Raw genomic sequence first — 72089 nt, forward strand, 5'->3', positions numbered from 1 at the left:
AGCCTAATCTTGACAAACTATAAACTTGTCCCTCAAATCTGATTGGTTGATTGGAATATTGTTCCAGGATCAACAAAGATGTTGATCCAGGAACATGTTGTACTTGGTGAAATCTCATTCACCCTAGCCAAATGGTGGCGATTTTGTAGAAATCTTTGTAAAATTTTATTCATATAAATTAGATAAACAATTAGAAAAAAGTGGACAAACTATAAATTAGCTATATATGGACATGAGGCTGTGTTGATTGCAAAAGAATATATAGTAACACTTTAGAGCAACTAAATTGGTTAGTATTAGGTAACTACATAATTTCATTTACTAATTTATTATTAAAATTAAAAGTTGTATCTGTTAATATTAGTTGATTGACCTAACATGAACTGACAATGAACAACTAACCAAACAAATTCTGTAACAAATGTATTGCTAATTGTTTATTTATTTTATTTGAAATATCTTTTACATTCCTTTTTTTTTTTTAAAACTATTTCATTTCAATCCCTTTAAAGTTTTCATTTTGACATTTCAGTATCTGCATTGAATTTCTTGGACCCGAACAGATTTCAATCACTCGCCGTGCACACATGGACGCACATGCTTGTAACAAAACGGGGCGCTTTGCCCCAAATCTCCATTTGCTTCTGAAGATTAAAAAATGATTCCATGCTAGCATGTAGAAAATGTGCATCTGTGGTCACATAACAACCCCTTATGGCTAACTAATGGGCCTGAAATAACGGCTTCCACTCAACAAGTACAAAGTAATGAGTTCTAGCTAGCTACTGTAGCCAACAAGAGAGGAAGGGAGGGAGAGAGATCGAGAGAGGCCAAATCTCATCATGCATAATAGATTGTGCCAACAGCCTGCGTGGAGCTCTTGAGGCCCAGTGCTTCATCATTCCTGGAACGGCGCAACACGAGGGGACACCTGGGTTACTGAGGACGAATCTGAATGAGCTCGCGAGAGCAGGAGCGGAGAGGAACATACTCATCTGATGTCCTCTGCTCTTTTATCTTCAAGTCCATCCAAGCTGACCTTTTTCTTTGCTCTGGTATAATGGCACATCTGATCTGTGTTAAAAATAGTGTTCTTAAAGGGATAGTTCACTGCAAAATAAGGATTTTGTAGGAGTTTACTCACCCTCATATTGTTTTAAACCAGTGTGATCTTCTTTCCTAATAGAAGATAGTCAGCAGAATGTCATTAGCCGCGTTTCCATTACAGATTTGCGCAAAACTTTCGGGATATTTTCTAAATGTCGATTAAAAACTATTACACAATGATGGCGTTTCCATTAACTGATGTTATGCGACTTAGGGTACATTTACACGACAACGATATGCTTAAAACTGAGAGGTTTTTCCTTTGAGATGGCTGACACCATCAGCGTTTCTCACAGGTTCGCATTTAAAGTCTATGTAGAGAGAATGGTGTCGTCTTCGCGGCCCCTAATTTAATAACAAATGATCGTTGCGACGGAAGCAAATCAATCAAAACTAACTTTAGCTGGAAAATAACTTTATTAGAGAACCGCTATAAAGCCAAAACAATCTCTGTTACCCTAAATTATACGTTTGTCTCTGTAAAGCTGCTTTGAAACAATCTACGTTGTTAAAAGCGCTATATAAATGAGGATGACTTGACTTGACCATTGTCAAAACGATCCCCATTCACACAGATCCGCGAAAATGACTAAAAACGCTGTATTCTGCTCCAGGCCATTAGATGGCGATGAAACACTATAGACTGAACATGTAATATGCATGTACATGACAACAGCGTCTTCAGAGATTCGCGTTTTTGTTGTTTATACATAGGCGGTTTTCAAAAACATACACTTTGTAACCCGTTTTAAAAAGTTTGCGTTTTCGCCACCAAAAACGCCATTGTTGCGTAAACGAACGGCCAAGACGCATAAAAAGTTGTACTTTTTAGTTGAAAACGGTGTCGTGTAAACAGCCCCTAAGATGTAATTTTTCCCTCTTGCGATGTCATTCCAAAAATCATGGCAACGGATGTTAGTAGGTTCTCAGCCACCGCACTAGACATTATTTTTAATCACGTAGGCGTGTTATCCAAGCATTAATGGCAAGGAAAGTACCTTATACTTGGGATTGGCACATATGAGGTGTTTCTCCCTCCTATCTGCTTCAAGGTCTTGATAAATTGTGGCATTTCTTTGTTGTTTAGATCCAGTATTCCCGTGATGCTTTTGTTTTTTATGGGTTTAATAAAGAACTCTGTCTCGTCTTCTGTCCAAACATACCTCGTCATCTTTAAAGAATGGAAGGTGACAAACGCCAGGTGACCTGTAAATGCGCAAAAACTGTTTCCATTGCAGTTTTGCGAAATATTACTTTTTTGAATTGCCTGAAAAACCTCCTCATGCGAGCGTAAAAACTTTTGTGCGATACATGGGAGTTTTTGTGAAATTGACGTTTCCATTGGGCATATTTTCCGTTTCTATTTTTGAGTTTACAGTTTATGTCAAGTTTAGGCTTCTACAGCAGTGTTATTATTTATACATATCATTTCACTTTGATTTTAGGGATAACTTATAGGTAGGGATATGATGTTTTGGACAGGAATGTTGTTCCAGGTTCAATAAAATGTGTTTGTTGACCCAGGAACGCGTTTAACTTGGAAAAGTCAGGACGTGCAAAACACTTTCTGCTTACCATAGTGACGCTTTCACAGTGTTTGCGTACTTTATCACAGACAAATTAGACACAATATTTGTCAAATACACAGAACGTTTTCATGTAGCAACAGTGACACTTTTCATTCAAACCTTTATGTACAAGAATAAAGTTCAACATAAGCCTATATTACTTAAATACCAATAACGCAAGAGCCATTTTTTGTATTTGAACACAAACAATTTGGGATGGTATTCAGAGAATACTGATAAAAATGTTATTCTCCTTACACAAAGCTACTTTATGGCTTCAGAAGACCTGGAATATAATGCTCAAATGATACAAGCTACTTTTATGAAGCTTGGTAGCATTTTCCTTGTAAGAAAACAGAATTCCGGACATCCCGGAGCAAGCCTATTCCTTTCTTGAGTCCCTCCAGGTGTCATCAGGCCCTGAAGTGGTTTTAGCGTTTGCTGAGAGATGACATGGTAAATGGAGGATTTTCCTCAGATGCTGAGAAACTGCTTGACATTGTTTATGTTCTCTGGAAAAAAAACCTTAAGTAACAGTGGGAAAGGAAAGTTTAAAGCAGTTCCTACTGACTAAAGAAGGCAGTGGTCTTTCAGAATACACATTTCAAAGGGATAAATGGGAGAGAATATTAATCTGGACCCGTTACCACTGGCGTTTCCCGCTCATATGGTGAGGTCCTGAACACAGACCGTGTTCGGCAAGCAAACAGCCTGGATTTAAAGCGGCGCATGTGGGTTTGATTCACACGTCTGCTCTAAATTGACAACAGACTTGGGTAATTTCTGTCTACGTGGTCCTTGAGATAAGCTCTCCCATCACAGTGCATGTCTGATTAGAATTTGCATAGATTTACTTCATGAATATTTCCGACTCATAATGATTTGTCCCTTTAGGTATAACAATCCAGTATCTCGTTTATATTCTTTTTACCAGTGAATCTATAAAATGCATCAAAAAAAAAAAAAAAAAAAAAAAAAGTTTAGGCTACTGTATATTTGAGCTCTGCCATATGTTGAAATATCTGCCATATGTTGACTTTATGAAATGTTTTAACTTTTTATGTGTTAAATTAAATGACTATAAAAAGTTATAATAATGGTAATACCATATTTTCATATTCAGCATATTATTTTAACCATGGCATTAACACAGAACAAAGAATACCATGGTACTTGTACTAAAAACATAGTGATACTACATTTAGTTTAAAATCATTATGCCATCACAGCAGTTTGATATACTTATCATGGTACTGCATGATTACCATATTCAAATACAATGGTTTTTAAATGGTATGTCACAACGATAAATTATGGTACTGTATGTCTAAAAAAACATAATACCCCACTTATATACTATGGTACATGATACATCAACAGATACCATGGTATTACTATGGAACATGGTAAAACTACAGTTTGTTAAAAAACATGATGATACCATAAGAGTTTGATATTTATATCATGGTATTGAATGATTATGATATTCATATATGATGGTTTTTGAACAGTATGTCACAAAAACATTATACAATATGTCCAAGAGGGGGAAAAAAAAACACGATGATAAAGATATTCAATGGTTTTTACAAGATACCTCTAAGAATACCAATTGGAAACAAAAAAATACCATGATTATCATGTGGTACATCTACAAAATGTTGATAGGTGTGTCAGAATACCATGGTATTATCATAGTGCTTTAAGAGCAAAAGAGAAAAGGTGGCAAACTTATACAAGCATTATATCTCACAGTAATGTATTAAAATCTTGCACATCCAACATTTTGACAATCAAACCCATTGGAATACATTTTATTGAGCTGTACCCAACTCTTCCTCTTCTCCTACATTATACACACAGTATAATGTATAATACACTCAGATGTCATACTAAGACCCAACGGAACTCCAGTCCAGATTTTGCGAGCAGATCTTGGGAATAAATCCTGGCTGCGTCGCCACGTGGAGTCCTAGATGCTCCGCTTGATGTTCCCAACCACATGCATTTCAATGCTGCATCAAACACATGTGAGATGATGAATTGCCACTGTCTACTGCGTGGCGCCTGGATATTCTCAAATGAAAAAGAGAGAACACAAACATCGTTTCTGCATTTGTTACTAAGTTCTACATTTACGTTCTGGGTTTAAAATGGGAACAGTCTCACTTCAGAAAACAATTTCTTGAGTTGAAGACAAACTTTTCCTTAGTGTACATCAGATATCACTCATGACCAATTCAACGGCACAACATTAATATCTATGAGCACTCTTGTACTCATCATTGATATCATGCTACAAAAACAAAAAACATTGATTATTATGGTCATTTTGGTTATGTTTTTCCATAGTGGTAAATGGGTGAATCTAACAAAAATGCTGGTAACACTTTATTTTTAAGGTGACGTAGTTACACGTTACTAATAACAGTAGATTATGCATTATTAAGTTAACTAACCCTAAACCCTAACCGTAACTCTATAGTAAGTACGTGCTTTATTAATATTATTACTTAATTGAGTAAATGTAACTAGGTCACCTTAAAATGAATTGTCACCAAAATGCCACCCTAAAATAAATAAATCAGTTATATTCTTCATAAAAAGAAAGCCTATTTTAGGAACATTATTTTGCATTATTTTCATGGCAATTAAGCACATTTCCCCCCAAAATTATCATTACCGTAATGAGTTCAAACATTTTCCCCGCAATTATTTTCTTTACTGTGATACAATCATGTTTGTACCAACTTTTTATTTGAACATTAATCTGCATAAAGCAGCACAACAACTATTGCCATGATGTTGAATTAATTATGTTTATGTTTTTGCATTATGCTAATGAGAAGTGGGGGCAAAAGTGCGTAATTGTCTTGCAAATGTTCTCATTTCTTCAGATTTTTGGGGGTGAAATACGACCGATCCGTATTCTTGAGTTTTGAGGAGGAGCGACTAAACCGCAGCAACAAAATACATCATTTTGAATCGTAAGTGCAAATAAGCCCAGTAATGGTGTAAAGCTCCCTGGATGTAGCAAGTCTGACTTATGTTCATTTTAAAATTCAATAGTGCAAAGCCACAAACACACCGAGAACGCCCGGCCATCTCTAGTTTTAGTTTTTGTAGGAAATCATTGCAGTATCTGGAGAGAGTAAAAGGCTCATCCATCCTAATGCCCATGGCTAAGTAAACACAAGCGTTTGGAGACAGAACCATCTGTACGTTTTAACAAGAGGCGTCCTTAGAGGCGAAACGCCTTTAATCTTCATATGTACTCGGCACTAAAACTACAATCTGTAAACTGCATCCTATTAGAAACTTCAAGGACTTAACGTCACATTCCATGTGGAGGCGAGAAAACATTGTTCTTAATGTGATCTGAACAGTTCAGAGAATTGGGAGAACATTATTAAAATAGTTGAATGCCCATAATGATTGAACATGCAGCATCTGGATGTTTTTTCAGCTCTGAACCATTGAGGAAAACACAATGCGACTATGTGAACTGTTTTTTTTTTTAAAGCCGTCAATGCAATGGAAATAATCCTGTTAATCTTGAAATCTCCTGAAAAAAAAAAAAAGTGTAAGTAATTGACAAAGTTTCTTCTACAAGGATGCAAGGGAAGAACAATGATTGAAACTCGCGTTGGAAACACATCTTTCATCTTTGCCTTCTCAATTTGTCTGACAAGAGAGACACCTTGTCTACTTGTGTTTCTTATTCTAAATGAAGACAAAGGGAATGTAAGGGGTATGGCGTGTATAATTTATCTTGTGGAACAGATGAATCTTGTTTGTGATAGATGAGCAGTGAATGAAAAGAAAAAAGGTGGGATCTCAGGCTGTCAGGGGGGTTTAAAGGCCGTGATGCCATCGAGGGCGCTTCAGATCCTCAAAAACGAAAGGGTTTTATCAAGGGCGCTCTACCCAAAAGGTCACTTGCTGGAGGGTTCACAGACTTTGATGGTAATGAGGGGTCTTACTGAGGAGGATCCTTTGAAAAAAAATGCTGTCGATATACAAAAAAAAAAAAAAAAAAATGTTATGAGATTGTGGGGAATTGCACAAATGATGTGAAATGGAAACCGGAAATGCTAATCCACAGTTAATTAAAGAAATGTTTCTGGTGCTCAATTTTTTTCGCAATTAAATTAATGTACTATATTTTAGTTCGATAATGTTTTTTATTTAATATTTTGTATTTTTAGGGGGTTTTATGGTACTAAATTATATTTACGCTGTATTTATAATACATTTATTCACTTTTTGAGCAATCTCTTTTCAAAGACGACACTTGGCATATTATTGCTGAAGTGAAAAAAGTTACTGAATTTTACGTTTATTGTTATGAAAAATGCACAAAAATACTATTTTCAATTTTTACATGAAATATATATTTTCAAAAACACGCTTTACTCTAAAACTGCAAGACTTTCAGTACGATTTTGTTTTGATTTTGTTGAAATTCGTCTCCCATTCATTTCCAATGCGCTCATTTATGACCGTGAGGAGTACAAGTGTGACTATTTTTTTTTCAGGACCATTTAACCTTTTCAAATCAGGTCCATGATTTTTTTTTTTTTTTTTTTTTTTTATGCTCACACAGCAAGTGCCAAAGCCTTTACCAAGTTTCTTCCCATTCCAATGAAGTAAAAAAAACAAAAAAAAAAATGTGAAATTTTTCGTCAAAAATGACCAAAAAGAACCAGAGGGTTAACACAACTTGAGTTGTGAAATGTCGCTACAGAATATATATTATATATATTTGAAGAGTTCAGATGCAAAAGCCTGTAAGTGCCATCTGAAATTTTCTTCTAGAATGATAATTTTTATCAAGCTCATATATTTAATTTCAGTAATTTCACTTAAATGGCAATGAAAATTACCTATTAAGTGTCATTTAAGTGAAATTATTGAGCTTGATAAAAATGATCATTCTAGAAGAAAATTTCAGATGGCACTTACAGGCTTTTGCATCTGAACTCTTCATATATTCCATTTCTTTTTTAGTAAACTTGGTAATTTTGTCTACAAAAGTATGACTTAACTATCCTTAAAAATAGGTCACATTCACTAATAGTGCATTATCACCTGCCCACTTTTTCAGTGGCACTGGTTCCGGAAGATTTTTCATTCATTTCTCCCGTAGGGATTTCAAAAAGGTCTTCAGAGTTAAAAGCCATGAACCAAACCAAGTTATGATTCACGAGGTGAATCATAACTCTACAAACTTTGAGTTGAAGCACAAAAGTATTTGAAAACCAGACAAAAATACAAGTCTGTGTATTTAACAGCTGTAGTGAGGGAAAGAACTACAATCCCATTAAGCATTGCGAACAGCATATCAAATTAAAATGGAGAATTTTTACGTTAGATTACGTTATTCGCAGTGCTCATTGGGAGAGGGTGGAGCTAACGAGATCTTTTGACAGGTTTTGCTTTCTGATTGGTGGAATTTTCTGTACAGCATCATGGGTAATGTAGTTTCTCCATTAATTTTCCAAAGTTAAACAATTATTTTAAGACTAAGTTGAAATAATGCGTGCTGACGGCTTCAACAGAAGCAAAAACTGTCGATTAATAACATCGTTGCTCACTGTCTTTAAAGGTTCCTACACTGTAAAAAGTGAACAGTTGGATCAACTTAAAAAAATTACTTCAATTGGTAACACCTAAAGAAATTAAGTTCTCAACATAAATCAGCACGTTTTTCACGATAAAACGTGATAATTTAAGTTGAGAAAACTTAATTTCTTTAGGTGTTAGCAATTGAAGTAATTTTTTTTAAGTTGATCCAACTGTTCACTTTTTACAGTGTAAGTTAGCGTTAAAAATCAATTTCCCAATAAAAAAAAAAAAAAAAAACTTCCAGAACCCGACCGTTTCATTTTCAATGCAAGTACTGTGCATTACCGTAACCACAATTTATGTTTGTTTCAACAAATTAATCCACAAGTCAAATTATATTCAGCATTAATAATCAAAGAACCTGTCAGTGTATCTTAGTTGTTTGAACCCAGAACATTTCTTTAATCCCAAATTCTGAATGAAATGGCCTATATGCATATATGATATCCATGAATTATGAAATCTCTCTATAATGAATTATCAAAGAACCCACACACATTCCCGGTGAGAACACTTTTTAATACAAGATTCAAACATACAGTGTTTGGTGGTATAAATGAACCAACGCGGTTTAACATGAAAGAGAATGAATAAAGTGGTTTTCGTCATTGCGTTGGTGTTGAATTCTTTACTAGGTTGCACTTCATCGCAGCATCTGCGTATTGTCAGACCTCAAAGGCGTCTCATTTAACACATCACTGTCATTTGTTACACCTGGCCCCCCAAGGTCAACCCCAGCACCTTTAGAAATGCATTGCTTAAATGTTCGACGTCAATCTCACGTCAACTCGGCTTGTCTTTGCAATACAGCTTGCACACTTTGAAACATCGATTAAAAAACAAAAAGAAACAGAACTCATATACACAAAACATACTGACCATTTCCCCCTATCAAACGTAAAAGCATGATATTCCAGTTTAAGTATTAAAATTATATTTATAATAATCAAACAAACTGCATGTGATTTTATTTTCTTCTGCAGGCTGAAATACTGTAAAAAAATATGTAAGGCTGACTTATTTCACATTAAAAATGTATAGACATCATGACTGTGCCAAAGAACGGAAAGAATATTGTGATACAGAGTAAATTCATCCTTACCTCAGGGTTTGTGAAAATAACCATATAGATTGAATGCGTGTAATAATATTCTCCATTGACCGACAACACTGAGCTTGTATTTTATAGGAAAAACGAGCAAACATTCTTAAAAGGGGAAACCGTTGTATTTTTACTTATTCATCAATCCGTTTAACAACATGAACGAAAGCAGCAGACTTAACATTAGCAAACGACAGCTATTTTGTAATCTGCATCTTTGGTTTTTCCAACTAAAATATTTATTCAGAGTTGTGCTAATGAGAAAGCAGTAGCTTTACCGCAACAGACTCATTGCTACATAGATGATGTATAAATAATGTATTGAAACAAAAGAATCTGGTTTTGTATTCCTGTAAATCATAAAAAGTGAATGATTTCTTACTTTACTGGAGCAAATTGCTCAAATTTATAACTCTGCTTCTTTTAAAAAATACTGATTAGGAAAATTACTTTTGCAGTTTGTCAATGTCGTACCAAGATGAAGTGCATGTTGCAATGTACTTCAATCCTACTTGCATCTATTGCAAGACCAACATTTCCATCTTCTAACTGCTGGTACGTACTAAAGAAACATGGATTTTGGTTTACTGATAAATGGAAGCATTAAAAACCGAGTTATTACACCCCAAAAGTAGGCTACATCCATACATAACCCCCCTGCATGGCGAAACAATTCAGTCATTTAGGGTTGTCAGACTTAAGGACGTATCACACATATCTTGCACACTACTCATACTGACCAGCCGTGACAACGTCACACCTTTATTATTGCAAATGTCACTTTTGAAATCAAACCTCAAAACAAATGAGCGTAAAACACGAATCAGAAAAAAAACTATTACAAAAGGGCAACATTTTTCCTGACAACACAGTCCGCCTTTTCTATTTTGTTAAATAAATTTAAAGTAAACAAAGAAATCCACCTTAAAAAAAAAAAAAAAAGACTGATGAGGAAAAGCTATATAATGAGTCAATTACCAAGACTAAAGATTTACAAATTGCAGTACACTATATATTTATTGTTCTTAATAAACAATTTGAGGCTGTATCAAAAACTTTATAAAAAATTAGACCGTGATTTTATCAACCTTTTTTTTTTTGTGATGATTTTGTAAATGAAACCCGCTCTTTTCACTCCTATTCCAGGTCTTGCGCAATTTTTTTTTTTTTAATAGCCATCACTATATATGTATAAAAAAATAATCACCCCTCATCTAAAACAAACGGTAATATTTTTTCTCTATTTCTTTTTTACCATATCTGATGTACACACGTTTGGACTATAAATACAGTTATATCCACAGGCAGAATATTATGTACAGAAGACACTTGCTGCGATACCACCAAGGCAAAATATGGCATTCAACTGCAAATATATAATAATGACATGACATATAATAAACAATGCCGTTGTGTAGAGGATGGGTCACTATTATCAAAATCTTCAGTCTTTATTTAGAATTAGTTTGAGTGGATCCAAGGCATATACTCCATAATCATCACTGAAATATATATATATATTTTTTTTTTAAAATAACAACATAAAAATAAAAGAAAAAGAAACTACAAATCATTTGAAACCAGAGTTTTTTCTGATTAAATCAAGTCTTTGAAATTGAGCAATCTGTCTCAATGACTGTCAGTAGCTTGAGTTTAACTGGTGAAACAGTATATTGGTGGTTTTGACTTGAGGGTGCTGAACATTGTTCCTGCAGTTTTATGAGAAAATTAAGGATACGGAGACACCGTCAACCTGTACATCCAATTACATCACAAGATTTCTTCACGGCCTATGGGAAATATGATTAAGTGAGATCAATACTGGGCTTCAGCCTGGCAGGTCAAAGGCAGAATCTGCATAGACGACTCACTCATGAGATTACCTCCTCCAAAAGTTTCACATGGCTGGCAAGAAACTATAAAGCACATTTCTCAAGTCAGAACACACTTTGCGATGTTCACTCTGTGATTAAAATTTTTTTGTTGTTGCTTTTTTTCAGAATTGAGGGGTGGAAAATAGTGTTTTCAGTGTGATACTTAAAAAAAGTAATAAAAATATATATAATAAAAATTAAAGATGTTCTAGCATAACTTTCAAATATACAGTGGATTAAACAAATCTTTCGTTTTGGCTACCTCTTCTTGTAGTGATTTAACTAGACATGTGAATAACAATAAAAACAGTTTAATTTTTGTGTTAAAAGGCAAAACCATAATGAATCGACATCCCACAAAACTGTCTGCATGCCTGTCCAAGTCTCTCAAGGCCATTCTTTTATTCCCCTTCTGTTATTGAATTTCTCTAAGAAACCGTTTGCACCTGCAGTCAGCTTTATTGTCCGCTTATATTATTCAAGATTAACGAATTCAGAAGATAGAAAGAGTGCTGTTAGGCAAGGAGTTTGTCAAAAATAGGAAAAACAAAAAACAAAAGAAAAGAAATAAACAAAACAAAACCAATAATTAGTCAAAAAAAAGCCCATCTAGACACAAAAGCGCCAGGACTGGAGGGTACATCCCCAACAGTTTAGCAATAACCAGAGTAGTCAGAGGCTGAGGTTGTTCTTGCTGTCCTTCGCAGACTATCCACTCACCCCACCCTCCCACATTCTCCTTAAGAGTCCTGTTTAACAAAAACCATCCCATCACATTCAAACCCAAAACCCAGATTTGCAGCGCCCCCCTTCTAAAAATCCCATAATGCAAAGAGACAACACTGGTGTGGAACTACAAAAGTTCCCCATCCTCCTGCTCCGGAGGTTTCAGCAAACATTAGGGTGGCACATAAGGGGGTGGAGATCTGTATGGGGTCATGTTCTTAGGACGGGATCCTTTCCCCTCCATTGGGACAGTGAAGGGTGGTGGTGGCTGGTAGGGAGGGGCATTAGGATCCTCATCGTGTAGAGGTGTGTACTCTCCCAAAAGGTCCTGGTTCAGAGGTGTTGTCTCTGGACTAGCCATGTTGGGATACTCTGGTGGAGGAAGCGGAGGCTTTTCCTCTTGAAGGATAAGGGGCATGCTGGAAGAGGGGGGTGGTTTAGAGTCATCGAGCTCATCCGCAAAAATAATGGGCACTCCTTTCTTGATGAAAGTCGCTTGGTCTTCTATAGTCAGCTTGCCCTTGCGCTTCTTGCGATAGCAAATCATGGCAATGATTCCGGCAATCAGCAAAATGGCTGCAACCACCACTGCCGGTATGACGGTGTGAAGATAAACATCATCAGTGCTCTGTCTTCCCGCGCCCACAGCAGGAGTAACAGGTGATGGGGTCGGATCGGGGATCTCACCTAACGGTACAAACATGTAGTTACGGCAGCTTCCCGTGCCCCTGACAGTGATATTTAATGCCTTGAAGTCTGGTTCCATGAGTTTAGTGAATTGTATAGAGGGTTTACCCTCATTATCAGAGATCTTTCTGCTCAAATGCTGTATTTGCTCTTTTGGGCAGGGGTTTTGCTGAAGGCTGTTGTTGGTCCATTCCACTATGATAGAGCCCTTGATGATGTTCTTCAGCGTAACAGTGCTGCTGTTACGATCACCGAAAGTCTGGGCCAGTTTCTTGACAAGAAGGATTTTCTTGTGAATGTCATTGGTGACTGTACGCGCATCCCCCTCAAACACGGCAGTAAACAACACCGGTGACTTAAAACTGGCTCCCCATCGATTGACACGGACCTCAAAGGCATCTATTGCATAGAGACCACCTTTGTCAGTTGCTTGCATGAAATACTCATGTTTTCCTTCGTGCTCCTGGTCTGGTAATCCATACAGCAACTGGCTTGTGCTATTGAACTGTATCCAGGAATTATCCTCAACTACATCATTGCCCTTGCGCAAGGTGAGCCTTAACTTATCTGTAGTTCCATCCTCTTTGTCGAAAAATGTATCAGATGGAACCTTCACCTCAAAGTAGGTGCCAACGTAGGCATTCACCTGATCGATTGGGTTTTGCAGCTGGGGTTTTGTATTGCCATCAAGTACAATAACTGGAGTGGTGCGTCTTGGTGGCTTGGTTGTGGTGGACTTGGGTTCTCTTGGTATTGGTGTTGTCTTGGGTTTCTTTCCAGGTCTTTTTGTCGGTTTTGTCCTGGTGGTGGGTGTTGCTGGGGTCACAGAGGTTCCAACATATACAGGCCTGGTCATGGTGGGCTGGATGCCAATAGTGCTGGTGGTTTCCATTACACGTGTTGGTTGAGAGGGGCCTAAGGTTGGAGTGTAGGCAATAGAATCTTTGTTCCGAATGGTAGGTTTCACGGGAAGTGGCACAGGACCACGAACAGGTGGGGCAGAACTTTCTGAGGTAGGAGCAATAGAAGGAGAGGTTGGTGTGGGAACAATACGGACAGGGGGCTGAGGGTAAGCTGTTGGGGGGAGTATTGTGGGAATGGGAGTGGGGGTGTTGTTGAGCTGCCTTCGCACCCTTTTGGGTACATGGGGCTTTTTGTTAGCGATATGCCATCCAACAACTGGATACCCCAGTTGTGCAGACATGGTCCCCTCTTTTGCCGGAACCTGAACACTACTAATATCAGGAATGCTGCTTTGATCCAGACTGCAGCCAAGTTTCCAGGACAAAAGGGCTCCGTTTTCAACCACCTTCTTGGCATTTCCTGGTCCTGCCATGAAAGCAGACATGTCAAACAAACGGTTGTTGACCACAGGCAAAATCTTCATGTGCTGAAGCCCCATGCCAGAGAACTTTTTCATGTTGGCAAGTAGTTCTACCCTCTGCTTTGAGCTCATCTTTGTGAGGTCAGCATCCAGAATCACGGTAAGCACAGTAACAGGCTCCTCATTGCCACAGATGAAAGGTTGGACATCATTGCTGGCTGATTGCTGGATTGCAAGCTGAAAAGGGTCTGTATCAGCATGCTCCTCTGGGTGCACCTCAATGGAGAACACATCTGGGCTCTGGGAGACTTGGCTTTCATTGGAAACAGAAACAGATATGTAGTGAACGCCCTTGTCTGTCTCTAGAGGAAGGCCTTGAAGTGTGCCACTCTCTGCATCCCAATGCAACCATGCTGGGAGCACATCCTTGCTTGCTTCTGTGATCTGTAAAATGGGAGGAGAAATAATGATTACTGCAACTGAATGACTCGCATCTGAAATTTAACAAGACAAATGAGCTTACAGTGATGCCAGACATGCTCTGCCAAGTAAAACACGTAAAACCTGAAAGTAAATTTCACTTTATAATGTGACTAATCGCATGAATCGAAGTCGTCTTTCTCAAATGATACATCATTTTTAGTTTTTGTATTATATCTTTCCTGGTTGTGAGCATGAATTCAGTATCTTCAAATTCAGTAACACAGGAGGAGTGAAGACTATAATGAATGAGTGCTCTCAGAGTGGCATAGAGCTCCCTGCGGCATGAGATTCTCCGCCAGCTGGAGAGCCATTCAATGAGCGCTCAGTCAAAAATAACCAATAATGAATCAATGGCATTGCGATGATCCGTTAACATAAGTCTCTTTGCGAATTCAAAAATACATCCTTTCCTTCCAGTCCCTTAATTTGATTGGTAATAAATCCTGGTTCATACATTATGTAGAACCAGTGCCCAAGAGTTGGGTCATTAAAACTCAAACCAGTACATAACACTCAATAAGGGAGCAGTGGCATCAGCATCTGGGCTTTTTATTTCAATTGACAGGATTCAAAGGTTTAGACACAAAAATCCAACAGCACCACTCCCCTCTCTGCCTTTCGCAATCCTGCTTTTGAATATTCCCATCTACCAGTCAGAGCATGTGTGCGAGATTGACTGTGAACCTATTTGATCGCTTAGAGACATTAATAATTCAGGTGAGAGTCTAATTATAGGCTGATCTATAGTCTTGTTGATTGATAGTGTGCTTGAAACATCAACACTGCTGCACTTCAAATGGTACATGGCTTGCACTGAACAGTTGTATTTTGAGGGTTTAAAGGTTTAGCTTTACACACAAATTACAATTCTGTCATCATTTACACAGCCGCAGCTCTCAAATCCTATTTACTTCCACATATTTTTAAATATGGCACCTTTTTAGAGGGGTCATAAACCATAAAGTGAAATGACAATTTAGTTATCATCATACTAAGCTATCGTATAACTTTTATGGACTACTTTCATAGGACTACTTTTGTTTTTTCCAGTCTTGATGTCCATCACTTCCATCGTATGGAAAAATGTGGCGTGAACATTCTGCTAAACCTCTCCTTTTGTATTCCATGAAAGTCAAACTGAACTAAAATGACATAAATGAGTATATAAATGGCAGTATTTTTATTTTTGGGTGAACTATTCCTTTAAAACACAGAAATGGGCCACAGCTATCAATTACAGAATGTGTCAAACAACGATCAATTGTGGAATTATCCTTCAATTAGTGAATTGATTCAGCAATGCCACTGAATCTATATTTACTTTTCACCTCATTATCTGTAAAAACCACAGCAATATCTAATAGGATATACAGCACTGACAAAAAAAATACCTTACATATTCTGTTTAAAGCCAAATTGATACCATGCCTGCATTGAAACATATGGTACATATGGCATGCGTCTACTTTCGGTGCCTTTTTAGACCTTGGTTTGGATTAAAACAGAAGGTTAAGGCAAGTATTTTTCTTCTGAAACTAGAGCATCAGTGGCAACACACATACAGCCACTGACATTTAGGGAACCACATAGTTTCCATAGTGATGATTCATGCAACCCACACTAAAGACAGTATAACTTCTGCCAAAGGCATGTTTCTCTTGACTTAAGTGAAGAAAGCAAGGAAAGGCAGAAACGAGTGCAGAGAGAATGTCAACAACAAGAATATTAGGGAGTTGTTTTTTCTTTCATATTTCAATTGCTGCGGCAAGCCTGTCAGGATGCTTCTGAATGGCACATGTAGAGTGGGAACGAAAATATTCCTACAGATCCCAGGGCCACAAAAGCAACAGACCAGCAAGGAACCTAAAAATGAAAACTGTATTCCATACAAGGAATACAGTTTTCATTTTTAGGCTCCTTGTATGGAATACAGTTTTCATTTTTAGGTTCCTTGTTGGTCTGTTGCTTTTGTGGCCCTGGGATCTGTAAGGAATGTGAATGGTGACTGTCAATTTTGAACATTCTGTTAAACCTGTTCTGTTCAACAGGAAAAAGAAAGTCAAGAAGGTGTGGAGCAACATGACAGTGAGCAATTGATGACAGAATTTTCCTTTTAGATGAACTAGTATCCCTTTAACAACCCGTAGGACCTCAGTGATAGGGTTGTAATATTAAAATCTTTAAAGACCTGATCAGAAGAATAAACTTTTCCCCCCTGAAATGAAGGAATTACATGGATGAATCGAAACTCCCATGGTTGTGGGTCGAATAAAGCTGCTCATTGTTAGAGCATGCTTGTGGGGGAGTCTGCAGGAAGAATAGATCCCATTGTTGGGATATGAAGACAGCTGAAAAGATAAGATTCATAGTTCTGAAGGAGTAGGCTCAGGCATGTCTTTGTGATATTAGAGAGAGAAACGGAGACAAAGGAGGAAGTGGGGGAACCAGCTTGAAGAGCCCTTTCGTTTTTAAATAAAGACCCATCACATTTTCAGGAGCGAAGCATTTGCACTCCCAGTTTTGAGACAGAATGACGACAGAGTGATCTTTGAAAATAACCCACTCTTACCTAGGGAAAACGACAGGCCTTTTTCAGCGGACTGTGGAACATGACCCATTTTTCTGCCGAAAATTACAAATGAAATGTGGGGTGTGTGTTCAGGTCACTTGAGAGAGGGATTTGCAAAATGTGCGACCGAGCTTGCCTGTGTAGCAGAAATCAAAACAGGCTTCAAGTTGCCAATAGCAGTCCTTCATCTAGGTAAATGAAAGTTATCAAATGAATGCCGATTCTGTTTTGCTGACATTTTTCAGACAGGGAAAGAAAAGGTAACAGAATAAAGGCTCACCGGGAGGGCTGCTGTTTGTTTATAACAAAACTTTAAATTGCTATTCAGTGAGGAGGGAATGTCAGCTTTTGATCCATGCTGCGGAACAAGCATGAACAAAGGAGAAAACAGTAAATGTGCAGAGGGGAAAAAAATACAAAAATGGGCCGTGAAGATAAAACTCATGAATGGCAAGCAGCATTCTTCAACGTGGATCGGTATCGAAACACGGTCACATTATGAAAGAGGGAAAATTACAGCTCCTTGGGCTGTGTCATTGTGGCAGACAGGTGGAGATGGGTACATGCAGAAACTCGACATCTGAATTCAGCATAGGACCTATTTTAAAAAAGGACTTCTGCAAAATAAGGAGCCTGAGTAACGAGGGATAAATAGGCTACTAAAAGAGGGGCTTATTTATGGTATAAATCCACAGAGCTCCATTTCCTGAAACAATCACAAGGAGAACATTCAAGGACACTTAAATAGTCAACCCGTAACTGCCCTCTAGTGGACATAACAGGAACGGCATGGCAGGTTCCTCTGTCGATTCATTCACACAAGCCGAGGGCTGCGTTTTGCTCCCTTTGTTTCCAAACCCACCTAAAATGAGGAATTATAGGTCCTTTTTCTCTGAAAAGGAAAGACTTGTCGAGACTGCATAAAGACTTTGAAAGGGCAGTGGTGCGGCAGAGTAATTCTAGACTGCAATGACACTGGCACCGCAAAAGCTGGTTGCTATGCAGACAGTATCATAACAAATAAACCTGAATATGCATCCACAAGACCCAAACGGAGCAATCTAGAGTTACATACATCTCCCAGTCAACATAAAGTGACTCATATTTCCAAAGCCATTTTATTATCAGCTGCAGGAATACAACTTTTCCACTGCCTCACTGCTGAGGCTAATTAGGTTTCAGTGCCAGTCTTTGTGCTGAAAAAGGGAGGGGCTGGGGAGAATACGAAGAATCCTGCCATCACGGACGAGAAGTGGAGGAGCAGGAGGAGAGGAATTCAGAGAAATGAAAGGACAAGGGAGAGAGAAGCTCGCAGTTTCCTTCGTTAAACATAAACGAATTTACCAGCAACTATAACAGCCGCCTCTATTTATCGAGATGATTGAGCATTCGTCAACTGGCTTTGGCATTTAAAGACTAGAGCTTTGTCCTGTTTTGAACACAAATAAAAAATAAAAAAAAGCACAAAGGGATGTTTTTAAGATGAGCTTAGCTTTTCTCTCTTTTAAGCATATCCCCTTGGTTCCTTTTGATAAAATGGAGGCTAGAAATTTAAAAGCATGAAGTAGGTCAGTAACTTCAAAAGGATCTTTTGCACAGTAGGTTATTTATGAATATCTGAGGGTCCAAGTATTTCGTGGAAATCATGCTGATGGGTCTGGTGTGAAGAGAAAGCTTTGGACATGACAGACTTAAGATACTATAGAATTAGCAGCAAAGACCAACTGCAATACTATACACTAATCATGCTATAAGAAAAAATTAGCAAATCAAATAAGATGTTAAAATGTGGGGGGGGCTAAAAATTTCAGAGAATGGACAAAAAAAGGAAGGGCTGTCATTAGTTAACATGTTCACTTAAGATATTAATTAAATGTTTATTTATTTACCAAAAAAAAAAAATACATAATACTAAATACAGTGACAATATTTTTCTATAATATATTGTAATAAACCAATTGTATACAAATAAATATATGGATGCTTAATTACAGAAAGTGGGCAAACAAACTTTTCCTTTGGCAAAAGATACAAATCTGTTATAAATTTATATTGAAGCTCTATCTATCTATCTATCTATCTATCTATCTATCTATCTATCTATCTATCTATCTATCTATCTATCTATCTATCTATCTATCTATCTATCTATCTATCCATCTCTTATCGATGCACCGATCTTTTTCATAACTGATCGAAATACCAGTGCTATACCTATACATCTATATGTAGAACTGATGATCAATTTTAACCCAGTCCACTAAATACACTACTTTATTATAGTGAAAAACAACAAATGAATATATGCAATTATATATTACGACAAAATATTTAACAGCAAAAGTAATTTTAGAAAAAAATCTTGGTTGCACAATTTATATAAAACCTTGGTATATTTATATACTTTATACATTTATTTTAATATAGCCTATATAGCTTTTCAATGGGGCAACAAGATCTGATAGATATGACAGGTTACCAGTAAATTCCAGTTACTGTGCGCATGCTTTATAAAATGGAAAAAAGGCAGCAGAGGCAATTCGGTTACAGAGTATTGGATCGGTGCGTCCCTATCTATTTCTGAGCCATTAAGCAACTACCTAGCAAACTCATAACTAGTCTCTGATAATCTTCAACACTCTACCATTGTAGTGGCAAGTTTTGCACGTACCACCACTCCAAGTAGTAAAACACAGCTCTGTAGTTATAATTCATTTTTGTCCTGGCTCTCTACTTTTTCTGAGACTTCAAAATTATTTATAGCTTGCAAAGCAGATTCTAAATGCTCTTAAGGAAGGGGAAGTTCATCGTAGGCTATTGGTCTGGACAGGTCTGAATGGCTATGGAAGGGAACAGCTGTAGGCAGCTTTAACTGTTGGGCGTTAGATTCTTTGGCACAGCTGTCAAGACAGATTTTCCGAAAGTGAACAAAGGGGTTTGTGGTTTCAACTTAAAAAATGCGCTTGACAGGGCAGAAATGATCCAGTGAATGTAGGATTACACAGAAGGCCTGGGAGAGCCGCCCAACATTTAGGCGGGACAGAGAAACACAATGAACAGATTCAGACAGGGGTCACGCTTTTAACAACAGTTGACATGGACTGGTTGGTTAAAAATGTCTCATCAACTGTTGGGTGGTCAACAAAAGATGCCTGGTCAGGGCTGTATTGTGTTTGTACCATTAGTGCATTGATTGGTTTTCAGAAAGCAAGACATGCCAGCTGACAGAAGATAAACACACCTTGTTGGGGTTTATACAGATAACCAATTGTAACACCAACAGTAACACAAAATAAATTGTAACAGATAGAAAAAATAGATATATTAGTGAACTAAAATTTGTTTATGCTGTTGATCTATATGTAAAGTGCACCCCATGCTCGCAGTTCCCAGAGAGCTCTATGCCATAAAGCATGCAGACCACATGTTTCCAAGTAGCATTGCATTATTACAGGGACCAACACATTTTATGGTCCATCAGTCATAAGGAAAGCGTAGAATAAGATTTGAGCAGTGCTTGGGGCAAAGTCACGACTGAGTACATTGGCTGGGGAGTGTTGATGTGGAGCTATCCACATTTGTGATATGCCAGGGACGATCCGCTGAGCACCAGAGGACAGATTTGTTTGCATACATTTGCAACACATGTTTAAGGATGCCATGCAGGCCATTAAAGGAAGAGAAACTCACCTTTACTGTGACCCTGGAGTCCTTCGCTTTGATGGGCACACGCATTTGGAACACCCTGCCCACCACCGCTGAGGAGTCTGGGAAGCCGCTGGGCTGCGACACGGACACAACCGCTGCTTCTGCCTCGCGTAGGTCCGACAAGACCGCCGAGTGCATAGACGCCTCCAGCTGCCTTACATCGCCTAGAACTTCCATTGGGTTCTGATCCCAGGAAGCCCGCACTTCCGTTACTGTCAGCACCATTGCGATCAGCAGCACCACAAGAGTCCTGTCTCTCTGCCCCAGCATGGGGCGTCCCCCATCCCAGAACTCTTTCAGTTTATTGCGCATGCCTGCTTTTATTTTCTCTCGCACAAAAGAGGATGTCCAGTTGAGGGGGCAGCATGCACCCCACAGAGTCCGAAAGAACTGATCCTCTTTTCAAAAGCTCAATCCTCTCCTTTTGTTCTCGATTACGCCTCTTTTCCCTCCTTTTGTGAAAGTGCCCTCAGTAGTTTTGAAATCCCATAGTTAAGGGGCAGCCTTTAAGACCTGTGTTGAGAAATAGAAAGAGAGGAATTCATTAACAAGCATTTCAATAGCAAAAGACAACACTGACATGTCTGACCAATGCAACTTAAGAGTGATATATCATGTTGGCGTCACAAACAGCCTGAAATGGCTTAATGGTAAAAGCTAGAGATGTGCAAAACTAAATTTTTTAGGGTTTACCTGACCTATATTTCAGGATTAACTGACCCTCAGTTTCTGAAGGGGCATTTACATAAGACACATTCTTGCGTTTGAAAACAACCAGATGCAGCAGACTAAAACAAAGTCAGAGGACTTGCAACGCATTATCAAAGCTATTTTTGTACCTTGTCGGGATGCAAAAAGATGTGCGAGATAAACTTGTCGACCTTACTATTATGTTGATTGATTAATCGATTAGTCAATTAGATCCCATTTCAAATACCGATCAAGGTATCTAATAAGTGACGTATCATGGCGGTGCCGTAAATCACTTTAGGTTAATGGTATAAGCCAGATCTTCGGTCTCTGCCAGTGCTGATGTTTCGCACTGCTTGCTTACCCACAAGCACACATACACAGGTGGATCAAGACTAATCTGATTACCATTCACAGCTTTCTCTCTCTTTTTTCCTCTCACACTGTGCTTTTCATTCCCGTTCTGCCTCATTCATCACCGAACATGTCCCTGAAAAAACACCCAGCTCTGGAAGAGTAACCTGCTCCATGAGTGTTGACAGAAATGGTCGGAGACAGGGGGTCAGTGCATAGCGACCGACCGGTTTAAACACTTCAGAGGAATGCACACCATCTGAATTGTCCCATGGGGAGGGGAGAGCTCTACACTCTAGAGGTTTGTTATTCATGCAGGTCTTTCACTCCGAGAGGAAGGAGAAAAAGCCTGCGGTGAAAAGAGGGATGGGTTTAGTGCAGGGTGGGCTGGAGATTTTTATGCATTTGAAGAGGGAGCAGCTCCATACAATGCAGCTGATTTCCCCCGAGAACTGCTCTTGAGTCCTCGTGTCCAACCTATGAACGAGGGAAGCGGATAGGAGAGGGATGGGGCGGTCTCTCACGCTCCCTGTGTTCGGTGGGGGTTCGAGAGGAGCTTCTTCAGAAGACTCCCAAACAACAACACTGTACGTCCAACTCACTATCTTTTGGAGATTCATTCTGAAAGCCAGCAGGAAAGTTGCTCCTATAACAAAGTCCAAATAATCAACAACCATTTTCAAAGTCAGGTTTGTTTTGCGGTCTCAACCAGACGCCGACAAAACAGTCCTCGAATGTTTAAAAAGACATCAAATGAAAATCAAAGACACATGGTTGACAGAAAAACATGGATTCTACTGAGAGCAATAACATTGTGTTGTGGAGATAGAACATAAGGTGTGTTTTTGGGTTACGAGCAAGAACTTCAGGGAATGTTTAACAAAACATTTCATATTTTTACTCAACAGTGTGTAGGCCAAGGATCATCAATGGCCGACAAACTGCCGAGACGCTCCCTCCATAGATTTTCAGATAAAATTAAGTTCACATCAGATTCATTCAGTTCGATAAGCTATTCATTTCAAGTCACCACAAATATAATCATTGGGATTTAGTGTCTGATTCTAATTTGTGCTTGCTCTCAGGTTCAGAGCCATTTGGAAAAAGTCACTGAAGTCCCTGACTTGTTAGTTTCCAATAGGAACTTTCATTATGCCAGTGGATAATCTATAATGACTGCTGATGTACCTCATTACATAGACCACAGGCTCTATCACACACACACGCTGGTTTGTAAAACCTGCCAAACAAATGCCTTCGATGCAAAAAAATAAAATTAAAATAAAAAAGCCACCAATCCTACTGTTTTAAACTTAAGTCAATCTTACTTGACATGAACTGCTGATTAAAGACGAGAACTCCTGCTGAAAACCCTGCCACCTTTTGACAAGGTTTTTTTTTTTTAAGACTTGGATTAGAAATCTGCAGAATGCCTGAAGTCTTATCGCACATCATTTATCCTGACAGGTATGGCTGGAGGTACAGTCAGTAGCATGACCCTCTTCAGCTTTCCGCACTTTCCCACTACAGTCCCACCATTGAGCATTCACAAAGAGCCAGATGAAATTGGCAGGTACATGAAAGAACTTAAACCTCATCTCCGGTTGCGGATAAAGACGCCCTTTCAGCTCTCAGGAATGGCGGGCTGATCTCTAAAAGGTGGAAAAAGGGGCCCATCACAGAATTCCTCCCTTGATCAGCCCGGCACAAGAAGCTGCACTGGTCACAGGAACCCTGCCGCCAGACTCACCGGCAATGGACTCGGACCCTTTCAGCAGTCAAAATGACCTGAGAAGTCTTTGAAATGGGCCATTCTGTTCTAAAGACAAAATGGAAATCACTTCATGCGTGGGGAAAAAAAAGAGAGAATCACGAAGGCCAGTCCCTACACGCCAGCAAAACTACAGAGGGCCATTGTGTTGGAGGCCTGAAACAGTCCACTGGATGCTCCGGGAGATTAGGATTTGACAGGGATGTATATAGGTTGGGGGAGAAGGCAAGCAGTAATAGGTTTGCAGACAACAGTTCAGTTGGCAAAGGGGGAAGAGCGCCCTTTGCCCTGGTACCATGGTGACGCCCCTTGTCCATCACCCCCAGGGGCCCATGCTATTGGACAAGCTTATAAAAGAAAGGATTGAGTCACGCATTCCAGATGATGCAAGAGACCAATGTTTACTTGCAGCCAAGACAGGGCTCCAGACATAAAAGAAATGAAAAATACACAATTAAGCAGCCATTGGCTCCTATAAGGGAAGATAGGTGCCAAATTATTATTTAAGTGCACAAAAGAATAAACGTGCTCTTATATTTTCATGCGTTGTCACGTCTGCCCTCCTTTTACAGCATCAGCATTTTCATCCATCTTGTGGATGTCCTGGGAAACAAAGATTCACTTAAAGTAGGAACTGAATTGCTTTTCCAACTTGAGAACATCGTCACAAAGATTTGTTCTTCACACAGAATCTGAGCCAGTGTCGCTGACCATAATAATGCCAGCATCCAAAAGTACAGTTTGGACTCCTCATAACGCATCCTATAAACATTGTTGTATGTCTTGCAAACACCCAATCTATTTTTAGCAAAATTACCATTTCTATAGTTATTTGTCTGACTAATGAGGTTATGAGCATTGAATGGCTTTTCTGAGGTAAATCTGACGTTACGTAACATGATTGTTCTCAAGCTGTTTTATACAAGCTCGATCTTTCAAGCCACAAAGAGCACCAAAACGACATTTATTACTTATATTTCTATATAAAATTTACAGAATTTGAAAGCTGAAAGTTTAATTGTTTACTACAATTAACAAACACATTAAAGGTGACAATTAAGTACAAACCTTACTGCGATTATGGATGGCTCTGCTAAAAACAATGTGAAGTTCATGCAGTAAAAGAAAACTGCAAAGATTAAAAGATATTGAGAATAAGAATCCATATTAGTATAAATTAAAACCGAGAATTGTTAACGATTAGTCCATGTCCACACAGCTGACATGTTTATCTGTTGTAGTTTATCCATGTTGTGTGCACAAAATAGACACACTCTTCCTGCACTTTTACAGTACTTGCATGCTCTTTCATTGACACGTCTCCGTCGTTTTCTCTCTCATGCTGGCACAGCCATCAGCGTCACTGCTCGATAGAGATGAGGGGTTTGAAAAAGCCAGATATTTTTTGGTTTGACATGCATTTCTGACGCTGAAAGCTGATCCACGTCCCTGTGCATATTTTGGCGCTCAGTGAGGTAGAACTCAGTGATATTTTTTCCACCGCAACTTTGCTGCGCGTCATCTCATTTCATCACGTCAACACAACAGAAGACGTGAAGGGCTACTCATCACAGAACATGCTTGTAAAAAGGCACGCAATTTATTAACCACAACATGTTAATTTTTATTGCCACCAGTGGCGATCTCAGCAAAAGTATCACTTGCAAATTAATATTTTTGAGCCTACGTTTTAGTCTCAGACTGGAATCCTGCAAAGGTGCCTTGTTGGATAATTCCAACAGCACACTTTTTTTATAATCTTTTTTTTAATTTTTTTTTTAATCAAATTATAAAATGTAATGTCTTTAGACAGACCGCCTTAGTTTAGGCAAAAATGTAACTACACAAATACAATACATAGTTGAATTTTGGGATGTAATTGGACGGACTAGTCCCATACACCTTTTTTCCCCAACCCTCAGAACAAGTAGAGAATTCACTGTTGATATCATAAAAACAAATTTACCAATGCTCACAGCTCTCAACTAAAATATAAATGCACCACAAGAGATCTGAAGAATATTATACACATCAGCGACTGAAAACCCAGTAACCTGACGTACAAGGTAATGTCAGGTTTATTTTGCAGGATTTTAAAACTAGAGCCTGTACAATATACAAATTAAAATGCTGCAAGCTGAGAACTGAGAATATGACCACAGGCAAGGTGATCTCAAACAGGAATTTTATTCAAGCTAAATAAACTTTTTTTTTATTTTTATTTTTTATAAACAAGCAGGGAGAGTAAACTGCCATGAATTTATGTTGTCCATTTCTTGTTTGTGCTAAAACGCAAATAAACTTGAGGAGAAAGGTGTGCACCAGCCACCCTCTTGATTTTTTTATTCATTTCTGATTTGGGAAAGTATTCATGAAATATTAAACACAGAGAGCGAGAGATAAAGAGATATAGAGATGGAGACAAAGTATATCTTATCACAAATTACATTACACGCCATCGGCAACAGCTCACTTAGGTCAATTCATACTGCATGTCTGTATTTTCCTCACTGGTGTCGGCAAGCCACTTGACGCCATGACTTTAAATAACTACCAACCGAAAGTACTGCCAAAACAGTAAAATGCTCTCACTGTCATAGTATTAGTTTGGAGTCCCTCAGCAGTACTCCGTAGTCTTTCCCATTATAGTGTGGTATGCACCCTCAGCAGGGTCAGAGGTTATAACCACACTCCTCATTTGGCGATTGAGTAACGGAGTGCGGGCCTCTCCCTGAAGAGACTGACTGCGGTGATTAATGACTCCGATACAGTGCCATCAATAGGACGCTGTATGTGTGAGCAGTCAGCCTGGCTGTCCGCAGGCCCTGGAAAACCTCCAGGAGCCAATCAGGCTTGCTTTTGCCTAAGCCCTGGTCAGCTCAAAGCTGACCTTCTCCACTTCGCACTGTACTCCTTCCCCACCCTACTCTGACATAGCTGAGCCTTCTATTAATGGCAACTGCAGGGCACGAGGAAAAGGAGATAGAGGCTGGCTAAAGAAGTCATTCACGACTGGAAAACCAAGCCGACCCTGGCAACAGGATAAAAGTCGCCAATGCTCAAAGACTCTGGCCAGTTTACATGAGCAAAGACAGTTAATGATATAAATAGAAATTCGTCCCCTCATTTGACTGAAGCGATTAAAGTTTCAGTATATTTAAAAAGGACAGTCAGGGTTTACACAACCACACCTTTAAACCAGTAATTGATGACTTCTACAATTGCTCATTAGCAGATAATGATATATAAAGCATTTAATATGGATCTACAATTATAAAGAATGATTTCAAAGGAATTTTAAAAAGTAATTTCACTGATAAATATTTAATATTTTACAAGGGAGGATGACTAGACAAAAGTAAGTAGGGATGCACTGATATGAAAAGTTTTGGCTGATACTGATAATTCTTTATATTTGAAAGCCGATAAATATGGGTTGATAAATCAAAATTTTTATATAATTTTTGAGAGCCTGGTTACAAAAACAAAAGTAAAGTCTCACCATTAAAAGCCATGTCTGTAGCCTATTTGGACTATACTATATTTTCCTTTTTTTTCAAGAGATTCTAATCATATTTCAAGCAATTCAAAACCATAATGGTGAACAGTGCACATCTGAAGTGTCCAAGCTGAAGGAAACAATCCATTATTTATCAAATTTAATATATCGGCCAACACCGATATGGTGGCTGATACATCGTGCATCCCTAAAAATAGGTTATATTCACTTTTAAATGTAACATATTTGTATTTTATTGCATAATTTGATTAATTTCCATTATTCAATGCTGGGACGCTGGATGATTCTGTCAGCATTAAAGACTTGTAAAATAATTTACAATAATTTATAATCATGTTTGAATGCCTTCTGTTTGTGATCATCCGATGTGGATTCTGATCACCGTAGAAATATTTATACGCGATGCAAAAGACTATGCATGCTAGCCATTACCATAGTAAACATGGTATGAACGCTTGAAGAAATCAGACAAATCATAAAGGCTATCACAATCATGTTTTTATTTTATCTGTCAGTAGCCTACGTCTCGTCTCTTTATACCGGACTAATAAAACAACTTTTCGGGAGCTTCCTGTGTTTCTCTGACTGAAAATATAACTGTAGCCTACTGGGAGAGAGTGCTAAAGCTCCTCAGGTCGTATTTTTGGTGGCATGTATGTGATGTAAATACCTGTAACTACTGAATGAAAAGAAACGGACGCAACTGAATAAGTAAGTGTGTCCTCTTTCTTTTGTGAAATAGACCTAACGGTAGGCTAAACCACTATTTCTGTGTGACTAATGTGCAATTTTGACACAAATTCATTCATCATGATCAATGTAGGCCTACCACTTTTTATTGTAAACCTGTGGTAAAACATCGATGCTTGAGTTTTAAATATTCAAGTAAACAACAAAAATGCCATCAAACGGTCGCTTTTATCATGTTTATTTTGCGATCACGCCGTTTCCAGTGATTTCTTTCTGATTAGTTTTCTGATAAAACTTCCATTTGTTGGTGAAATGATGTGTTAGTGTGACGTTGTTCCAGAGAGGAATGTTACAGAGGGTTCAGAATAGAGCTGCTCGCTTAGCCCTTAGTTGTACAATAAGGGCTAATGTTAACAAAATGCACGGCAAACTCTTCTGGTTAACGGTTGATGGGAGGTTAAAAGCATCACTTCTTGGCTTTATAAATAAAATGAATGTATGGAAAACTCCTGACTGTCTGTATAGGCAACTTACTCTGAGTTCTAATGTACATACATATCCCACGAGGCATGCCGTCATTGGTAAATATATTATTCCAAAATCCAGAACAAACTCAAAACAACGTACAGTGTTGTATAGAGCTATGGTTGAATGGAACTCTCTTCCAGGTCATATTGTTAAAACTCAAAATAATATTGGTTTTAAAAAACAAATAAAGGATTTTTTGTGTGTGTGTGTGTGTGTGTGTGTGTGTATGCATGTATATATGTATATTTGTATTTCATGAGAATTTGTTGTTTCAGTGGATGATTGTGCATTGATTGTGTATGTTTGGTAATATGTTAATTTGTGTATTGATTATGTAGTGCGTTTTTTTTTTTTTTTTTTTTTCGTGTTATGTGTTTTTTGTGTGGACCCCAGGAAGAGTAGCGGATGCATTTTGTTGCATCAGCTAATGGGGATCCTAATAATAAATAAATAAATAAATCAAATAAATGTTACGGGCATGTTTTAGTGAAGCGCTGTGGAGCTTCTGGCCCGACAGTGGAAGCGCAGCAGATTTTGGGCCCGGTGCTACAGGCCCGAGGTGATTAGCCCGGCACGGCCCGTTTAAACCCCTGGCTCGCACTGGCCCGACAGTGGAAACACGGTTACTGGGCAACTACCAGTTGCATGCTGACCTACTTCATTTTTATTCTATGTCCTTGTGAGTCTCAATCCCCAGAAATCAAAATCAATGAAATTGCAGAGTTTTTTAATGCAGACGCTAGTGTGTAGGCACGCCATGAGCAGCGGCCATGTTATGTCCCTTAACAATTTAATTCATGAGATGCATGAGTGAGTCTGGGTGAGCCTTTGTGGTCCACAACAGGAAAGAGCAGTATGGGGTAAATCCATATTAAAACAAACAAAACGTATAAAAAGCCATCAGCAGGCCTACAGCAGCTGGGGGTGGACCATCACACCCAGGGTCCTTTTTAGAGGAAAGTGCCCTCACAAAAACACCGGTCCAAACATGCTTGGAGAGCAAACATGAACCGGACGACCTGTCAGCATCCCGATACTTTGAGAAAAGGGTGTGGAAGACATATTGACCCCACATGCATGCCTACAACAATGGGAGTCTTTAGTGCCTCCGGCTTATTGCAGTGACTCTATCTGGGGTTTCAACGCCCAACCTGTAGGACACTGCAAAATATGTTTTTAAAAACCAGGCTCTTAAATGGATTATGTCGCAATTATGTACACCCCCACATTCTCTTATCGTGTTAATAAACGATGAACGCGCTAGAAGCTTGAAAACAATGCTGTCGTATAATAGCGACATGCATGGATTGACATAACTTGATTTTTCTGCTCGTATCTTGCATGGAAAGCAGCGTTTGATGCCTCAGTGCTTAAGATGTGAAAAAAGCCAGGGTAGCGGTGCTATACACCTCTCTAATGTGTTTTTAATTTGATGACAAGCTAAAATGAATCGTGAGAAACAATTTAGGGAATTGCGCCGCTTTCCCAAACGAGAAGGAACGCATGTTCACATTGATTAAAACTCGGTAAAGTCAGTCGTCAGCTATTTCTGTCAGATGGCAGTACGGCTTGTGAACAGTCTGACTGTGCTTCATTTTAAAGCTTCCTCTGTTGCCTGTAAAATCTGCAAAGCAACAAAATTAATTGTTAATTGTTAATTAAAAGTTATACTTCTCATATCCTCGGAATTTGTGGGTCAGAGGATGATGTCTGCTTTTTTCAGCATAAAGCTCTCATGAAGTAAGTGTGAGTTTTCCTACATCTTGTAACTTTTAGTTTTATAAATGGGGACAATCTTTGAAGGATTCACCTTTTTTTTTGGTGCATCACATTAAAAACAACATTTAAACAGGATATTATAGTTTTGAAGTAGTGTAGTGTAGGCTAGTAAGCGTTTGCCTATTTCTGTCACAATGCCATAGCTACGGTTAGTGTTACTACATTAAATCCATGGTAAATGTCGCTGATTTGTGGACTCAAAGCCTTCTATAACTTGAAAAAAACGTAGGAAATAATCCAAGTCCAGGCACTCAGTAGATACAAAAAGTAATACAAAACACTTTATTAGAGGGCTAAAAAAAATGTAAAAAACATGTAAAATGTTGGTGTTTTTTACATTTTTTTAGCCCTCTAATAAAGTGTTTTGTATTACTTTTTGTATCTACTGAGTGCCTGGACTTGGATTATTTCCTACGTTTTTTTCAATTATTACAACCCTTCCAAGAGCACCGGAGGATATAAGGGATTTCAGTAGCGCTCCAGTTCCCTTTTGTTCCTTCTATAACTTGTTCATTCATGGCACAACTGGTTTTCACGTCAGCGCTGTTAGATCTGATATCTATGGTTTATAACAGAGAACTCTGAATCCAAATCTGAATGTTTCTCACTGGATCTCGCAGCGATGTTATTAATTCTGAGTCGAATTAAATGGGTTTCTACACTGATCTCCCAGCACTGTGTAGTAATGGTGTCGCGTGATCGAGATCGGCCCGCAACTGGCGAGTAGCTGTCCAATTGATTCAATTATTGAAATGATTGTCCTCGGGTGATCCAGACCCAGTCATTTCGGAGAAGAGCTTGACACACTGGGATAAGACTGCAACTTGAAGTCTTTGAATTTTGGAAAATAAATGACATTTGCTTCATTAAATGAAAATCACATAGGGCAAGAGGGGCCTCTATAGGGAGACCTTTACAATCATGTCTGATTAGAGCTTTACTCAACTCTGATTGCCAAAAATGACCATCTTGACAGAATTCCCACATAGAAAAGAGTAAACCATGGAGGGTCCTCTGGGATCTAAAACGGCTGGTTGTCAGGCAGTTGCTCTTTAGGGGCAGATCAGATTCTTGTTAAGGACCACCAGTAAAAAAACAAAAACAATATTGGAGCAGATAGACAATTGGGGCCAGTTGGTAAAGGACACCAGTGACAGCTGGGAACCCCCAGGCTCTTAACATGTACCAGGACACCATCCTGACCCAAAAACACTCAAGAGATACACCCAACTGCTAGGACGGCAGCCCTTGAATTCCTGGCACAATTCGTGATTGCAGGGATTGATTTAATTTCCTCCTCTTGGAAACTTACCATGGTAGATATACAATGATGACAAGCTTACCTCTAAAAAGTCAACATTAAATTGTTTGCAAACCATTTTTTTATTATTTTCATCAATCTGTAAATATAACATGTAGGGTGGACTGATTTTTAAGGCAAATTTTACAAATCAATTATTAATCTATCAATTATTTTTCCAATTAGCAGGTTAAATAAAATAAAAATTCTGAATAACTTTGATTATTTTCAGATTATTCAATCAATAATAAACCAATAAATAATATTTTTTCAAATGTTTTCAGGGCTCAACGCTAAGGATTTTTTCTACAGTGCGTACATTTTTACTTGCCCAGACAAAATTTTCACTGGCCCCACCACAAAGTAATACATAAATACATTTAATTAGTTATTGTTTTCGATGTGCTTGAACCATGCAACCTTAATAAATAAGGTTATGCCACCAAATTTCAGATACCAGTGAAATTTCACAATACTAGATTCCAATGTTTATACCACAGCAAGAACTAGTAGCCTAACTAATATAAATTTCAAATATTATAAGACAAGTAAACAGTCATCATGCCGGGATGTTAACCTGTTGGTTAAAATTTATGTAACGCATGGCATATTATCTTTAGCCACCCAGACAAAGTGTTATTGTTGCTAAAATCATTACTTTTTATCACTGAGAAAGCTGTAAGCAACAAAAGCACACAGAAACACATGGTTTCTACATGGTCAAATCAAAATAGCACCAGAAAAACCTTATCAGCACAAAAACATAAAAAGGATAAAACTGCTCTGTGAATGATGAACCAAAAGGTATGAGAACCAAATCACCTGCCCTAATGAATCGGAAATGGCGATATGCTAAACTGACCAAAAAAAAAAAAAAAGGGCGTTGGGGGCTAGGGAGAGAAATTAAATTAGATACAGCAAAAAAAAATCCAGTTCAAGGACATAAGAAACAATGATACGGCTATTATTTCAGGCAGAAGAAAGACCAAAACACACATGTCCTACCCTATGAATTTATCAGCATTTAAAATATCATTCAGGATTCAGAATATCACGTCTGAAAACGTAAGACGGCCAGATGGCCCTCCTTCACACACACACACACACACACACACCGGCCTTAACGCCACTTGGCAGCAAAGGGAGGGAGTGAATCTGCAATATCTGTGAATGAGCTGCAAGGTCACAAGGTGCTGAGCTGAAGCCGTGGAAAGCTGGGACTGTTACATTCAGCACACGGATATGGACGGCAGGAGGGATGACGGGATGGCAGACATGAGGAATAGGAGGAGGAGGGGGTGCTGGACTTTACTAATGTGTGAAAATCAAGGACAACTCTCAAGGGGCCACCAATGGCATTCGGCGCCCATTACAATCAGCATTTCTGTTCTTTGAACCTATAAAGCCACCGAACTGGCCTGCTTATACACACAACAGAAACGTGCTTGTTTTTCTAGCACATTTAAGATGTAACCAAAGGAGAGCTCTTCAAAGAAGATCAATGTTTGTTCAGAACAAACGACGGTACAGCAAATTGCAAGGAACCATTTTTTACTTGCTGCAACTTTGATGGCAAGAACTGATCAAAGCCACTGTTTTTCCTAACAGTAAACGGACTCAACGTGGCAAAAGTGGCAAGTAGTGCCCTTAACCCAAAACAGAAGGGCAACAGATGGCCTGAGAGACATAACCACTCACTTGTTTAACACAAAGTGTCTTAGATCAATGGTCTGTGTCAATAAACACCTCACAGTAGACATCAACAACCCAACTGTGTATTTAACATAGATGCTGAGATACACGTGGGTTTGGGTTAGACAATAACTCTCGAGGATATGTTCTGTTTGTTATGAAACCGGGAAGGCTGGAACTGTACCCTGCGGATAAGGACACAAAACAGGGGGAAAATCACTGATAAGACTGTGCTGAGAGATATTCCTATATCCGTGATACTTGAGAAGACTGTACAGCAGTCGAAGATCTCATAGATTTTTGTTGTGGAAAACATTCTCTCGAATATAAGCCACATAAATCAAATACACGGAAATATTACAAAAACACAGAGAAGCCAAATACGAAAAAATAATCACATTGAGAGACTCTTTTTGGATGAGAACCCCCAGTGATCCTATTCTTCTTGTCATACGCTTAAAGAGAGCTGTAGTTTCAGATGAAACATTTGCATAAAAATAACTAATCCACTGTACCAAATGACTTTTCTTCATTACATTGATGACAGAAGGGTGCCACTGTGTTGGAATCACAAATACTTTTCCACAGATTTTTGGAATGAAATCAGCTCAAACTGCTTTCAGACTCATTTATGCATTCATTGTAGGGCTGTCACTAACAATTATTTTTGTAACTGAGTAATCGATCAATTATTTTGGTAATTGGTCTTTTTTTTTTTTACAAAACAAAAAACAAAAAAAAGTAATAAAAAAAAAAAAAAATAATAATAATAATAATAATAATAATAATATGAACCGAAGTGAAAAATAGCCTTTAAAATGGCTTAAATTAATAAAACAAAAGGCTAATTGGTTCATAAAATATATTCATAAAATTCATATGGTTGTATTGAACAACACTTAAAATACATAATGCCACTAATTTCATGAGCAAGAATGTGTGGACATTAAAACATGCAAATTCAGAGCAAGGGTTTATACTTTTATTTTGGAAAATTTGCATATAGAAACATATTGATGTATTCTGCTGTTGGCGATTTAGCCTACCTTACAAATCTTATCAATGTGATAATGTGATATTGATTTTGTTTTTAATTAAATTTACACTTAAGAAATTTAACATTACAATTTGATAATGTTCTGTTGACTTGACTGACAATGTTTAACCGTAGGATTCAGGTACAGAAATGTATTAAATATAAAATAACACTGTAGTTTTCACTTTATAAATTAAATATAGATTAATCTTAGTAAAAGCTGTGTTTTGTTTGATTAACATTAATGACAGTGAGCAGCAGGTTATAGGCTACTGTTGTTTATAGACCTAACGCACAGATCCAATGTAATGATACACATCCAATTTCTTTCTCAACTGTTTACATTCACTTACGAGAATACTAGCAGAGATGGGTATTTTAATTTTTTTTGTGTGTATGTGTCCATTCAAGCGCAAGGAGACACCAAAGAGGAATTAATTTGAAGTTTGTGTGCTATCGGAAACGCACCTATCGGTGTGTGTCACGCTTCGAGTGTGTGCGGTAACAGCGCGCAGGTACTGAATTGAGTTCTCATTTGCCTCTTCTTGCACTGAAATGGTTTAAAATCGCTTGAATGTGTAAATTGGAAAGACAAAACACGTGCAAATTATAAACTTTCACTCTATGATGGTTAAACTTTGCAATTAACCAGCAAATCACATGCGTGCCGAACCGTGGGGCCTGGTCCTTACAGATCACGGATAAACTAATATCCGTTACACCGTTAGACAAAATAATCAAGTATTCAAATATTCATTAAAAATCTAGATGCTAACTGCCATTTTAACAATGTATTGTTAAATTATGCCAATTTAAAAGTCACCAAGCCAATGTTAGCAGACTCACACAAGATTTGTCATATTTGTGTGAATGACGAGTGATTTAGTTAGAATTAGCTGAAAAAAATAAATAAGTAGCCTATGCTAATGCTTTGCACCACATGCCATTGTTTTCCAACAAAAGTATTAAGTGAACATCCATTTAATATAATATGAAATATTACATTAACAAGCTACACCATCTAAAGCCAATTATTTTAGAATTATTCATGCTGCTTTAATAACCTTATATTAATTGAGAGCCTAGGCTATATAATAGCCTATTTGTAATTTGTAAAAATGAATTTGTCACACTGCAGAACCATTTAAAATGAACTAGTAGGGATTAAAATTGGTGAAAATTGATGACCTGAGATTTGATGGCCTGATAGGGCCAGCAGAAAGAAAAATAATAATAATTGAGCCCTGTAACCAAAGGACAAATTAAAAACACTTAACTACAGCCAACATAAGTGGTGTGTTGGTGGAAAATATTCAACAGTGACTGATGTTTAAAATGATGGAAATTTAAAAAAAAAACTTGAACTAGATCCTTGACTAAATAAAGAAAAGTGCATTCAAAGTACATGAGAAAAATCTATATCTTTGTTATTTGGAGAAACAGAACATCATTATTTCGGTCCCATCCTTTTTTTCCAACCACCCACTTTCTGCATTTCATTCATAAATGAGAAAATGCTCTCAAAGCAATACTGTATTTCTCCTCATGAACAAGCATTCCTGAAGCAGCCTTACCTTGCCAAGGTTTCTACCTTCACACACACATTTGAAAATCTGAACAATGCGAATACATCCTTGGCAAGCTACTGGGATCAGAAATTGTTGGGTTTTAGTTTATGCTGTGTGAGGGAGCACTTACATCCATCAACATAAAATAACTCAAGAGCCTGGGGGTCTCAAATAATAAAGACAATGTCCATCATTGTCTCCACAGACACCAGGCAGTGTGAAGACAGGCAGTGGTGTTGACTTGTAAGAAATAACACTCATGCGTTCCTCAAGTTCCACAGCGGTTCTGCTGTATTTACTAGGTCATCACTGCAAGTTTTGAACCAGCTGGAAGGTTACATTGTTTGTCAGCGTCAAACACACCTGGTCTGGCCCATTTCCACCACCTCTATAAAGCATACATTATCAGAGGCCAAGATCTTGACACCAAAGCCAGTGTGAAAAGCACGCTAGCCAGTGTGATGTTTGCTGTCCAAGTCGTTTAATGATTTAAGGACTGCTGGGTTAGATGAGGCCTAACTAATGACTTGTGTCGGCACATATTACAGCCTAGCTTCTGCACTAGACCCAATTCCCAGAGTTTAATACTTAGGGTTAGGTTTAATAATTAGCAAACATCTCTAATGCGTCATAAAACAAAGGGGAAAAATTATTGGTGCATGCTGCATGTTTATTTCAAAAGAACAGAAGAAGCTTTGTTTGTGAAATTTGTGGGAAGGTGGATTTACAGAAAAATCCACTAGGCACTCGGTCCGATTCCTTAAAGCGATATTCCACAAATTAACACCCCCTGCTCCACACCAGTGCCATTCAAGGAATATTAAATTGACGGATTTAAGATTCACAAGGAGTGGGCAGAGCGCGGCCTGGATTTTAAACTCTAATCAGACCCCCTGCTTTATTGCCGGCACTGATTTCAATTGGCGGCGGAAGTGGGGTAGCAGAAGACAGAGGCTCTGCAAAGATAACAAAAGCATTTTTTCTTAGATATGTCTGATTTTGCATTTACTACAGAAGATTTATTCATTGCAAAAAAGGAAGGTAAATGAGAAGATAGTCTCTAAACGTGAGAAGAAAGAGCAAATGACCTACACTAAGGACGTTTGAATGTTAAAACAGCAATTGATAATGAGCAAAAGACCATAGAGGAATATTCCAGAGTAGGCCAGCTAAGAGTGTTAAGACTGCGCGAGGGCGGTAAAGGGTGCTATTTCTGCACGCCATAAAGACAACCCACTGAAAACGGTGGGCTAAGTGTTTCCACTCTATTACTGTCGTTCTCAACCGTTTCGACTCGCCACACATTGTCCAGAACAATACTTGAAGTGCTGGGTGGTATGACCAAAAATCCACATCACGGTATTTTTCTAAATTACACCGGTTTCATGGTATATGACGGTATTTTTTTTTCCAAGCATGACTGGGTGTAAAACATTTTTCACTGAGTGAGAGAGGAAATACTGCAGTAGATTGACTTAGAATGCCCTATTTTACTGTCATGAGTGAATATTGTAGAAAAAAAATCCACACTAGTATTAATACAGGTTTGCAAGGCTGTTTACAAAAAGGTGCCAGCAGGAGGCGCTTTAGGAGCAGCAGCAATAGCGGTTTCCCCGGTAACAGCTGTACACAAAGCAGCAACGCTCATAAACGCTGCTTTATCAGGAAAGATAAAGAAAGATTCAATCGTAACAAAGAAACTTTTCTAAAGACCGTCAGTTCACTTCAGATACATTCATATAAAAACACCCACGCCGCGTTTTGATTTTGAAACGTGCAGTGCTCATGTTTATTCAACGATGTCAATGCCAACCACAAATAGATTTTCCAAAAGGCTGTGTTGATATTGTGAACCAATGTATGGGAAACACTGTAATATAATTTGACAGCTATCAATTATAGTTTAACCTATCCACCTTCAAAGTCATGCTTAGTAACACATGCATCACCACAGTGCAACAGTGAAAAAGGACCCTCTCAAACAGTGTCGCGCCGCGCCGTGCCGCGTTCCGATCGTTATTAAAGCGACATACACCGGTACTGCGGTATTTTAAAAATTCATATCATAACAAAAATAAACACTGGTATTCGGTATGAACCGGTACACCGCCCAGCACTACCATGACTCTTACTTTCATTTGTGAAATGCTGGTTATGGATTTTTAAAAATATACTTTCTCGCAATTTCTACCTGTTAAACCACTTCAGAGTTTGAAATAACTCAAAAATATATAGTGGCTCGCAACCTGAATCGTAGGCGCTCTGGATGACATTACAATATAAACTAGAATACATAAATCCCACACACTCAATTTTGCATAATCACAAAAAATATTTTTAATTAGGAATGAAATTAAAATCGACCCCCCATTTACTTTGTTAGTGCACATTACAAGTCTTGTGGTGAATAATTCATTTGATTCACTTTTTTTTTTTGTCTTCATAATCTTTGATCAAAATATGAAAAGTACAAGCCACGCCCCCTATTTTTCCTCAGGCAATATTCCATTTCACTCGGAAAAAAGTCGGGCGCAACTTCACGGTGACGTTAATGAGCAATGAAAGCTTTACACACACACACTAAAAAATGTCCATGGAGTTTTTCCAAGGTCTAGAAAGCAAACTTTTAAAACGTTTTCCCAAGAACATAGAAATCCTGGTTCTTCACAGGAATAAAAGAGCTGTAGAGGGGGTAAATTAAAATAAGATACCTTGATCTTTGTACACATGACCAAGATCACCAGAAGCGATTAGTTAAACTAAGGCCTAGATTTGTGTTTCAACTTGAATTAGCCTTCAAATGCAACGTCCTGGCCAAATCATAAATGGTTAATATATCATTGTTTAAACAGCACATTGTAAATCACTAACTTTAAGTAGGCGTTTCAAGGCCTTAAGGCGTTCACGTGACTCCCACTTTTGTGAATGTGTAGCTGGTCTGAGTACAACTGGCACTCTAGTCCACAACCAGCCTCGCTCTTTACGGTTTACCGTGCTAATCTGTTAACAAACTGTGAGTGTTTCCTCCAGTCTAGGTTTAGTTCTGAAGGTAGTAGCAGTTCAACTCCACAATTACCCTCCTATAGCATTCTCGCAAAGATCACGATAGACACAGTCGCACTTCGGTAAACAGCAGGCAATTTGTGTGGGAGTCAAAGATCACCTCAAAGCAGCGGCTCAGTAGGGGTAAACAGAGAGCCTCCCTTCATCCAAAAGGCTGCTGGTCACAAATTGGTGCATGCAAACATTAAACAAGCCCAATGTTTCATTTTCCCTTTCAAATCCTTAGACGCAACCCCCAACTGTTAGCGATCAGCCAGACACAACATCAGACATGGTAATATGTAAACAACATCTTTAAAAATCAATATTAGTGCATTTGTAAGCAGGTAATTTAAGCGCGTCTGTGCGAGGTGGCCTTTATCTGCCCAGTCTCTCCCATCCAGAGCTGACAACATGTCTCAGTCTCCAGGCCATCGCGTTAACATCCTATGCTACATTAAACTTGCGTTTCTACAGCATGCTGAGCTAGTGAATCACGCCGTCTTCCCTGTAAGACAGATCTTCCTTCCTGTTTTCCCTCTGTCGAGACCACAGGCCAGGACGTCTCCATTGAGTCCATAGAAATCAAAACACGTTTGCCGCCACAAGAACTCGGCATGTCGACCGCCGAGGAAAAGATGCAATTTTTTAAATCGCTGCTTTGTGTTCAAGGTACGCGGAGGAGAAGGTCGCACGGTGTACTCAAAGCTGTTTTCTTCCAAAATGTCAAAGTGCAGCTTAAAGTCTAAAGGCCTCTGACTCTACAGAAAGTCTCCACCTGAGTTGTGCTGCAGCATTACAGCTACATGAAACAAGGTTGTTGTTTTTTTTCCCTTTCCCAACACTGTACTATTTTTGCTTTTTCCACTCTCTCCCATCTCTCTCTTAAAAAGTGTTAAGCTGTTGTTGCTAAAATTGGTTTTGCCGATACGAATTATACAGCTGAACCATTACAGTTCTGCAGGATAACGTTATATGTAGAGCTTGTAGACTCAAAAACCATCTGAGCAATGGCCCTATTTGAAAGAAAGAAATGCGTTTATGGAAATAAGGTTTATTAACAACCTTATTTCCAGCAAAAATAACTACATCACATCACAATAATTATTGTGAAATAAAATGACAATATCTGATACATCTGTATGAATCTATTATAAATGTACACTTCATTGATTGAACACAAAAGGAGGTATTTTGAAAAAACGTTATCTATACAATGACAGTCAATGGGGTCAAAAGTTGTTCTTCAAAATATCTTTGCATTCAGCAGAAAACAATGCATGTTTGCAATGACATGAGTAAATGCTAGAACTCCAATTTTTAGATGAACTACACTGTATATAAAAAAAATAACTAAAAAAGCTGCAGCCTTAAATTTAAGTACAGTCAACTTGAACGTTTAAGTCATTTTCAACTTAAATTACATTAAACTGACATAAATAAACTGAATCTTGATGATAAAAAAAGTTGATAGCAATGTAAAAACACGTTGTCATAACTTAATTGAACAAATTGATTAGACAAATGATTGAAACGTTTATGGGTTTACTGACATCAGCTGAAAGATATTAACATGCACCGCTAAATCGTTGACAATAAGACCAAAAACGTGTATTAACAATGTAAACACAGTCAGGTTTTGATTTCCTGTCGACTTCAAACCTCTCAGCGAAAGAGCTGGTCAATTCTGACGTTACGGCAGAACATTAACTCATTAAGCGAACGCACGTCTCCTCGGCGGGACTGCATGTTACTGCATATTACAGAAGTGCACGGTATTAGACGGGAAATCTATTTGCTCGGTGCCAGGCGGCAACATGGATATTTCTCAGCTTTCTTCTTCTCAGCTCCACACCTCTGCTGATGATGCAAGTCTTATCACAGTGCCGATAGTACGCAGCCTTGCATTAGAGAGCCGTTTCCCGCTGCCTTTAAAGCCCCCTCCCTCAGAACAGAGCCCCAGGGTTATTTACAAGCAGTGCTACAGAAATCTAGGTTAGGCTGCAATTGAAGTGTGAACTATTGCACACTGCAGCAGACAGTGCCTCCAAAGACTGAAGCAGCTTACTGGAAAATAAACAAGAGATCTGCATGTGTATGTGTGCCAGAAAAAAAAAAAAAAAAAAAAAAGACATGGTTGTGGTAGCACCAACTCGGACTCCAGCGTCATCTCAAATCCAATCACCCTGCAAGATTACGTGTCTGATTACGAAAGCACTGGAGTTATGAGAGGTCCGGTGCATGACTCCACACTGGAAATTTTCCCGTAGGCGCACCTTTTCCGCTCGGCCTCGCCTCACGGTCGGCGTAATCCAAGTTTAAGGCTTTATTTGTGCGGAGAGATTTGTGCAAAGCCCAAATAGGTACTTCACAGACTCAACCCTGCAATCATCTACAATAAACTTTCAAGGCACCTGTCCGGGGGCGGGCTCATACTTTGTCTATTTTTATAACCCACCAACAATGAAATCACATGTGCAGGAAATAAATCAATATTGTCATCCTCCACTAATGTTTTCTCAAGCACTCCTCCAGAAGGATTGCACCATAAAAGGACGTTTTTACAAGGTACATAAGGAATAAATATCTCCGCGGACTGGTTAGCTCAAACAAATTAAGGCATAAATGAACATGCAATTAGAGAGCCAAGAGAGTTCTTCTCAGGGGCAAAGTAAATCAATAACACTTGACAAGTGCAACAGTACAACAGGCCAGAACATCTTCTGCAAAGACGATCAGCCCAAAGGGTATTGCAATACCTGCAATCGCAATTAAATTAAGGGCACCTGAGGAAAAAAAAGAGAGAGAATTGGGGCAAATTAGCCTCCCACCACAGACTTTCAATAGGGTTCCTAGTTCAATCTAGAAATGGCAGTAAGCATATGAAACTGAAACTTATAGAAGAAACACAACAGATTAGTACATGCACGAGAAAAGAAAAAAGGGCAGGAAGGAAACTTATACCTGTCCTCTAATTTTATCCCCCTTTACTCACTGGATTTTCCCTTGGGAAGGAGTGAGGGGGTTGCAGAAAATAGACTCAACCACATGCCAAGGCAGAGATATGGCCTTATTCCAGAACAACTCACTTTAAACCTCGTCCATATGAGATATTCAGTGACTAAACGACCAACCGACTCAACACGGAGAAAGTTATGTGGGAGTTTTTGGTTTTAAATCTGGGTTTGACAGACTGAAACATGACTAAAAACTAGATGTACGGTATATAACGTTAAGTTTCGGGTCAGATGGAAATATACAATTTGAAAAGATTCGAAGAAATTTCGTTCAAACAATTTTCCACTTCCCCCTCAATGGTAAAGTAACTTGTATTGATTGCATAAATGGCACAACTTTATGCATCACACACTTTCTCAAATGCATAACATTTTAAACATAACTATTAGCTATGATATAAAATTACTAGCATTACACAAAACAACTTAAAGCAAAACAACAGCATAAATATAATGGGAACACTTCATTTTAAGGTGACGTAGTTACATTGTACTCAAATAAGTATTGAGTATAATATTAATTAACTACATGTACTTACTATAGTTATGGTTAGGTTTAGGGTTAGTTACTTGTGATTATGAATAATTTTCTGTTATTAGTTATTACTATAGTGAGAACATGAAGTAACGTGTAACTACATCGCCTTAAAACAAAGTGTTACCAAAGCCATGAATTATGAATATTCCAATAATAATACGCCATGTTTTGATTGTTAGAATCTAATGATTTACATATTATTGGGTCAAAAAGCAGAGCTCAAGCAATTTTTAAAACTAAGGTTTGCAAATAAATTGTATCTAAAACAATAATAGTCTATTTATATTAAATGCGGACACACATGCAATTCAAGTGTTTGGTTACTACAGATGCATGATTCTTTTGATTAAAATCATTGTAATAATGTCATATAATGTTGTGTCTAATATATATATATATATGAGGCTTTTTCTTCCCAAACCAGTACACAATTTCACCACAGCCTTATTTTGGAGTCAACCATGTGTTGAAGTTAAAACCGACTGACCACCGCATGTTCGCAGAGGAGCATAAGATGAAAAAGTCAAATACTGAGGGATAATGTGGAAACCAAATGTCTGGCGTGTGCATGGAGGTCTTGGTGTCCCTTGACAAGAGGGGAAAAAACCCCTCGCACAGCTGAAAGGTTTAAAAACGTCTCCATGGAGAGTCAGACGTGATGAACATGCTAAGAAGCCAAACAAGCCAATAAGTGACAAAAAAAAATAAAAAATCCTCCTGGTTCATTAGTGCCACACACTGAGGTTACTTTGTTATGTCTATATGAGGATAAAGAGACAAAAACAAATTCACAAAACCATGGGGGAGTCACAATTTGATTTAAACTCAAATGCAAACCCCTTTCATCAACATTTCTTTACGAAAATGTCAGACACAACAATGTTATTTATTTACATCGTACAACAAGCGATCAAAGCCTAACCTGATGAACTGTGTAAACACGTAAAACGAGACCGTGTATTAAAACAATCTTTCAAAAGTCTGAAAAGGCGCTGGAAAGGGTTAAAAAAAGAAAAGAAACCAAAATCTGAAAGCAAATTCAACGCGGAAATTTAATTTGACTGCACCATGTTTGACAATACAATTACAGATTTAAATCTTTTTTTTCTGCTTAGACTTGACATTATTGATCATCTGTTGGTAATCAATACCATCTGAAACGACCCGATAATGTCCTTTAAGAAGGCAATAAGCGGAATAATAAACCGGGTGATGATAATAGCGAGAGATAATGATGATGTTATACCGGAAACGAGTCACCTTTATCGCTTTTTCAGCACATCAATTCAAAAGTCAGGTCACTGATATCGAATTATAACCAACTTGACAGATTAATTAAATCGATCGCCCGATACCTTCATCTAAACCTCCAAAAATAAACATTAACGATGGAAATCACAACTGTACCAAAACTGAGCTCGCGATATGATGGGTCGCAGAGGAGGGAACAACAGGACAAAAGCGACGTTGATTCGAATCTTATTTTAATATTCGAATCTGAAACGGTTTGGCTTTAATGCTTTTTTTTGGTAACGTAAAAACGTTAAAGCCCATCTCACGACGTGACGCGATTGACGCGACGCGGAAAACTAAAAGACCCACGAAGCTTGTTCGGTTAAATCGAGCGTTTTGGTTTGTCGCGTCGCGTCGGCGCTCGTTTGCGGTTTAGATGGGGCTGTTACACCTGTTTGCATTTGGTTTGCATTAGGAGCGTCAGTCTCTATGCAGCACACACACAGCCGAGCCAAACAATATTACCTACAATTCAGTCCAACTGCCTCAAAAGCACTTTACACGATGTCTTACCTCGGTGGGGATAGATCGGCGTCACATCGCAGCTATTATAATATCTTGATTTCAAGCTTATAGACGCATCCGTGCGCAAGGAGGAGAAGAAATCTCGCCCTTCTACCCCTCTTCTCTCTCCATCTACACGAATCAATCCGCACACACACACTTTCACTGTCCAGCCTCAAGACCCGACCAGCCGAGCACAGAGTCGGCTAACGTCGATTGAACCAATTCACCGTGCAACCGCGAGACGCGACCAGCCGAGCACAGATTTATAGATGCGTTAATGGACCCTTTTCACAGACTGCAATTACGCATTTTAACGTCATCAACATCGTAAATCCTGCAAAGTTTTTTATCTTTTTTTTCTTTATTTTTTGGTGTAAATGTATGTACATTTACATCACTATACTGTGTATCATATTACCTTTGCATCAAATTTCAAGAAACTAGTTAAAATTGTTTCTACAGCGGCTGTGGGAGTGACGATAAAAACAACATCTTTCTCTCTTCTGACTGCCATTATCAATCGCTCTATTTTTTCCCTCTTTGTGAAAGTTGTGAAAACACTATTGTGGAGTTTTCTTTTGCTATTTAAGCAAATGGGAACACACAAAAATATATACATATTTAACATAGTCTCTCATTCACCGCTATAGAAGTTTACCCAACTATGATGACTTCCGCTTCTGAGAAACCCTGAAATGTGAAAAGCGCTGATTTGCACTTTCTTTTTTCTTTTCTTTTTTTTAAACAGTCCACATCCTCTCATTTTTGCTGTTGGATTAAATAAATTTGACTTTTATTTATTTAACACTATTCTTTGTCTATTATTTTATATATTATTAATCTGCTTTTCGACTTCTTTAAGAACTGTTTTTGTAGGGGCCGCCTGTTTTCTACGGCTGGAATAATAAAACAAATAAAATATTTATAAAATAATTGTTTAAAATGCTTAACACATTTATTTATTTACCTTGCTGCTTTTTGACTTCTCCAAAACAGGAAAAAAACTTGAATAAAAAAATATAAAATGTTTACTAGATAGATATTATTATGTGTCCTTGCTGCAGCTCAACGTCTTTCCTAGAGAAATTAATGATGCGAGACCCTGATTTGTACTGCCAAAAAACTTTCACTGTTCAGACTCGACCAGCAGAGTCTGTCCACTCGATCCCAGAGACCTCTAAAATAGAAATTCCCACACAGCAACAAAACAAGCGATATTTACCGTTTCACAGCGGCGGAGATGAACAGACTCGATTCCCAACGTGGTAAAATCCGTTTCAGTGCTTCTCCAATGGCGAATAACACAGGCTGCTGTTGTTTAAACCAAAGGTCTTCTCGTCTGGTTATAGCTGGAGATCAGTACGATGTTTTCATCCACTTGTTTATTCACTCGCTCCTTTCCCGCCTGTCCTTACTTACATGTAAGATTCGTTACGAGAAACAAGAAAGAACTGGAAAATGAGGATGAATTATTCCTGTCAAATCCACAGGACGACTGCGCAGCGTTTGATTACAAGTCCTGTTTTGAGCCTTAATGACGAAGAAAATCAAATAAAAAAAGAAAGATAAAAATGAAAGTACATAACGATGGTCGGGAGCGGTCACATGTCGAGGGTTTCGGCAGGCTCGCGCCTCGATGAAGAGGGTTGCTGAAGAAATGGTGTTTGCCCAGCGTGTTTTATCGGACTGTGAGCTGCTCTGCACTTGCTGTGTAACTCAGAGTCTGTCTCTGGGCTTTGAAGAATATTATCTGCCCCTTCAGATGCAGGAGGAGGAGGAGGAGGAGGAGGAGGAGGAGGAGGCATGTACCTTCACACTCCACCCCTTACACGACTCCACCTCAATGCTACTGTTCACATTCTTGACATCACAAAGCACACCACAGACAGACAGATAGACAGATAGATAGATAGATAGACAGACATCATTAGCAAATATTACTTCTTTCATAAATTCTTTATAAAAAATAACGATGATGAAGATGCTTATTATTTAAATGTGTAACCATAAATATATAATATGCTATTTAGCATGTGTTTCATATTTTTATACATTCATTAATAATTTATGTTTGTATATAATATCAATAAAAAGCTAATTATTATTGTTACTACATGTTAAACTTTTTATATTAAGCCATATATATATATATATATATATATATATATATATATATATATATATATATATAATATTATATAATATTATATTATATTATTTAAAAAAAAAATCAGTAAATACTTTATTATTTATTATAAAATGCCTAACATTCTTATAATTATTATTATTGCAATATTTATGTAACATAGCAAATATAATATATAATAATGTATAACTTGTTAATATTTATTAAACATGATTATGGTGATTACATGATTAATGATTACATGTTTTACATTTTGTACAACTTTGATTAATAACAATAGCATATATTACATGATAATGCTTAACATGCATGTTATTATTATTATTATTATTATTAATATTATTATCGAAATACTTTATGTAACAATAATTATATTATATGATAACATATGTTTTATATTTTAATACATAATATAAATATTTTTTTTAAATTAAATAAAAAATCATACTAATTATGTTATATGTTCAACTTAAATATATAATATATTTATTTATTATATTACATAAAACAATTTTAATAGTATTGATTAAAACATATTGTATTATATATATAAAACTAGATATAAATATTGTGTTTCTATATTGTTTTCACACTCTCTTACCCCATGCATGTTTGTGCTTAACCTCTACTTTGTCTCTCCAGGATCGAGTAAGATAAGGTTCCTCATTCCTCATGAGGTCTTCAGGACTCTGTACGTCTCAGACGGGTCACATAATCCTCTTAGACACAGAGATGTATCGTCGTGCACAAATGTTTGTCCCAACACCAGGTAAGATATCAACAGGAGTGCATTTTTTTCATCAGCATACACCTCGGCGCTACAGAGACAATTTGTAGTGCACAAGCCAACATTTGAATTGGACGGTGAATAACCATATTTGAAGGGAAACAAGGAGACCTTTAGTCCCTGGTGTTTCTCTGGTTTTTCCGCAGAGGATAAGATTATCAACATCTCCACAGTTTCTCATTCTGCAATCAATATCCAGCAATTTCTGGATAGAAAGAGGGCCATCTGAGAGACAACCTGGGGTGGCTATCACAGATCAATACAGGCCATCTTTAATAAGGGCGAATGTCCCCAGCAGTACCTGAGATCGCATTTAAAGGAAAGAGTCCAAAAGCATCCAGGCATTTGATTGATGGGGTAACGCCTGGAAGCTTCCAGAAAGGCTGATTAGAAATATAAAGCTGGCCAGGAAGCAACCTTATTGCATACTTCATAGATATCTGTCCTTAAAAACGATACACATCACATAGTAGGCATACTTAATCTGAACTCAAAGCTTTTTTGCAACACAATCTGAATTCGACTCTATTGCTCAGTGGAACAAGAGCAGGTTGGATATTCCCAATGCTGTTACAAATTGTAGTTTGTTACCAAAAACAAATGACATGATATAAAAATGTAGTTTGTAATGTAATCTATTAGATTACTTATTTTTTAATAAGATTACTTGTTTTTGAATAAGATAATCTTGTGCCATATTGATTTAAAAATACAAAGAATTTTTATTCCATTCTTTATCAACAACACGAAGTGCATTAAACACTGCATTACATAATGTCTTAATAGTATAAAAAATAGGGCTTTGTTAACTCTTTCCCCTCCAGCGTTTTTAAAAAAAGTTTAAACGCCAATTTTTTTTAGCATTTTCAGAAAACTTATAGAATATTTTGTTGTTTGAACATCTTTTGAACATTTATCAAAAGAAAGAACAAAGCTTTTGCTGTAAAAAAAAAAAAAAAAAAAAAAAAAAGGTTTTATTCTAGCTTTAAGCATTCTTTTTTTATTATCAACACTTGAATGTTGGTAAGTTTCATTTTGAACAAAAAGCTGAGAAAATCGTGTTTTCTTCAAAGATTAGGGACATACATAAGCAATGCTTGTATCGCTTGTTTCTGCTCCAAAGAAGCCTGTGTTTTGATCAGGAGATTCAGTACTCTTTCAGAAGATGTGTAATAGCGCCCCCTACCGTATAACAGTGAAAACACGGAAAGCTGGAAAATTCTGTCAATGGTGGGAAATCGTGCAGGTGGTTTGTAGAAAAAGATTAAATGCTAAAAGAAGAATTAAGGAGAATCAATACATTTTTAATAATTTACTGCCATTTTGTGAATGTTGCGTAATCATGTGATCAGTAAAAAAGTAACTGTAGTCTGATTACGAGTATTTTAAAATGTAATAAAATCAAATAATAACATGTACTTAATTTTTGTAATCTGTGTATGTAATCCAGATTATATGCCATTTACACAACATCGTTTTCAATTAAAAACGGAAAATTAGTTTTGGCCGTTCATTTACACGACAACGGAGTTTTAGGAGCCTGAAAACAAACTTTTGAAAATGAGTTTCAAAGTGCAATTTGTTGAAAACGATACCGTTATCGTCTCTGTGTAAACTACAAAAACGTGAATTTAGCGTGTTGTGTTTCTTTATGAAGTGACATCGCCATCTACTGGCCTGGCATGAATAATGCAGTGTTTTTGCAGATCCGTGAGAACGGGGATCGTTTTGCGAAACTTTTTAAAAAAGCAAAGAAAAAATGTTTCTGTTTTTGTACAAATTTTCGTGTAAACATACCCTAAAATGCACAGAAAACTAAACTAGGCACAGGTGGGACTAATCAGTAACAAATAAGGAGGAATTTGTAACTAGGACACATTAACTAATTTGAAAGGAAACACAGGAACATGAACAAAAACACAAAGAAACAAAACATGACCCTGACAGTCTCACATTTTTAAATGCAAAAACACTTTATGTGTGAATGGCCCATTACAGTTTTGAAATCTTTTTAAATAATTTCCGATACACAGAGTCAGTTTGAGGTTCTCAGTTTTCTGTGCACATAAGTTCATCTTAAGAAATGGTAAGTATTTCAGGAAAATAAATGTCTGGCAATCACATTTAATACAACTATCAGCTATTTTCTTCATGCTAGGAATAATGTTAATAGATTCCTAAATAAAAATCAAATATATATATAGCAAATGGTGGTACACAAACTACAGTGGGACACAATTATAGGATAGTCAGAGGAAATCCATTTGAGTGTGTCTAATGTAAAGTGACAAAGCAATGTCCCTGAGAGCAGTCACGTTTGCAGGGCTTCAAATCCTATTTGTTTTTTTCACTTAAGGTATTAAAAAGGAATGACAAGCCAGAAACAATAGTGTTCTTGGCTCTTTTTGAGGTAGTGAAAACTATTACTGTACAGCCATACTGTATGCATGTCCCAGCAACCTACAAAGAACATTTTACAGAGTCATAGGGAATGAATATGACAAACTAGCCTAGATTAACTAGCCTTAGCCTTCAGAAGAAGTACTGAATCCAGAACATGTCAATCCATATTTCCTGAATCCATATTTCACCTAAATATATTTTGTCTTTAATGAAGAATTTATTGCCTTTATGCAATATATATATATATATATTCATTATTATTGTTCGCTGTAAAAAATATTGTTGGTTTAACTTTCAAAAAAGTAAGTTACCTGGTTGCCTTAAAATTTTCATTGAAAAGTTAATTGAAATTAAAGAATTTAGTTAATTCATTTAAGGAGATTGGTTTAATCAACATATTATCTGAACCACATTAATTATGTAGTTGTTTTGGCAAAAAAAAAAAAAGAAAAAAAGTTGTGATAGCAAATCATGAAAATATTATTTTACAGTTTATTGTTATTATTGACATGTAATTTAAACATGTTTCACGTAAGTCTCTCTATATATATACTTATTAATATATGGAAGTATAAAAGTAATATAAAAGTAACATAAAAGTTTGTAAATATATACTGTATATATATATATATAGTAATATATGGAAGTATAAAAATAATATAAAAGTAACATAAAAGTTTGTAAATATATATATATATATATATATATATATATATATATAAAAGAATGATCAGACTACAAGTATTATACTATCATATGTATAATATATGATATTTACAATATGAGCATTTTATATTAATATTAGTATGTGTTGACTGCCTTTAATTGATACTGAATTTAATATTTTAAAAAGATTGACTGGACTACAGTAATGAGAATCCAATGAGAATCATCAAAGCAAATAATTACATTTACAAGCAAACTGGAGAGCAAATCATCCGGAAACACTACAGTAATAAGAATGGTTGGAGAAAATGGGCTTCGTTATCAAAATAATTATATTTTATGATAATAATTATGTGACATCTTTATTTTCAAAATTACACATAAAGATATGAATCCTCATAAAAACAAAAGGTGCTGTTGTGCAATTTATAATTGCTTTTACCTTTATTGTTTTGTGTATTCAACATGACCCTGAGATTCACCCACTTTATTTCATTATGTATAATTCTATCCATCTATAATAAACAATCAAATACTGTGATATGCAACAAACCTTTATTTTCAAAATTACACATACAAAAGATATGAATCCTCCTAAAAAAAGGTACTTTTGTGCAATTTATCATTTCTTTTACCTTTATTGTTTTTGTGTGTGCAACATGACCCTGAGATTCGCCCACTTTATTTCATTATGTATAATTCCATCCATCTATAATAAACAATCGAATACTGTGATGCGCAACAAACAAATGTGCCCATTGTGATCTACAGTAGTCATTCGGATCGCACCGGGGTCTCAGCTGTTCACATCTTCAGTTGTTTGGCCGTATGGGCGTTTCTCCTCTGCCAAAGGATTTAGTTTGTTCACAGCAGTTCTTGAAATCAGAAAGCACCAGCTCTCAGCATTAAGCATCTGCTTGCCTGGGATACAGAGTGCCATGAATATTTAATATGGAGGATATGTTAACTGCTCAGGTTGTGTTAAAGTGCGTTGACTAGGAAATGACATCTACATGCTTTGACGCATGAACGTCCGCTCGTAATGCGCGTGTCTGCTTTAGTTTCGGCTGCACAGTCGAGCACACCTCGATGCAGATGGGCAAGGAGTCTGCCATCATTTTGCGCATGCCTTCCTGAGACGGCCCGCTTTATTTTACGCTCCAGAGGCGATTAACCCAGTCACACCAGGACATCTCGGTGAACACGATGTCTTTCTGATTAATAATTTATCGCCACCACAAATGGGCTTCCATGCTGTATGAGGAGAGCTAGTAGATAGACAAAGAAGACAGCTGAACGCCCCAAAAACTTGGCATCATTGCTCTAAAGCAACTGTTCCAATTAGGACATTTGCTCATCGTTATGGTCATCAGTGTGGCATGTGTTTTTTTGCTTTTTTTAAGGCGTCTCTGTTGGTCATTTTATTTGTAAAGTAGCCAAAAATGTCTCCATTACTAGGTTAAATGAGTTCAGTGGTGCATGTGAGGACATTTGCTTTGTTCGTCCGTGTCTGAAAAAGAAAAACAGCTGCAAAATATGAATGCTGACATATGCAATGTGGCAAGCCCATAATGCATAGCGTCAATCTGTGTGGCTTCCCTCCGAGCTGCATCACATAGAAAAAACAAAAACCCACATTCAGATTCATAAATAAAAATGATCATATCTTTGTGGGTGGCCTGTCCTGACATGCAATATTTTCCACATGCAGTTGCGAAAAAATGTAGCACTCTGCAACAATTACAACCCTGATAAGATCAGTTTTGGGAACATAAACATTGTGTAGCACCAAATGTAATTATTTCTTCACCTCGCAATCATATGAATCTCATATTGATCTATTCTTTAACACTGCATTGGAAAAACATTCAGCTTGAGGTAAATAAATAAGTTAATAAATATAAACAATTGTAACAAAAGCAAATTTTTAAACGATTTTCATTTCTTTTAACACTTTTAAAACAAACAAACTAATAAAAAAAATGTCAAACAATTGTAACAAAAGCATTTTTTTAAACAAAAACAAACAAACAAATAAAATTTTCAAACAATTGTAACAAATGCATTTTTTAAAAACAAAAACAAACAAATAAATACAAATTTAAACAAATGTAACAAAAGCATTTTTTTTTTAAAACAAAAACAAACAAACAAATACAATTTTCAAACAATTGTAACAAACGCAATTTTTGAAACAATTGTCATTTATTAAAATGATTTTGAATTCTTTTAAAACACTAAAGGCTTGTTCACAGCAATGACGACAAGTATAAAGATAACGATAAAGATATAGTTCTAAAAATCTTTCTCAGTATTAAAAAGAGTTCACACCACAGCTACCGATAACGGCACAAAGAAACGATATCGTTGGAATCACTTTCAGAACGATTTTATCCAGATGATGAACGATAAAAACATTGACAGCCAATCAGAATCCATCCTGCTGTCACAAGCTTGAGCATTTAAAGCGACAGACAAGCACACACTTAGAATAATCGATGTCGTCCGCTCGTGTGGATGCTAATATAGTTATCTTTATAGTTATCATTCTTGGTGTGAACGGGCCTTTACACTGCGTTAGTAAAGATTCTTCCAAAAACAAACAAACAAATGAATAAAAATGTCAAACAGTTGTAACAATAGCAATTTTTTAAACAATAATAAACAAATAAATAAATACAATTTTCAAACAATTGTAACAAAAGCAATTTTTTAAACAAAAACAAAAAAATAATAAATAAATATAATTTCCAAACAATTTCATTTTTTAAACAATTGTAATTTATTATTTTGAATTATTTTAAAACACTAACACTGCATTGGCAAAAGTAAACAAATAAATAATTTCAAACAATTGTAAAAAAAAAAAAAAAAAAAAAATAATAATAATGAAACAATTGTAATTTATTGAATGATTCTGAATGAATGCTTTGTTACAGCGGGTGACCTGACCCGTGTACTTTCAATGCACACAAAAAACATCCTGTTGGAAATGAGAGATTGAATCACATTAGCATCTAAATGGTGTGTCAGAGGCCGAGAAATCACATAAATATGTAATCTTTACTGTGTCATATTAGACCGCACACTGTTGGAGAAGCTACATCATTAACTCGCATTTAAAGACAAACGCTGTCACAATCCATCACTCATCTGTTAAAAACACTGTTTTTTACCACAACGTGCAAGTCAGAATGTGCTGTTGTGTCATAACTGTAGGAGATTTTGATAAATGCAAACTGAAAAATTACATTTTTGTCAAAAAAAAAACAAACAAAAAAAAACATTAAAATGAAAGGTTAGATGCATCTGATGCAGGCAATGTGGGTGTGGTAGAAATTCCCTCCTATTATGTTAAAATCTGCGTGAGATTGTTATGGTGCACAATGTGATGGATTTTAATTAATCAACTAGAATTAATCAACTAACATTTGTTTTTCTTGCAGGAACAACATTCATATGCTTTTAATGTGTCAAAACTCTTTGGGGAAAAACTTGTGACTTTGACTGTATGTGTTTAAAGGGGAAATGAAACTAGACAGTCTGTTAGAACCTTGTGATAAGTAATCATAAGATCAGAGTTTGCTTGTGCCAGAGGAAAAATGTTGGGGCTTTTGAACCAATTGAACCAATCATACTGAAGGTGACATGTTAGTCTTATTTGTTTTCTCGATTCTATAAAAACTGTTGTATCTGTGTTTTCTGGTGGGATTCTCGATGGAATTTGTCTGAGATCCTCCGGCCTTGCTTCTTGGGAGAGATTCCCTGAGAACTGCTCGGGAAGATCTCCTGGCCGTGATTAAAGCATTTAAAGGACATTTGCAGGTCTGTTTGTCGATTTATTCCTGCGCAGGAAGCTAGTTTAGGGAAGCAAGTTAGTTAGAAACTCGGCCAGTTGTCGACTGAAGACGCAAGAGCTAGAGTATAAAGGTATTGGGTGTCGATTAGTAGACGCCCCAGTTTAAGGTATTGGTGTCGATTTGGAGACGCCCCAGATAGTTAGATATAGGGAAAAATCCACTACAACACATAACACACACACACACACACACACACACACACACACACACACACACACACAAAACAGCTTTACACATTTACCATCCTTAAAAAAATTAAAACATGATATTTAAAACTGTATTTAGCAACTACTATTTACATTTTTTTGTATTACAGTATTGTGACTATTTTTAAAACATTTTTCAAATATTTATTTTAATACATTATTAACATTTTAAACAGATGAAGTGTGACACTTGTTTTGTGTTTTCCTGAAGCTAAAACAGGATTTCCAGCAAACATTCATGAACTGGAAAAAAAAGTACGGCATCAACATAATTCAACGGTTATTCTTCAGATAAAAGCATCTGTCAAATGCATAAATAAACCATTTAGAGAGGGTGGTTGAGAAACTTACATAACAAAATACATCAAAACATTATGTATGTATGTATTGTTCTGTGCAACTGCTTTTAAGTATGAAAGATGTAGGTCTAATTGACCCACAAACATCATAATTTTAACAATAATTTTGTATGCACTTTCCACAGTGTCGACATTTTGCATGCATGTTCATAATCCTAAACAAGTGGGAAAAAATTAAAGATTAACCCGTATTCCCATATCATACAAAATCTTAAGACAGACGGGTTTTAGCCGAACACACTTTTGTATTTCCTTCTTTGACGATTGAGAACATTAAAATAGGAACTGATCATTTATAATTTCCATGCTTAAACATTTTTTATCACCAGTCATGTTTTCTAATTCCTCTTATTCATGTTAAGTGGGAATCAAAAAAACATCAATAAGTTATGACATAAACAAACATGTTTTTACATTGTTTTAACTCATCAAAATAAGTTAAGCAATTTTAAACTTATTTTTATTATTTTTTTAGTTATACAAGATTCAACTCATTTTTTAAGTCAGTTTAAAAGTTAAAAATGACTTAAACATCCAAGTTGAATGTACTTAAAATGCAACTTTTTTTTTTACAGTGTAGAAAACTAAAACTTTGATCAAATAATCTGAATTTAAATAAGAAGTTAATATTGAGTAACTTACATTTTAGACAATATTATTAGAGGACCAGGATTAACTAGTATGAGTAGTATGTCAAGCAATTGATCTTTAAGTTGCTTGAATCTTTATGAAATTATTTTGAAATGTCATTAGAGACTATAAATTTACAAAAAAACACTTATATCTTTGTATATGGCCTACCTCTTAAAATCTTAAGGCAAATTTGCCTTTGATTGAATTTGCTTTTAACTGTTTTCTCATTCTTAAAAAAAAAAAAAAAAAAAAAAAAAAAGCTGTTAATATCATTCAGCAAGTTGTAAACATCAGCAGTCGGGTTCAGAAAATGCATGGCCAGACAAGCATTCAAGCAGCTGAGCAAACAACAAGGGAACAATGAGAACTAATCACTCTGATTATGCTTGTAATGCAGACGCACAAAAACCCCACTTTCACACCCACGTTCCTCACAGTGCAACCTGAGCGCACAAAAGACGACATCTAATGGGAGGGTCACCCTCAGGTAGCTGGAAGGCTCTGATATCATATGACACACGGGGCCAAGATAAACATCTGAGTCGACATGTTGACTCGTAAAAGAGATGGAGGAAGGCTTTAAAGGGGCAGCACCTGTCTCCTTGGCAAAATTAAAGACTTGTGGGTTTGAGGACATTTTTATTGCTCAGGAGTGAAAATTCTGTCATCAAGTTGTTCTAAACATGTTTCTTCCGTGGAATATAAAACAAGTGGCATAACATTTTCAGTGTTTTGGACCCCATTGACTTTCAAGGGCAATAACGGCTAAAAATGATTTCGAAATATCTTTTAAAATGACATGAGAATGAGTATACCATTTTTTTGGTAAATAGTCTGTTTAACCTTTGTAATATGTTGGAATTCTGGGTATGACTTTTATGTTACGTGTCAAATTGACCCTAATTGGATTTAATACAATTCACACAAAAAATCACACTATTAAAAAAGAAATCTGGTAAAAACAGTTAACCTTTAATAATAATACTTATACAAATTATTTGTAAAACTGTATTTAACAACAATTTTTTGACCATCTGTTTAAAAAAGTATGAATATTTTAAGCAGTGTTGTAGCTGTTTTTATTTCAAATGTATAATCGTTTTATTTTTGTGTGCTTTTCTGAACTGTAGAAACGGCAAAATCATGCGTTTGATTTCTAGCGAAATTAACATTCTTGAACTGACAAAAATGTCCGCCTTTAACGCACTGTACATATCCTTGGATAAAAGTCTCTGCCAAATGCATGAGTGTAAATTTAAATACCCTCAAGAGGGTAGTTTAGAAACTGACATTAAAAAAATACAATTTTATTTTTTATTTTGGGTCTGTGCAGCTGCAGTTAACCATGAAATTACGGGTCAAATTGACCCGCGAACATCAAAATCGTCTAAAATTTTGTACATGCGCTACACAACCCCTCAGAGTGTCTTTGCAGGCATGTTCATGACCCTAAATGAGAAATTGTCACAAAAACTAAGAACTATTTGAGACGATGTAGTTTCTTCTGAAAGTCTACAGTACCTAGGGTCTGGAGACGAAGAAACAAATGAGATATCAAAGAGATCCTATTCATGATCTTCCTTTTCAATGAGATCTATTTCGTATGATCCTTCTCAACACTATTAGTACCTATTGAAATGCATCTGTACCTGTGCCTGTAAACACCTGGAGGTAACAGGATCCGCCCTTACTTGTGTACCTTCTGCAATGGGGAAAATTGGTAAGACCCTCATTATCCTACAAGTAACACCCCTCGATCTTCTCCTTTTCGTTCCCTTGGGGCGTAAGGACGGGTCACTAAAGTTTCTAAGTGGGGCGACATGTGGAGCCAAGCCATTGATCTTTTGTGTTGGGGATTCCTTCAAAAGCCCTGACCTGACATTGGTATTTTCAGCCAATCTGAGGAATTCCAGCCTTTAAGTCACCCGAGGCCTTTCTTTTGAGAGAAGCATGTACGTCCACAGGGCACCAGAACTAGAAGCGTCTCACCTTGCTTATCAGCCGTTCTCTCATTAAGAAGCTTGTTTATCCCCAAACATCCCCCATGCGTTTAGTAGAGACCAAGGGAATGCTTGCTTAGTGCCTCAAAAACTGCGCCCTAAAGCCTTCGGGCCACGGAGGCATTCCACAGTAAATTCAATCCCAGACGGTGTTGCAAAATATAGCCACCTCCCTGAGATGCATCTGAAAGGGGTTAGAGTTTTAGCTGCGCATCTCATTATTCAGCCTGAAAACGACTGTCATTGTGCACTGGAGTGGGGTGCAAAAGCAAAGCCCTTAACTGTGTTCTGCATTACATGATGTCACTATCTTTGTAAAGCAGAAAAAAGACACTCCGGGGACTCTCTGGGTGTTGGGCGTATTCAATGAGCCATAAAGTAAATAGTAAGTAATTGGCTCTTTTGAATCCTTAATGGGAATTCTTGGCCGTAAAATGTTTTTTTTTTTTTTTTTTTTAAACCAGATTGTGAGCGAGCTACTTTGAGAGGAGTGGTGCAGATACACGTCTTTGAATGCAAGTGTATGATCCATCAATTTGAGAGTAAACAAGTGCATCTCGGAGCCGCAATTTACATTTTGTTAAACCAACATTTGCAGCCTCGCTCCCAGCAGTCCTGTCCAAAGGCAAGGGTGAAATCAGTTGCCTAGGATCTCTGCTTTCTCACAATGACATTTTAGTGAAGCCCGGGGCTGTTTGTGCGTATCAAGCTTCTGATCAATTTCCGAATCGTGGTTCCACTCAATAGGAAGGGACTTATTACTTGCCTGAGACCACAATAAAGGCCGAGCTCTAGCTGCACCGGAGCCCATACGGATGACGCAAAATGCTGAAACCGGCTGTCTGGGAATGTCAAGTTTGCCCAGACTACAGTCGTGCGCGTAAACAAGCCCGAGAGTAACGTCTCTGTTTCTATGGTGATGATTCTGTTGTACAGTAATTTCATTAGATTGTGATAATTGAAATGAATGAGATAAATCACATTATGAGATGGTAGTGTAATGCTGTTTGGCTGATATTAAATCTAGCCCTGCGTTAAGGGATATTTCTTGTCATACACTTGTACATTATTATGAATAATAAATACATATTCAATTCAATTATGCAAAATCACTTTTTAAATTCCAACCTTATTATCAAAGATTCCCAAATGCCTATTCAAGACCTCCAAGGATGTTGATGATGCCAATACGACTCGTAATGTTACGGGCACATGCTGTACTTGAGTGATTTAATTGAGTTTAATTCAATTGAATATATCTGGAATTAATTTGCAATGCAAATCTTGTGGAAATCAGCACTGCTCTAGGTTGAGGAAAGGACCAAGAGTGAACATTAGAGGTTAAAATGATGGAATGTTGCTAGGCAACATATAATTTGGCTCTGTTATCTTGCATGCATGTCATTACCCAAAATGAGGGTTGTACATTCCAATTATATGTTTAATTGGTGCATGTAAACGCAGCATCATGTGAGGCCAAAAGTGCATGTTTTATGAAGACGGTCATGGATGATAACTGCCAAACCAGTTCAATAATACTGTTGGATGGAAGAGAGCAGTGAGAGAATTTTGTTTGTGACAGGCGCAAAATGTCTTTCAAACATAAATTTCATTCATTTATTGGCCTAAATGGATAACAAACCATCAAACTAAATCTTGATGATTGATTTATTATTGTTTGCACTCCTGAAATATGCATAACAATATAAAATGGCAAATTTTCACCAACAATAGAAAGCTCACTTACTGCCATTTTTTATCATGTGACCACTATATGTTTCCTATATGTGTAGTTGTTATTGTGCAAAACATGGTTATTATTATGGAAGCTTTTTTTTTTTTTTTTTTTCAGTTTATAACACGCAATTGCGCAAAAAAAAAAAAGAATTGTGAGATAACTCGCAATTACCTTTTTTTATTCTTTGGTGAATTTTTTTTTGTTTTTTTTTTGGTAATTTAAATAAATCTGAAATAAAATAAATAAATATTAAATAAAAAAAATCATAATTTTTAATTTTCATTTAGTTTAAGTTGAAGCACTAAAATTACTAACTGGAAATCAATTAAAACTAAACTATTTTTTTTTTAAATAAATAGTAATATTTAAAATAATAATTATAATGTTTAAAGATAATAATGTTTTCTTACAGCTAATTCAAATGAGAAATAATATTATTTATATATATATATATATATATATATATATATATATATATATATATATATATATATATATATATATATATATATATATATATTGTAAATAAAGACAAAATTACCCTGGTGTGAAAGTATAGTTATACTAACAAATCTTATGCACTACTACCACAATTAAAATCTTAAGTACAAAATGAGAAAATCTAAAGCAAAATTACTAATGAATATGTCACTGTACCTGAAAGGGTTAACAAAAAATAAAAAAGGCATTATTTGAAGACATTATTTCATAATGGCATTGGACTTAGCCTCAGACGTCACTCCTACAGACCGTTGGCTGAACGTCTGATGCATAAAGCACACAAAATGCGAAACACTTTTGAAGTCGTTTTCTTATTGGTTGAATTCTCCAGGATTTCCAGGAGACGTGTGTGTTGCATTCTTTAACGGTCCGCCTGGAAACAAACCCGTCATGACACAAACCCCCCTCATGGAAGAGGAAAGCCATCGTGTTTACAACTGTGACAGTGAGCGCTTATCAGGATCAACTAAACGCTGGATTTTCAAAAGTATGTGAAGTAGCAGTAAACTTGCACAACGTTCTTGAATGAATAATTTATTAGATTCACACCGGTCTGTTATTGTAGGCACATCGACATTACATTTTCACACCTCTAAACAAATGAGGTGGAAATAGTTCCTTGAGGTAACAACTGCAATTCAGTTTTGACAGTATGAACATCTACAAAACGAAATATTCAAATTCAACATGTGCTAATATTGCTTTACTTAATTCCCAATTCAAACACGACTAGTGAAGAAAGAAACCAATGTAACTTAAACAACTGTGTAATTGGGAATTACAGACAAATATAGTATGCGGTCTCTAAAAGCACTCAAGGAGGCACTTTTCACTGCTCCCATCCCATCGGTCATGTTTGAAAGCCTAAAAGCAGAAACCTATTTCTCAGAAATTAATCCTTTTGCATGACTTGCTTTTGGGTAATTTTCTGCTCAAGATCAAAATGATTTCACATTGCGTCCGTGCACATTCTCATGGTTGTGGTAATGCACTGACCACCTGTTCACCCCCTCCACGGCACTGAGGCCTAAGTAACTCAGTCACGGCTGCTTAAAACTTATTGAACCGTGGAGGAAAGGTCAACCCCCGCACTGAAACCTGGCCTACCATCCAACCCAATGAATTCCACATACTCCCACAGTCAAAAGTGTGGGAGTCAGGCCTGAGAGAACAGACTGCAGACTTCCAAACCAGATACAAAGATGTAGAATACCAAACGAATATGTCTCAAAGTGTTCTTTTAGAATCTCCCCAAACCAGATCAATGGAATTTGGACGTTCTGAAGAAGATCAATGGTGATTGCTCGAAACCTTCTGCTCTTTGTAATTGAAAAGTGAGAAGAGATTGGCCCTACGCCACAAGACCGCCTCGGTTCCAGACTGTTATTGGGTGGTCATTGTTATTTAGATGTGCTGACAGGTTTGCACTCCCCCACCCTTTCATGCCACTGTCCTGATTGTGTTGCTTTGACCAAACAGATGCGCTTGAGCTGCAGTTAATTTTTCTTTTTTTTTCTGAACAATGCCTTCAACCCCTTCTTGGCTAAACCAAGCCTCACAAATCAAGTCTCAGCTTTCCTTTAAACAGCAGTTGTGAACAGGAACATGTAGCAGTCCATTTTCACATGAATTGGAGTTTGTGCTAAACTCTGCAAGACCAGCAAGTTTATTTTGGTGTTGCTGGGCAGAGTGTTGTTTATAGGTGATCTCGTTTTAACAAGAGAACAAGTTGGACCAACAATACTAAGGTTAGGCTCTGAAGAAAGTATACGCTTTAATAATTTGGTGCTGTGGATTTGGGATGTACAAAGGTTAGGATATCTACAACCCAAACACAGAGGCATCAAACAGCTTGAACATGGGGCTTTGAATACACCTGCAAGAGACACAGAAAGAGCAATTTGTAAAAGCAAGTTTGCTTTTACAGTTTACAATGAGAACCTGGGGTACAACATGGATCCCCATTCATAAATCATAAATGTAGGGTTTGTCAGACTGAGCGTGTTACATTCCTGTTATACCCACAAATCAGCAATATGTCAGTGGAAATTATGAAATGTGTAAAACACGAAAACTATACACACTGATCCGAAAATGATTCAGGACGTTGGTGGGATTCCTCAAAATACAGAACCTACCAGGTTACTACAGAACATTTACCACTGTGTTTTGTTAATTTCCTATTTGCTTATTGAACTATGATGATTGCACTGAGAATAGCTGGGGCATACTTCTTTGGCTTTGGGTTGAAATTGAGCATGCAGGTCCGGCGCCAGATTTGACTCTATAACTAATCTGTAATGATCTGGAAGGGAAGTCTGGATTTGCACGGAGAAACTGGAACCACACTGTCCCCGTTCACAAGTACCTTTTTTGCTAGTCAGAGACATTAGTCAAGACACCTCTCGTGCTTTTTCAGCACTCTCCGAGGCCGAGACTTGGCGCACAAAGCGGGGCGATCCGCATGCATTAATTACCACTGAAGAAGTCATTTGCTCATCTCACCTGGCGTTCCAAATGATGCGAAAGAGGACCGGACCTCTGATAAATCAGTGCTCAATCTGTACAGAATGATTGCTTGTATCTGTGGCAGGCCTGCAGTGGTTGACTAGATTAGCTTGGCATATGGTACACGCTATCATGCAATATTAATTTAATACCGTAAGCACCCCTTCAAGTGTCTGATCCATCAGGAGCACCACTTGGATGAAATTTCCACCAATCCTTCAGGGGAAAGGTCCTTAGGTTCAACAGTTTTTTTTTACGTTGGTACACTGGGAGCATTGGTGATTCCTTTCTAAAACAACATTCTAATGATGCTAGTTCCAAATCCAGAGGGTTAAATACCCAAGTGTTCCATTTAGAACACTTCAAACAGCTCACTCAACAGACGTGAGTGTGTTAACAGAAGAAGGTGCTGAGCTGCCGATGCGTGCAGGGACAACTTTCAATGTCAGTAGGACAGACGCTCCTATGAATCTGAATGAAAAAGAACACTGACTCGACAGTAAACCAATGTAACTTCCCCTCTTAATGATTTCTGCTATTCTCTGCTATTTGTTCCATTATTCTCGCTTCTGAGAACATCTGTACTGAAAACAAGGAAACAGTTGTCAGCAGTACAAATGCTAGTCCTGCTATTGCCGCCACCGCAGCATTGTTAAGGTCATCTCCCGGGTCTCATTGTCATCTCTGCTGTAAAATAAGTCTTTGAACTTCAACCATTAAGTAAATTCGAGCCCTTCAGTAGTGATGACACGGTCTCATTATCGAGGCTTCAGTGTGTAGCGCCAGATGCACTGACCCTTGGGGGTGTTCGGTGACAAGGTTGTGTAGATGATGTATATCTTACCCTGTGATCTGCTCTCATTTTCCCGCCTTATTACAGACTGGAGTTGTTCAACTTTGCAGAGAAAATTCTTGTGGAAACGAGAGCTTTGAGAACTATAGCCAAAATTATCTGTAGCACCATCATTATTTACAGCCTGTTCACACTGAAAACAATAGAAAGTGTAAAGATATTAATTGATTTTAACCGGGACTATTCTGAACCGAGTTCAAAGTAAACACCCCCCTAAACCTACCCGTAACAGAAAACATTCTGCATTTTTACATTTTCAAAAAACATACTTTAGTATGATTTATAAGGTGTTTTCCTCATGGGGACCAAAAAATGCCCCCACAAAGACAAGGATTTTGGATATTGCCATCTTTATGGGGACATTTTGTCCACACACACACACACACATTCTTGTACATCTATCTTTATGAGGACATTCATTGACACAATGCAATCTCTAGCCGCTTACCCTAACCTTACCCATAACAACTAAGTGCCTTACCTGAACCCTGACCCTAAACCTACCCTTAACCTAATTATAACCTTATCCCTAAAACCAAGTCTTGACCCTCAAACAGGCCTTTAAAGGGGTGTCAGAAAGTGAGGACCGGCCAAAATGTCCTCACTTTACTCTCTTTGTCCTCACTCCAATGGTCTAAAACTCAAACTGGTCCCCACAAAGATAGTTGTACAAGTACACACACACACACACACACACACACACACACACACACACACACAGTACATGATTTTGAGCAAAAATAATTTTTTTTTCCAGATATTATATTTACTTATTTAAATGTACAGCTTTGAAGAACTCAAATAGTAAAGTACTGTATTAAATATATCATTTTTAATTCTGCCAAAGCACAGCAGGTGGATATTTTGTTTAGCAAATGTAGCATATGGTTTAGAGATAAACAATAAAATTATTAATTAAATTATATTAAATTCCAAAAATCTGTTCAAACTTCTGCCTTGTTAAGCTTTATGAATTCCATACACTGTAATCAATGGCTCCGGAAAAGCTTTTTACACAAACATCTCACAAACAGAAAAAGGTGGACTGTTGCAAGCTGATTATAACAATGCATTTACACTGGGCTGTTTTTCAAGTTCGTTGAAAGCCATATGGGCATCAAGAGGAATATCTATTTTTCTAGAATCTGAATCTGTTGTTTCCAGTCATCCTATGTCTTGTTTCAGAGAGCAGGCCTTTCGTTTATCTTTGTTCCAGGAAACACTTTTGTCTCTTCATACAGGGCTTATTTCTTCCTCCAAGGCGTCAATATGTTGGGAAGTTTTTTTAAGCACACTTTAAGTCTATTGAACTTTGTATCTCAGTGTTAGCATTCCCTATGAGACAATTGATTTTTAGCTTCAGTGAGCAGCCAATGGGAAAAATAAAATAAAATAAACACAATGTCTGGTGGAACTTTAATAGGCTCTGTGTCGATTCAATCAGGACCTCACAAGTGATTTTCTTTTGAGGTTATGAAATTTCTATGGAAAAAGAAACCCGCAGTAGCTCTGTTGTCGAGTTAAAGTAATGAAACAAAACCCTTAATAATCTTCATCTTCACAAGCAAGGCCTTTCACCCTTAGCTTTCTGGAACCGAGAAATCACAGTATGTTTTCGATAATACTGAGGTACAGGTGGGCCATTTTAAGAATGCATGGCTGAAATCCAGCTTACTTTGCAGGTGATTTTAGGTTAAGCCCCGCTGAGCCCACCACAGCAATCTTCATGAAATAACTATAAACCTCCTACGGCTTGATAAGGAGCCCTGTAACACAAAACAGTCTGACCCGGTCCCAAAGCTTCCTCGCTTATTCCAGTCTTGCTAATATAAAAAGCCAAAAAAACATGGGATTATTAATTTTCACAGATTTGAATCTCTCCAATGAGGTCCAATTAATCATGAAACAGGTTTGAGGTTTGTACGATTTCCTGCATCTCTATTTGAATGGTTTCTTTCAGGTTCTCAATTGGTGGGTTGCGAATTAACAATGTGACGTAGATCTTTTCTGCTGATAAAAATGATTCTATGCTGAAGTAAATATTATAGAAAAAAACTAAAACAAATGTAATTTCTACCTGAATAAGTTAGTTCGGGCAAGCATAAAAAAATTAGTTCTCGATTTAAAAGTGTAAATATCACTGTTATAAAATTAAGTAAACTTCAACTTTCTGATACTGGTGTTTCCATCATGCATTGGTGCATGAATAATTAATAAGGTTGCATTTTTCATGTTTTCTAGCTGTATTTACACTGTTGTATCATTGCTTTTGTTGTTGGGTTTAGTAACTTGCTGTTTTGTGACATCTGGACTTCATTTTCTAATCAAAGTGATGCTTTCATTCTCAAAAATGATCAACGAATGTTACCGTTATTGTGTATTGTGTACCATGTATTGAGGTCTCTGTGTTTGGGTGGGTACCACATTACTTCTATTATGTAGATATGTTGTCAACACAATATTTACTGTTTTATTTACTTAGATGTTCTTTAAAAGCATGGCTCAATTCAGTGTTATAACCAGGGATGCACATAACTTGTTTGGTCTGGTTCTCAAGGGAGCAACTGGAGATGCTGCTTGGTACTTTATCCTACAAGCTGTCTAAATGTAAAATAACACTATTTGTTCACAGTAGAAATTAAATATAGGTTCATCTTTGTTAAAGTTATATATATATTATTAACATTAATGACACCGACAACATCAGGAATATTAGGCTTAGCAGTTAATACGTGAATCACATGCGTGCCGAACCGTGGGGCCTGGTTCAACTGCGATCCATTGCACCCCTAATAATTAATGAACACTATTATCATCATGATTGCTATCTTACCAGAGATGGAGAAAAATCCTTCTCCACATGTCCCTGTCCCCAAAAAATATTGGTACTCAAAAGCGCTTCCCTCCACATTTTCTGGAGCACATTGTTTATTTTTACCATGCATGCGCATCTGCGCACCAGTTATGTTAACCAGTTAACCCTGGTTATATCATTTGAGTAAAATGAGCTTGAAATAGAGTATTGCAAAGGAAACTTTAAATAAGTAAAATTACAAACTTTAACTGGCAAAGTAAATGTTTGTTAATTTTACTTATTAACTTAGTTGAGTAGATTTTACTTAATTCCATATGTTTAAGAAATTTAAGAAAAATTAGTAAATTTTACTCGTTTTCTTTTTTTCTTTTTCTTTTATCGTAATTTCAACGTAATTTTAAAATGCTATTGTAAAAACCTTTTGATTGGTTAACGGCAAGCTCCCTTAGTCTACATGGTGAAAAACTGGAATAGATCTAATGGAAAATTTCATGTAGGTTTACTGTAAAACACTATTAATTATACAGTTTTTCCAAGTAAACCCCCCCAAATCTACTTGTAATATAAAGTGAAAAAAAAAAAACAACATAAATTGACATTACAAGAATTCTCTGCATGACACTTTACATTTGATGGATTTTCACTGAAATAATGTCCATAAGTAGTGATTTCTACAAAGTAATGTTTAATATGATAAAGTAATGTTTATTGCAATATTTTAGTGTCGTGTGTCATACTGACATATTTTTACGGTAAAGTTCTGGCAACCACAGTTGCAGTTTTTTAAGAGCAGGAATAAAAAGCAAAACAATAAAATAAATAATAGTAATAATAAAGAAAAAACTAGTAGTGGTGGTCCAATTAAGGACCAAACGCACTGCTGGGCACAAAATATACCAATCAATACCAATACCAATCAAATACTGCAGGCATTGTAACCGCGTCTCAATTTTCTGCATGCCTTCTTTGCAGTAATACATTGGTTTCCTTGTTAGCAAACATTAAATGCCCTTTGTTTTTGCAATTCAGCAATCTCAAATATGAAATCCCAGTCATTTTTAACTGTGTGGGAAAGTCTCTGTTGTCACTGTGACATTTTCTTAGGAAAAGCCAATGTAGCAGTGACCGAGCCTGGGCCTGAAGCACATACCATTAGATTAGCAGTGTGTTACTGTAGCTCCACTCTCTAACAAGGCCTATTTATATTCCTCACACAGACACTAACAGTTTTATCCTTACTTAGTTAGTGCTCCTGTCAACTGAAGCTATCTGTTCTATGCCTCACAACAGACAAATTTAGAGGGAGAAAACAGGTCTCTGTGCGCCTGAAAATACATCATCACATGCAAATTACGGCTGATAACGTGAGACATAGGGGTCTAAAGGGGAAAGATTATCAACTATTTAGGATGCTCCAGATGCAAAGAGCCAATTGCTTTCTGTTAATGCTGCTAACCAATGATATTGCCGTGAGACTCCCATGACTCCACGCTATCAGGCCGACTACATTTGGTGCAATTATCAGCAGCAGGGATTGATAAGAAATAAAGAAAGAAAGAAGAGCAAATTTTCCTCTGCTTCAATTTACCTGACAAATATGAATCAATTTACTTCCAAGTTCAGAAGGATAGACTTAAGCATACGAATCACACTATATGACTAGAGCTTATAGACAAAGAATTTAATGTTTTGCTAAATGTACCTCTTCTAGATGGACAAACTCGAATGAATTGCGGTGAACTGGCTAGCATGTAGGTTCAATGATAATGAAATGTCTAAAACAAATGTCTTTGAAATATCTTCATCTGGGGGCTTTTCTCAGCAAATACTGATACATATGATTAATTGTTATAAATGCAAATAATTTACAAATCATGTAAATAAACGAATTAATTTTAATTTAAAAGGGGGAAACTTTGAATTGTTGCTAAGCAGTTTGAAAAACGAATGTAAAAAATAATATATATGTGACCCTGGACGACAAAACCAGTCACATGGGTCAATTTTATGAAGTTGAGATTTATACATCATCTGAAAGCTGAATAAATAAGCGTTTCATTGATGTATGGTTTGTTAGGATAGGACAATATTTGGCCGATATACAACTATTTGAGTGTGCAAAAAATTCTAAACATTGAGAAAATCGCCTTTAAAGTTGTCCATTTATGTTTGCGATTGTGTTGCATTCACTCACAAAAATATATTTTTTATGTATTTATGGTAGGAAATTTACAAAATATCTTCATGGAACATGATCTTTACTTAATATCCTAATGATTTTTGGCATAAAAAAAAAATCTATAATTTTGACCCATTCAATGTTGGCTATTGCTACAAATATACCTGTGCGACTTATGACTGGTTTTGTGATCCAGGGTCACATATTTCTGTTCAAAAGTTTTTTTATGTTTAATGAATTTGATGATTTGATGATCAAGAAACATTTTTTTTAATTTTTTTTTTATCAATGTTGAAAAAAACAAAAAAACAAAAAAAACATTTGTGCTGCTTCATATTTTTTGTGGAAACTGTTGCACATTGTAAATCTTTGATTAATAGAAAAATCAGGAGAACAGCATTTATTTGAAATCATCATCTGAATTAAAAATTCTAATCATCTGATTAAAAAATCGATATGTTCACACAGTACAGTTGTGATCATAAGTTTATACACCTTGCTACGGAAGCGTATTGCATTCACTTGAGGGAAAATAATCTACTCTGTTTTTCTGAATTAACAAGTTAATTATCTCAGAATTACGAGATAATTTTTTCATGAATAAAAAGTTTTTGCTCTGTTTTTCTGAATTAATGACTTAATTATCTCAGAATTACGAGATCATTTTTCATGAATAAAAAGTTTTTGCTCTGTTTTTCTGAATTAATGACTTAATTATCTCATAATTACGAGATAATTTTTCATGAATAAAAAGTTTTTGCTCTGTTTTTCTGAATTAATGACTTAATTATCTCAGAATTACGAGATAATTTTTCATGAATAAAAAGTTTTTGCTCTGTTTTTCTGAATTAATGACTTAATTATCTCATTATGAGCAAACTGAGCAAAAACTTTTTTTCATGAAAAATGATTTCGTAATTCTGAAAAACGGAGTAGATTATTTTTCCTCAAGTGAATGCAATACGCTTCCGTACCTTGCAGAATCGGCAAATTGTTAATCATTTTAACAAAATAAAAGGGATCAAAAAATTGCATTTTGCTTTTTTATTTATTTTATTTATGACCACAACAATATGCACCTCTTGATGGAAATTACATCACAACATTTATTTCCATCAATGTTTGGTCAAGATCTTGTTTTGTTTTAGTCCAGCACTCTGTAAAGTCTCCTCCAGCACATCCCAAAGACTTTCAATGAATTTAAGCTCTGGACTCAGAGGAGACAAATCATGTGTGCAAATGATTCTTCATTCTTTCACAATCTGAGTCTGATGAATCTTGACATTGTCATCCTGTAATATGGCCATGATGTGTCTTCATACATGGCTGTTTAAGAAATGAAAAGCTACACACTCCATCAATAGGGTTAGAAGAACTGTTGCCAAACATATAACATGCTAGAAATATAATAATCACTGCAATAATGATCCAATCATAGACTCTAAAGCATTTGCCTATTTAAATCCAAAAAGCGACTAGACATAAAAAAAGATCAATCTGCAACACCAGATCCTGTCAAGGCTGAAACTCTGCAATGAATAGTCCGCTCTTTCCTCAGGTACAGCTGGAGCCCGCTGTGTTTGTTGTGTTTGAGCCTCTACCTGTAGGAAGGTCATTGGGAGGGAATGAGTGCATGCGACCTGAGAGAGCAAGATAAACAGAGGTAGCTTCGCTCCACTTAGCCGAGCAAATAGTCAGGATATTACAGCAAAGGGGAAAACTGTCACCCGTGGCTCACTAACCAGCTGTTTGGAATTAGGTGCAAATAAAGGGACTAATTGATTTCCATTTTCACAGAGAACCTCTTGCAACAAGCTAATTGGGTATAGAATCAACCAGATTGTGATGAATTGTTGCGGCTTAGATGGTCTAGTGAGAAACAAAGGAAAACAATGAACTTTAAACGAGTGAATTTTACATGTTTCAAGATGAATGGCTTGTTGTCAGGCCTTCTTAATTTGAACACTGGGCGGCAGCTGGAAATGCGGTCGTCACGTGCTGGAGTGGCATTTTCTTCTCTCGCTCACACACACACACAAACCCATCCCTCTTTTGTCTATTGCTGTAGCCTGACCTTGGAGTTCTTCAAACTTCATTGTCAGCGTGGCATTCAGAGATGGACTCAGCTTACAAACTACTGCACGCAGGGGCCGGATCTAGGCATGGGCAGGGGTGGCCTGAGCCCACACAAAACTCTATAGGGCGACAATTTGTGTGAAGAAGAGACCGTTTCAATCACACAGTGTGAAACGAGAGCTTATGAATACACAGGACTAATTGTTAACCCCGGGTAAATCATGAGCAGTGTGAAACGTGAAGCAAGATAACCCAGGATTCCATTTTTCGGGGGTTTAGGATGACCTAGGATTAGATCTTCAAGTGCGAAAAACTCTTATCTTGCCCACCCAATCAGAATTTAGGCACAGAGAGAGCTTTTTTTTCTTTTTTTTTACGATTCGTGTATTTATTAAAAACAATATGAGGCGGGCTGTTTGATGAAGGGCTGTAGAATGCCCAAACAAATAAAAAAACAGAAACACCAGAAATTGCAGTATTTTTCTTTTATTAGCTTAAAATAGTGGCACGGCGCATAATACACTCACCAAGTGGCAAAGCAGAGGCTGAGAAAAGCACAATAGTGAACACTTGCAGAAATATTTCCATGCTATCAAGGTGTGAATTGCGGGGGGTTTAATGTATCTTCATGAATATGTATCTTCATATTTACTTATGAATATACATTTCTATAGCTCTGACTGATTTTAAAGTATCATTTGGACGCCACTAAAATGGCTCATACCATTGCAATTACCTCAGCAGTTGAAATATGCTAAAAGACTATGCTCATTTAAGAGCGTGCATTTAGTGCATGGACGTAGCAAGAACATCACGTAAGTGTTTAAATTGATGATGAAACTTGCTTGCTGTTTGATGCACGGTAAAATGATTGTATAAGGCAAACTGGAATGACATTTTTTAAAAGTTGAACTTCTTTTAACTTGAGCACTGTGTTTTTAGAATGCTGTGTTTTGCGCAAGATGCTGCAAATGGTTAAAGACATCCCTCTACTGCGTGTTTACATTGAAAAACAATGGAAAAGTAGTCGACTGGAATGGAAAAGCACATTCTATGTGAACGGCCTCTTACGAGTTAAAGTTGCATTCATTACTGTTGCAACAGTAGGCTTCTGTCATGTATTCTGGACAGTAGAAAATTGCACGCTCCAGTGTTAAAAGTGAAGTGTGTCATTTTTATGCCAATACCATCATTAAAACTTCCCCCGTCCTCCATTAGTGGGGCAAACACATAGTCCCGCCACCAACTTTTAGGAAATCAAAGGTAACAGTATTCACCCTAACTGTTAAATGCTAAGTACCATTACCATCAGTACCTCAAATCACATCCTGTAGCTTTTTGTGGAAAGGTGTGCTATTACTTTACTAATCAATTTGACTTACAATACGATACAATACGTGTAAAAATCCCTACACCTAACATGACCAATGTGACAAGTGATAAAAGCCACCTCGTGCTTGCTTCTGAATGTTTGTCCTACGGCGTAACGAAGGCTGTCCCATTTTCGAAGGCTCCTTTGAATGCCACCAACAAATGTGTACTTCATTTCCCGGGCCATAAAGGATAGAACGAGTGGATCCTTCACGGCCCAGCCTATCCCTAGACCGTCCCATTTAACAGCGCTTGGTTTGACCTTCAAAAGTGTGGCCTTTGAATTGGGAGACAGCTTTTGTCGCTTAACACCGTGTCCTAACCACACACAATGCCGCAACGTGATAAACGGTATTCTGTCCATGTTAATCCGAGCTTTTGTCCTAACCAGCTCTGATGTTTTAATGTTGAAGGGGTTTAATGTGAGTTTGAATATCATTTTGCGTGACAATTATAGCAACAATGGCTATTTTACCTCAGATCTTGTAAATGAAGGAAACAAGAACGTTCAAACTGGGAACAAACAAGTCTATTCTCAAAGATTGTTTCAGCCATTCAGTATATTTAATGTTTAATTTTAAAATGGTTATTTATTAATTAGACAACTTACTCATTTTGTTGTGAGTACAGTGCGCTTGCAGCGAGACTCCGCCCTCATGCTCTTTTGATTGGCTGTGATTTTTTTTGATTGATTTTGTCTCATCTTGTAGTCGTTTCACGTATGGTCTTGACAAATAGCTTGTCACTGGAATTGTATCGCATTGCGTCTGGATAGGATATGGTGTATGGTGTCCCCACCCACCCCAAAACCTTTACAGACCAAAGTACCACTTCTCAAGCATATTAAACATCAAATATGGACGAAAAGAGACTGATTGTGGAAGGAA

At 37.1% G+C, this 72089-nt stretch overlaps 1 protein-coding gene across 2 annotated transcripts; it reads right to left on the minus strand.

Moving 5' to 3' along the window:
• Window positions 1-10831: 10831 nt before the first annotated feature.
• dag1 (dystroglycan 1) lies at window positions 10832-45836 on the minus strand. Of its 2 annotated transcripts, none has more exons than XM_084117860.1 (3): window positions 45324-45836; window positions 20759-21289; window positions 10832-14460 (listed from the first exon to the last, which is right to left on the minus strand). In XM_084117860.1, exons 2-3 carry the CDS (start codon window positions 21086-21088, stop codon window positions 12178-12180), a joined length of 2613 nt encoding a protein of 870 aa, XP_083973986.1. In that variant the 5' UTR covers window positions 21089-21289; window positions 45324-45836; the 3' UTR covers window positions 10832-12177. The 2 variants fall into 2 exon arrangements, with proteins under 2 accessions (XP_083973986.1, XP_083973985.1); XM_084117859.1 differs by lacking the exon at window positions 45324-45836 and adding an exon at window positions 44108-44275.
• Window positions 45837-72089: the final 26253 nt, after the last annotated feature.

Source organism: Abramis brama (genome assembly GCF_963993115.1).
Source record: "Abramis brama genome assembly, chromosome: 6".
NCBI lineage: Eukaryota > Metazoa > Chordata > Actinopteri > Cypriniformes > Leuciscidae > Abramis > Abramis brama.

Bases quoted from the DNA above. Each gene is read 5' to 3' on its own strand.
- dag1 (XM_084117860.1), bottom strand. From the start codon at position 21,088: ATGCGCAATAAACTGAAAGAGTTCTGGGATGGGGGACGCCCCATGCTG. The intron at 14,461-20,758 runs GTGAGTTTCTCT...CCCATTTTACAG, and splicing joins ACTCCAGGGTCACAGTAAAG to ATCACAGAAGCAAGCAAGGA.